This window comes from Phasianus colchicus, chromosome 5 (genome assembly GCF_987193195.1).
Source record: "Phasianus colchicus chromosome 5, bPhaCol1.hap1.1, whole genome shotgun sequence".
NCBI lineage: Eukaryota > Metazoa > Chordata > Aves > Galliformes > Phasianidae > Phasianus > Phasianus colchicus.
Genome location: NC_143440.1, coordinates 15868 through 85490, shown reverse-complemented (window position 1 = coordinate 85490; position 69623 = coordinate 15868). Strand labels below are relative to the sequence as shown.

Genomic DNA, 69623 nt, shown 5'->3' with positions numbered 1-69623 from the left:
TAGGCTCAGCCCTTTCATCCCCCAGCATGTATCGGTAGTGGGGGGTTCTCTTGTCCCAGGTGCAAGACACTGCACCTGGATTTGTTGAAGCTGATGAGGTTTGTCTGTGCCCGCTGCTCGAGCCTGTCGAGGTCCCTGTGGTTGGCGTCCCGTCCCTCTGGCGTGTCACTGCTCCCCACAGCTTGGTGTCGTCAGCAAATTTTCTGAGGGTGCGCTCGATCCTGCTGGTGATGCCACTGATGAAGATTCTGAAGAGTCTCAGCCCCAGCACGGACCCCTTTGAGATGCCATTCATCACCGATCACCATCCAGACACGGAGCCGTTGGCTCCTGGACTCGATGCTGCAGCCGGTTCTTTGTCCATTGAACAGTCCGCTCACCGAATCCGTATCCTTCCAATTTGGAAAGAAGGATGTTGTGTCAGAGGCCTTGCTGAAGTCCAGGTGGATGATATCAGTGGTTCTTCACTTGGCTATTGATGCAGTGACACCATCACAGACGGCCGCTAGATTGGTCAGGCAGGATTTACCCTTGGTCCTCTGGGTGCTCCAACAGGTCCCTGTCTTTTCTGCACTAAGGACTCTACACCTGGGCGCGATCCCTAGATATGGGATCACGTAGAGTATCGTCTCAGATAAGGGAAACCACTTTACTTCACAAGTCCTACAGGAGCTAATGAGAACTCTAGAAATCAAGCGGGAGTTCTGTACTCATCGGCACCCTCCTTCTTCAGGGAAAGTAGGATGGATCGGTCAGATGCTGACAAAGTGCTTGTCAAAATGGATTTTAGAGACCAAATGACCATGGCCAAAGCGTTTACCTGTAGCCCTTCTCAGAATACGAACCGCTCCCAGAAAAGACTTGGGAGTATCAACGTATGAAGTATTGTTTGGGTTGATGTACTTGGGAGGGAGGGGTGAGATGCCCTCTCTTGAAGCCAAGGATAAGTTTCCTAAGAACTACATACTCGGGTTGTCTGCTTCTCTGTTATCCCTCAAGGGACATGGACTGCTGTCTCGAGCTCCACCTCTGGAATTTCTAGTGCCCTCATTCCGTGCTGGAGGCTGGGTCCTAACACGCGCGTGTAAGGAATCAAAGCTTCAGCCCGAGTGGGATGGACCATTTCAGGTGCTGCTGCAGTGGATGTCGTCTGCCTTGACTTCAGCAATGCTTTTGATACAGTCTCCCACGACATCCTGCAAATGAAGCTGAGGAAGCGTGGGATAGATGAGTGGACAACGAGGTGGGCTGAGAACTGGCTTACTGGCTGAGCTCAGGGGGCGGTGATCGGCGGTGCAGAGTGCGGGTGGAGAGCTGTGAGTGGCGGTGCTCCTTGGGGGTTGGTTCTGGGACTGGTTGTGAAAGGTAGGTTGTGTTTTTGCAGTAGAAGCTTTTAGTGTTTTCGGTACGTAGTATTGACCTTCACTGAACTTATAACCCTCTTGTGAAATAGCTGTTTTCCTTCCACTAAGAAAGCTGTTGAACAGAGTAGAAAGTTAAAGATTGGGGGCGTTCTGACTGGGGTAGAAGTGAGCCAGGTGCAAAACAAGGCAAAGATGCGGGGTGGAGAAAGAGAGCCCAGCACAGGACAGAACGCATGTGCTCACTCTTGGAAATATGGCCCTCGTATCTCCATGGAGAAGTACAAAACATACGAAAGAACAACGGGTTGGTAATGGACCTTATATGGAAATGTATCATAGCAACAGCATCGGGGAGAGTGTAAGCCTGAGACGCTCAACCAATGAATGCCAGGAGAGCGTTACCTGCGTTGGGTTTGGAGTATAGAACGGAATGAATTTTGCTGACTGTTGCACAGTCCCTCCCTCGCTAACAGGGGACATGAGCCTGTTATTGCAATGACGAATAAACTTTGCTGCTATCACTGAGATCCTGGCCTAACCTGAATTTTTTGGCTTTGAGTGTTTCTCACAAACGTGGTGTCAAAACCAAATGTGGTTAATCATTTCAAGCCATGGCTTGGCTGCACGCATCTGCCCGCTTCATACGAGGTTTTTCATTACCTCGGACGCTGGCTGCAAAAAATAGAGTAATAAAAATCTTGACAACATCAATTTGCTGGTTATTTGTTTATTGACAAGTACCCCTACGCACTGAGCGCAGGTTTGGTGGGTTTGTCGAAGATTTCCTTCGTTGTCTTTGTCGTCTTCCCTTCCCCCCTCTCCCTTCTGTGTTTTTCCTCTGCCATCAAAAGAGAGAAGGGGCTGGCGATGGCTTGGTGCAGACCCACAGCAGTCCTAGCGGCGAAGTGATTTCCGCGGTCTCTGGTGCCACCGCGTGGCCGATCGGCAAAAGTGCGTCGCAGTTGTTTCCGCGATCTCTCGCGCCCCCTCGTGGCCAATCGGGGAAACTGCATCGAGGTTGTTTCAGCTGTCTCTGGTGCCCCCACGCGGCCAATCGGCAGAATTGCGGCAGCGTTGCTACGTCGCCGCAGGCAGCAGGGCGCGTGCGCGCAGGCACGCGGAAGTGGTGCTCGGTCCCCCCGGGAAGTAGTGCGCATGCGCCACAAGCTTTCCAATCGCACACATTTCTTCGAAGCCCTGAGATGCAGGTGAGCAGTCAATGCTTGGACCGCCGGCTCCGCGACACTTTTCTCTCTTCCGATCCAGAATGCTCCTCGTCTGTTTCCTCGGGCGGTTTTATGCCCCGGTCTGCTTCGAGAACGTACTGAACGCGCTGCAAACGACGGCGCGTGCGTTTTGCGGCCGTGAGGAAAGCGTGCGTATTGCGGTGTCGAGGCTGGCGCGCGCGCAGAGCACGTGGCACTCGCGCATTGCGGGGCACAGCCAGGCGCATGCGCCGTGGCGGGCAGAGTCCGGCGCATGCCCCGTTCGGAACAGAATCCAGTGCGTGCGTAGCGCTTTTTTTTTTCTTCTTCTTTTTTTTTTTTTTTTTTTTTTTAAACCACTGGCGCATGCGTCGTGCTTTCTCATGAATCGCGCGTCCGGACTCCGTGGTGTTGTCTCGAGAACCGCGCCTGCGTAGTGCGGTGCGGAGACTGCCGCGTGCGCGGTGCCTAGCTTGGCCCGTGTGCGTTGCTCTCGCGAGACTTGCTTTTCCCGGAACGCTGCGGTGCAGGGCTGGGGCTGGAGCCCCAAACGTCTGCTCCTCCACCGCGGCGGCAAGCACGTTGGGTGCCACGAGGCGCTGAGGGGCAGCCGTGAGCCGACCCGGTCCGTTCCCGGGTGGGCTCGGGCATAAATCGGCGGAAATAGACGAGGGGCATCCTGGATTAGAAGGGGAAATTATCGCTGAGCCGGCGCTCCGAGAATCGGCTGCTTGCCCGTCCCCGCAGTGGTCTGTCGAAACAATTGCTATCTTTCAGTTGACGCGCGCGTGTTCGCTATTATCTGGAGGACTGATCACCATAGAGAGCGGCGGATTAGCGGCGCAGAGCGGTTAAAACGCCACTTCCGCGTTTCTACGCGCATGCGTTGTACCGCTTGCCGGCCTGAGCAGCGGGCAGCGGCAGTTCCGCGGATTGGCCACGAGGTGGCAGCAGAGACCGCGGGAAGAACTCCGGCGGCATTGCCGGGGACCCGCGGCGCAGGCCGTGGCGATCCGTTCTGCGTTGTGATGACGGGGGAAGAGCGCGAAGTTAGAAGCGGGGGGAAAAGACGAAGAAAACAAAGGGAAACTATTCCAGACCCCGGAAAGCTGTGCTAAGTGCTTATGAATATCTGTTAAAAAAGAAAACAGACTCGTTTTTGCCAGCATCCATTGCACTGTTTCTAAATATTCACATACCGAAATGTAACTGCCCGGCAAATTTAACGATAACGAAATAAAGCACTTTGGCAGAAAGCACAGGGCTATATTAACGTTTGCTCAGCCTCTGTCTTGTTCACATTTTAATGTGTTTTTTTCCAAGGTCTTTCTTCAACTCCAGGTTTCATTTTTGGCTTTTTATTCTTTTTAATGCCATAAAACGGGTAGTTTTAGGCCCTAGCAGGTCTACGCAGGCAGACACAAAGTTGCAGTTCTGAGATTCTTGGGGACCGTTACATCATTTCCACAAAGATTAACAAAACCTGCAGTTCTCCACTTAAGTTTACAGATGGAAAACATGAATTCAGCTGCATGGAAAGAATCGATGTGTCACAGCTGCCATCGGCAGGATGGCCAGAGAGTTGTGCAGGTCCACTGCTTGCTCAGCTGCACCTTTTTATCTGCCCTTCTCTGGTCCTCCTGCAGCTGGACAGATAGCCCACAAGGGCACGGGGGACGCAGACCCCCCCGGCCAGCTGCAGCAGTCGCTCCTGCCAGTGCTCCCTTTCCTCCCGACCATTCCCATTTTGCAGGCTGGTGCCCTGTGTGGCAGAGGAGGAGAGAGCTGCGGGCAGAAGGAAAACAGGGTGCTGGGATTCCTCCAGCCCGCTGCCAGATGTCTTCTCTGGCGTGTTGGGGGTGGGCAGAGGACTGTGGGAGCAGCTTCGAGGCTCTGGGCAGGAGGGAAGGCAGCAAAGATGCAGCTTCAGGCAGCGGACTCTGAGCTGGAGCGGTGCAGCCAGGCACGGCTGCACAGCTCACAGTCTGGACACACGGAAGAAGTTCGTCCAGCTGAGGGCTGCAGGGCTGTCCTTACCAAGCGCTCCCCCATGCTGCAGTTCTGCATGGGCACCGATTGCTCAAGCTCTTCCCACTGCAGGAGCTCAGAAGCGACAACAGCCCCGACCCCAAACCAGGCAGGTAATGACAACATACACACACAGATACACACCCGCTACAGAATCTGGCACTCTACAGTCCTCCCAGAGCTTGTTGCTGCTTTTTAGGCTGCTCCACCGCTATTCTGTCCTTTTCCCTTCATTCCCCTATGTCTCGCCCCCTTCCTTCGCCCCGTGCCATCCCCATTCCTTTTTCAGGCTTCCTCCTTTCTTTCCTCACTTCCTTCCCCATCCCTTCCCCCACAGGCAACGGCCTGTGTTCTGCTGCTGTTTCAGCTGACAATCCTGAAACCACACTTTTCAAAGACATTGGATCAGATCACATACTGTCACTGATTTAAAAAAGAAAACAACGAGTGCAGTATTATGTATGGATAACAAACTCCTACCTGCTTGAAAAACAGTAGCAGCTCCTCATCCTGGAGTGTCACCATCACCCCCACGTTGGGCTGGCACTGCTCATCTGCCCCGCACTGCTGCTCAAATGGCTCCTGGCACAGCCTGCCACCTCCTTGTGTCACCTCCACGTGCCACCTCCTCTTGCCTCTGTAGTTCTGACCCCACGCGTCAACCCCATGTCCCTCCGTGTCCCCCCATGTCCCTGTGTCCCCATGTGCCCTCTCATGTCCCCTCAAGTCCTCCCACGCCCCCTGCCCCGCTTTGCTCCATGCCGATGTTGTCGGCTTGAGGACAGGGACGGGGATGCCTGTGGGAGTGGAGTCCGGGGAGGCGTTGCTGGCCATGCGCAGTGGGGTGATGGTGTCCTTGGGGCATGGCTGTGACAGTGGGGTGAGGGTAGCACCCCACAAGTGGGGATCATTGCCCCCAAAATGGGGCTTGTGCCCCCTGCATGTGGGCAAGTTGTATGGGGAGTGCGTTCTGGAGATGCTTTGTCTGTTCTCCAGATCTGCAGTGACTTCAGCAATCCCACGTCGTGCCGCAGCAGAAATGGGTCCTGCGGTACGTCAGTGATCTGTGACTTGAGGAGCGCAGGGGCTGCACGAAGTACGCACGCTGCAGCCTCCCTACTTCTTTGGGGTTTGGGATTGATGTTGGAGCCCAATGGCTACACAGTGCCTTACAGGCAGGTGCCAGCTTCACCCACTGAGGACACCAAATCGTAAAATATTTTCACGATGGTCTTTAATCGCTGCGTGAGTAGGTAATGCACATTTCTCACTGGGGAGCCATAAGCTGACCCTGACAGTTTGGCAAACAGCACTCGCTCCACTCACACCGTAATCACAGCCTTTTCGCTGCACATGCGGCTTCTCAGCATCTTGCTGCATCAGTATGAAAATCTGTGCTCTCCTACCTATGAGAAATTTTATCAGTTGCCTTTGAGGACATCTGACTGGAATCAAAATATGTGGGCCATCCTTGCTCATTCAGTGATAAACTTCCCCTTGCCAGACAGGCAGACCTAATTCACTTTTTTTTTTTTTTTTTTTTTTTTTTAAATTCATGATGTTATGGGAACTTTGAGTTCACAGCCTGAAGCAGTGATGGAGCATCTGGTGAGGGGTGGTGCAGCCCTGCAAGCACAGGTGGAAGCAATGCAGCTGTGGGACCAGGTGGGGCTGAGCTTGGCTCCACCCCTCCCTCACCTCATTTAAGGGCTGGCAGCCCCCAAGGCAGTGTCTTTCCCTGGAGACTGCCTGCTGTGGACTGTTGGGTGAGTGCTCTTTCCTGGAAAGAGGCAACTGATTTTTGTTCCATGCTGTAGGGCTTTGATCTTTGCCCTCTGATCTGAGGGGATCCAAAGCTGGACTGGAGCAGCTATGTCTGCTATGCTTGTTCTTATTTTTCTTTTCAGTTCTTTGCTTAAGGGAGTGAAGGGGTTATCTCCCTTTCTCCGAACTGGTAATGGAGGGGCTGACATACATTCCTTTCTTTTGCTCTTGTCTCATTCCTGGAATGCTTCAGTCAGTCCCAAGGTAATGCCGGTTGGCTGACTGAGCATTGCAACTCTGGAAATGCCTGGAGCTAATGCGCTTTTCCGTAAAGGGATCCTGTGTTCTCCAGGTTTCCTCTGTAACTCTTCTTAAGTTCAATACCTTCTTGTGAAGTCTCTGTTCCCTCTTTCATGATTCTCATTGCCTAATCTCCAACCTGAGACTCCAAACTCGGTTTGTCTGCTACCACGTTGTCCCAATCCATTTCATGACGCGTACCCTCTGCATCCCCCTCCATGTTCCCTCTGTGACCTCGTGTCCCGCCTGTGTCTGTGTCCTCCCTGTGTCCTCTGCCCACGTCCCCTCTGTGTCTCCTGTGCCACGTATTACTTCCGCCCATGCTGAGTATTGTTTAAGGGCACGTATTTAAACTATGTTCCGTGTCTCTTTGGATCCCGTTCTGTTTTGCAGCACGATGGGGTTTAAGGGTTCTCGGGGCTCCTCTGGTGAGTGGTTTAAGCACTGTGAAATCTGTGCAGCGGATAATGAAATGCCGCGAATCCCTTGTTCGTGCATTGCTTGTATGCAGGTGGGTTTTGCGATGGCTGTAGGACGCTTACTTAAAGATGGAATGGGGGTCACAAGGGGCTCGCCTTGCTCCCTGGGCCCAATAAGCTTCCGTCCCAATAAGCTTCGTGGCTAGTAGTAGGGTGAGGTGCATGTATCGGGCTGGGAGCTGAGCTTAAGAAAACCCCCGGCCCCAGTGGCCGTTTTCTTCATCCGCACGTAGTGTAATACAGTCTCCACTACTTGAGCATACTGAACACGAGTATTCTGTTCCTGTCTTGTCTGGTTCTCTCCTAGACCTCCCTTACAAATTTGTCAGTAGTAACAGATGTCAGGGCACAGTTCTCAGAGCACGCTGTGGCTGTCCACCCCAGGGTCCTAGGGTTCTTTCTGTTTTTATGGCAGACCTGGCTTCGTATTCATAGGAAACAAAGGATTGTCTTCCACTGGACCACTTCATCTGGATCGCCCCAGGTATCTCCATCCCAATTGTCAGGGGATGCTGTTAGTTTCCTAGTCTGTATGATAGCCAGTCTCCCCACCCCTCTTCCTTCCATCCCCTGACTGCCATTCAATAGCTAGCTCTGCAGCTGTGGGACCCACCAGTGTGATGAAGCAGTACCTCTGGTGTGCTGAATACTGGCACTGGCACAGAGAGGCTCTATGGCTGATGTGAATCTTCCTGACTGGACTACTTGGTGAGTTTCCCCAGAGCTGTTGAGCACACAGGCTTCCCCACCTACCCTGACTGCTCACCAGGCCATCGATGTTCTTTGTGGACATGGCTTCAGGTATCATACCAGAGACTCCTTAGAGTCGGAAGCGACCATTTATGATGGTCTAGTCTGACTCGCCCACAATGAACAGGGACATTCACAGCTAGATCAGGTTGCCCTGCGTGTCACCTTGGAAGGGACAGGGCATCCACCGCATCTCTGGGCAACCTGGTCTGCTGCGCAGAGTCACAGAATGTCCCAGGTTGGAAGGGACCTTGAGGATCGTGAATCTCCAACCCTCCCCCCTGCTACGTGCAGGACCATCAACCTCCACATTTCATACTAGACCGGGCTGCCCAGGGCCCCATCCAACCTGGCCTTGAACACCTCCAGGGATGGACGGGGCATCCACAGCCTCTCTGGGCAGCTGTTCCAGCACCTCACTGCTCTCTCTGTGAAGAACTTCCCCCTGACATCCAACCTAAATCTTCCCTCCCTCAACTTAAAACGTTTCCCCTTGTCCCTTGCTATGAAAGATATTTTCCTGATATCTAACCTAGATTTTCCCTTCTTCTTTCCTTTAGCTCCCCTTTGGGTATCGAGAGGCTGTTACCAGGTCACCTCGGGGCCTTCACTTCTCCAGGCTGAACAGCCCAAGCTCTCTCAGCCTGTCCTCACAGGTGAGGTGTTTGATCCTTTGGTTCTTTTTTTTTTTTTTTCTTGTGGCCGTCCTCTGTATGTGCTCCAATGGGTCCATGTCTCTTCTGCACTGAGGGCTCTTCATATGGACGCAGTACTCCAGGTGAGGCCTCTTCAGCACAGAGCAGAGGGGCAGGATCACCTCTTTTCACCTGCTGACCGCACATCTTTTGGTGCAGACCAGGATGTGGCTGGTTTTCTGGGCTGGGAGGGCACTTTGCTGGCTCATGTACAGCTTGGCATCCACCAGGTCTTTTGGGACAGGCCTATGCTCAGCCCTTTCATCCCCCAGCATGTATTGGTAGTGGGGGGTTCTCTCGTCCCAGGTACAAGACACTGCGCCTGGATTTGTTGAACCTGATGAGGTTTGTCTGTGCCTGCTGCTCAAGCCTGTCTAGGTCCCCCTGGCTGGCATCCCGTCCCTCTGGCGTGTTGCTGCTCCCCACAGCTTGGTGTTGTCAGCAGGTTTTCTGAGGGTGCGCTTGATCCTGCTGGTGATGTCACTGACGAAGATATCGAAGAGTCTCAGCCCCAGCACGGACCCCTTTGGGACACCACTCATCAGCAGTCGCCATCCAGACATGGAGCCATTGACCGCTGCTCTCTGGACTCCCTCCTGCACCCGGGTCTTTGTCCATTGAACAGTCCACCCATCGAATCCGTGTCCTTCCGATTTGGAAAAAAGGATGTTGCGGGGTATTGTGTCAAAGGCCTTACTGAAGTCCTGGTAGATGATATCAGTGGCTCATCGCTTGTCTATTGATGTCTAGGGACACCATCACAGACAGCCAATGGATTAGTCAAGCAGGATTTACCCTTGGTGAAGCCGTGCTGATTCTCCTGTGTCACCTCCCTGACATGTGTGTGCCTTAGCGCGACTTCCACGAGGATCTACTCTGTGCTCTTTCCCAGCACGGAGGTGAGACTGTTATGTTGGTAGTTCCCAGGATCGTTCTTTCTTCCCTTCTTAAAAATGGTTGGTGCTGCCTTTTCTCCATTCACCGGGGACTTCACCTGATTGCCATGACCTTTCAAATATCATTGAGAGTGGCTTGGCAGCTACATCACCAAACTCCCTTATGACTCTGTGATGCGTCTAATCGGGTCCTATAGAATCCTGGATTTCCGGTTCTACAGGTCGACTGGAACCTGGGGGTGGCAGGGACGGCACTGCTTCCTCGATCCCCACCTGCCAAATCTAATATTTGAGGGCTGTGTGATGAGCACACGTTAGAGAAGACGGAGGCAGAACTGTCAAGTACCTCAGCCTTCTCCTTGTCTGTTACCAGCTACAGTGCTGCTGGTAAGCAGCATCGTGCACAGAGCACAGCTGCCTTGCTGAGAGAACGGGGCACTGCAGTGCACTTCTGTGCTGGAGGCGCTACCTTGCACGTGCGGGACAGTGCCTTCATCATTGTATTGCAATCAACAGGTGGTGGCAGGGAACCGCAGTGCTCCTGGGTGGTGTAACAGCTGCACCGAGAAATCTGTGGCTCTTCATGAGAGCAGCGAGAAATAGAAAGTCTCGTTTCCTGGAATGCCCTGACTTTGCTGACTGGCTGCTGGTTGCCCAAACTGGTAAGGACAATGTAACCCCCACCAGTGTTTACCCATTGCTTACTACAATGTAGTAACAGTGTTACTGTGCTGCAGGCTACTCTATAGTCTGCCTGTTTTCTTCCTCCTGAGTTCTTGACTCTGGCCTTTCCCTGCAGTCTTGCCCGTGCCTTGGCTTTCTTTTGGGTGTACCTTGTGGCGTTTTCTTTGCCCTTGCCCTTTCCTTGGCAGTTCTCTATGGCGTTTTCCTTGCCCTTGCCTTTGCCTGCCCTGGGTGTTCTGCTTGCCTTTGCCTTGCTGGGATGGGCTGGGAGGCAGCATTAACTTTCTTCTTGACCTGAACCCCAAGCTTTGCGGAGCTCTAAAGGTAAATATATCTACCCACAGCGTAGCTCTAAACCTAACGCTTTTAGTGTTAACGAGTTAAGAGTCTGAGGATCGTACCACCAGGTGCACTTGCTGAGTTTCCCTGGAGCTGCTGAGCAGGCAGACTTCCCAGCTGTACTGACTGTGCCCTGATCTCCAAACTCCATTGTGTCGTCATGTCTCACAGCCCCTGGCATTTTGCTTCGGCACTGCTCGTAAGAGCAATGTGCACGGGGTGCAGCCCCCGCATATGTGGGGCAGTGCCTTCATTACTGTATTGTGTTTAACAGGTGGCAACGGAAGAGGGTCTGCTGTTTCTCCAAACAACATTGTTTGCTATCCTGTCTCTGGAATGCAAGGTAGCATGCTCGGACAGTAAGGCCACAAATTAACAAAGCAGCAGCAAATTGGTGGATGGAATTCTGGAGTTGTAGCTGATAAGACGACTGCCTGGAGTGAGTCAAGCATCCTTCAGCTTGAACCAGGTCAAAGTGTGCACAGCAAGAAAGACATGGCCTTCATCAAAAGACCACCAGATGACCCTGAGAGGTACCTCGCATGTGTAAAAGAACTGAGACCTGGGGCGAGAAAAAATGTCAATCCTACTGGGGACTCGCTGTAATAACTCAACCTTTCCTTGGACTTCCCCCAGACGGCGAGCTCGGGCTTTACAGGCTAGAGGTGGAGCTAACACAGAGACCTCTGGATTTTCAAAAAGGAACAAGAAGGCTGAGAATCGGGTGCTTTGTTTGACGTTTTTACTGGCTGTCCTACTTAAGGATTCTGCCTGTCCATAGGCACGTTTGGTTGGTTTGGCTGGAACTTAGGAGCCTGGTGCTTATGACTTCGGTTCTTTGTGATACAGAGCTGCGCCCTTTGCTGCCCTGGCCAAATGCACGTGTTGTTGGAAGAGATTACTCTATGCATTTTACTTTTTTTTCTTTAGTGCTTTTAAAGAGTGAGAGTGGTATACGCCTTCAAACAGGTAACACATAAAACTTGTTTGTTTGTTTGTTTTCCTTTTTTCCTTCGAGCACTGGTTCGGGGAAATATGGATGCTTTCTTCTCTGCCGCTATGTTTCCTGCAGTGGAATTTGGGGAATGGCTTCTGTTGTTGATTTTTCAATACTGAAGAAACATAGCATTCTTTTTATTCTGCCTATGTAGAACTCCCTTTGTTTCCTCTGTAGTTTTGAGTTGTGCTCTGGAACAGAATGTTCAGCTGAATCTAGAACAGCTGCCAAAGAGGAGTCTGCGGGCAAGTGGCTCTGGATTTCCCAGACAGAGGTCGTAAAGCTCCTTGCCTGCTCACAAAGCGTTCTCATTGTTTTTATACAGTGTTCTATTTTACTGCTGTATTGAGACTTTTATGAAAAATCCTTTGTTTCCCAAAGGTGATGCTGAGAAACACGCCTCATGATGACTTATGCATACCTCACATTTCATATTAATTCTCCCTTTGGGTCAAAAGTAGACCAAATCCTTGAAACCGTGCCTGGGAATCCTACTGATATTAAAACAGTTCAGCAGTGGTGCCCATGGTCAGAACGCCCTGCGGCGGCAGATCCTGGCATTGACTGTGAATGGAAGAACTGACCACAAATCGCTCGATATCAAAATTGACCCGGTGGATATTTACAAGCGCCGGGAGACCCAGACAGGATCTCAGAGTTCCATGGCCAGGTACAGAAGTTGTTTTACTGGTGTTTTTTTTTGTTTGTTTTCTTTTGCAACGTTAAGGATTGTTAATCATTCCTTGCCATCCTTGGCTTCACTGCGCCCTCCTGTCCAACTGACACCAGCTTTTTCATCACCTCAGTTGCCTTCAAAAAAAAAAAAAAAAAGCATGACAAAATCAATTTGATGATGACTTTATTTATTTGTTTATTTATTTACCGATATTCTTAAGCACTTAGCAGAGTTCTGCTGGGCATAGAAGTTTTCGTTGTTTTTCTTCATCTTGTTCCAATTGACGTAATTTTCTCCTCCCTCAACCCCCACCTAACTGCGTTTTTCCTCTGCCCTCACGAGAGAGAAGGAACGGAGCGCCAGAAGCTGCGGCGCGGCTCCGCGTCAATCCAGTCGGAGCTGTTGTTTCCGCGGTCTCTGGTGCCCCCTCGTGGCCAATCGGTGGAATTGCGGCCGCGTATGTTCGGTGCCGCAGGCAGCAGTACGCATGCGCGCAGGCACGCGGAAATGGCGTACGTACGTTCTCATCGCTCTGCGCAGCGAATCTGCCGAGCTTTGTTATGGTTAGTCCTCCAGGCAACAGCACGCATGCGCCAGAGAACACATAAATAGCTTTCAAATCTACCAAGCCCTGAGATGCAGTCGAGCAGTCAATTCCTGCTGGCTCAGCAACGGTTTTCTCTCTTGCTGTCAGAAGTGCTCCTTGTCTATTTCCTCGGACGGTTCGACGCTCGAGCCTGCCTCGGGAACAGGCACATGCGTAGTGCGGTGCGGAGGGTGGCGCTTGCGCAGTGCAGCGTCTAGGCTTGGGCACGCGTAGTGCTCTGCCGAGAGGGGCGCATGCGTAGCGCCGAGCCGCTACCGGCACATGCGCACTGCAGTGCCCGGGCACGCGCGTGCGCGTTGCTCTCCCGAGGCTCGCTGGTCGCGGGTTGCTGCCGCGTCGGTGCTGCTGCACGCCAGTACCGCGACCGCGAATCTCCGAGCTGCTCGCGTTCCACTGCCGCTGACGGTGCAGGGCTGGGGGTGGAAAGGGACTCTGCTGGTTCACCGGGGCGGAGAGGAACTTGGATGCCACGAGGCGCTGAGGGGCAGCTGTGAGCCCAACCGGTCCGCTTCCGCGTGGGCTTGGGCATAAAAGGGCGGAAATAGACGAGGGGCATCCTGGATTAGAAGGGGGAGAATATCGCTGGGCCGGCGGTCCGGGAATCGACTGCTTGCCCGTCCCCGTCGTGGGCTGTCGAAACATTTGCAGTCTTTAAGTGGACGGGCGCACGGTCGCTATTAGCTGGAGGACTGATCACCACAGAGAGCGGCGCATTAACTGCGCAGAGCGGTTAAAACGCCACTTCCGCATTTGTACGCGCATGCGTTGTGCTGCTTGCGGGACGCGGCGACAGACAGCGGCAGTTCCGCGCATGGGCCACGAGGTGGCAGCAAAGACCGCGGAAAGAACTTTTCTGACGGGATCGGCCCGCGTTTTTCTCCCCTGGCGACCCGTTCTCTCTGTCTTGTGATGGCGGGAGAAGAGCGCGAAGTTAGAAGCGGGGGCGTTGTGGGGGGAAAGACGAAGAAAAAATAGAGAGACTAGCCAAACCCAGGCAAGCTCTGCTAAGTGCTTATAAGTAGCTGTGAAAAAATAAGTTGTTTTTTTTTTTTTTTTCTTTTTGCCAGCATCTGTTGCATTGTTTCTAAATGTTCACAGACCAAAATGCAACTGCCCGGCAAATTTAACGATAACGAAATTAAAGCCCATTGGCAGAAAGTGCGGGGCCATATTAATGTTCACTCAGCCTCTGTCTTGTTCCTACTTTTAATGTACTTTTTCCCAAGGGCCTTTCTTCAACTCCAGGTTTCATTTTTGGCTTTTTATTCTTTTTTATGCCCTAAAATGGGTAGTGTTAGGCCCCAGCAGGTCTACGCAGGCAGTCACAGCACAGAGTTGCTGTTTTGAGATTAGTGTGGACCATTACAGCGTTTCCACAAAGACTAACAAAAACTGCAGTTGTCCACCTAAGTTTGCAGATGGAAAAAATTAATTCACCTGCATAGAACGAATCGATGCGTCACAGCTGCCATCGGCAAGATGGCCCGAGAGTTGTGTGGGCCTATCAGGCTCAGCTGCAGCTTTTCATCTTTTCAGCTGCCCTTCTTTGGTCCTCCTGCAGCTGGACAGATAGCCCACAAGGGCACGGGGTATACGCAGGCCCTCCCCAGCCAGCTGCGGCAGGCGCTCCTTTTTTGAGGATTACTTGTTCACATACCCAGTTTCCAGCTCGTTCCCTTTGGAAAGCTTTTCTTGTGCTCCATGTTACTAGCGCACAATAGAAGTTAAGCCAGTTAAGCCTCTCTCAAGCCCAAGGAGTCCAACGTGCAAGTGTTTTTTGTTTGGGTCTGTCTGTTTTTTTCTGGGTGTAGGGGGCAGGGGGTGGGCATTTGAGATCACTGAACTGTGTGAAAAAAGTCAGTGTCAGAAAGGCCTCTCTCTGATGCCAATGAATATGTCGTTTCCTAAAGCCTAGTCAGTCTTCTCTGCTGGTTGCAGAGAGTTGAGCTATTACGTATGGCCAAGACGAAAATGTAATCAGTGAAATAGGTGGAGTTGCTCCTTCTGGTAATTTAATGCCTCACCGTGGTATAGGGCGGATGAATGCTGGCTTTGTACCAAAGCACTTGGTAACCCTGAGATTCAAACCTTAATGCTTTCCAGCAAATTTATATTTTCAGGTAGTGCCGCAGAGATGCGGTGACTTGTTCACGTATTTTCACGTGTCACTGATTACATGGGTTTTCAAAACAGGCGCAGCAGAAAACTATTCTCATTGACCGGAATGATTTCTAGTAGGATTCTGTTGTTTTTGCCTCTGGGCCTTGTGTTAAAATAGTAATTTCTGGGGGCTGGCAGGTGCTATCAATATCAGAGATGGGCAAATAAGGCATAAATCTGTGTCCTATAGTAAGTTGGATATGAGCGAGCCGGGTACTTTATTATGGGAAATTGTAAAGCTGTTTTTCTAGGAATGGTGCAGCTGTGTCTCACTTGTGTGCGCAGTTGGTGTCTAGACTAAAGGAGACTTGTTAAGCACTCTGCTGACACGTAGGGATGGATGGAAAATTACAAGAGGGAGCTTGAGCATGTATGTATAGAATGTAAGGACCTGCAGTTAAGGATTTGGATTTGCACCTGAGTCCGTACCTTCAGATGATGCAAGCGCTATGCCTTATCACCCAGTGGAAACGGTCAAAGAGCTGCTTTGGGACAGAATGTTTATATTGCTCAGGAAGTGTGGCCTTCCAAGGTACTTCAGGTATCCCGAAGAACAGAAGCAAGCAGTAATGATTCCTTTCTCTCTCGATTCCAATACTTGTAGGTAGTGTGCTTGAGAAAGACTTTGGAGGCTTTCCTCAGCCTCTTGATTTCCTCATACCTTTACAAAAGCGGACTGCCAGAAAACAAGAAGACTTCACATGCTTTTTGAGTTTGGTTATTTTATGGGGTTTTTAATTTTTTTTTTAGATTTTTTTTTTAGTCCAAATGTAGTAAATTCTCAGTCATACAACTGATAAATTTTCAAGGTCTTTGTGCCGATGGACCATGCTCCAGTTGAACATCAAGTGGAGCAGGAGGTAGCCTTCATCTATGTGGATGAAAATATGGAATCTTGATGGGATGCTGCTGTATTATGGAGAGGAATCTCCGCATCCCCCAGGCTCAGCCAATACACGGACACAGATTTCTGGATGGTGACCATCACTTTCTGCCACCGCTCCTGCTGCCTAGTTGCTCGTCATCATCGGTATCCAGCAGGAGATCACGAAGCTGTGGAGGCACAGTCGTATCCAGGTCATCATCTGAAACTTCTTCCACCAGATTGGAAGGGACCAGTCCTCTTGTGCCATCCGTCAGCTCTCCCAGAAACCAGCCATCTTCATCTACGTCTCCGAAGATGTAAAGGTATTGTCCAGCAGTCAGTGGAAGCTCATCTTCTGGGTCCTCATTAGGGCCCTCAAAAGGATTGTAGCTGTGACGAGCTATGAATCTTCGAATTAGTGGTGGTGATAATCTGCGAGAATGCAGGCTGCAGCTTGCCATCAGCCACCCTCCTGACTTCTCCAGCCATTCCTGTTCTGGATTTCCGTGTGGCTCCAGCTTTTTCCCAGTCTCCTTTTCCAAATGCTGCCCCTGCAGCTGGTTGGCTTCCTCTGCCTTTTCTGCGGCCTCTCTGGATGTGGAAGAGGCCTCCTTGAGCTGCCGGACTGTTTCCCACAGCTGCTTGGTAAGGAGGCTGAGCGTATGCGTCTTGTCCTTGAGCCGCTCCACCTCCTCCCTCATCTGCTGAGAGCTTCTGCTCCTCAGCAGGCAGTTCTCCTCTCTAAGGAGGCTGCATTGTCTCTGCAAGTCCTTCAGTGCCCTCAGCAGATGGGCACTCTGCTCCCGCAGCTCCCTGTGCTCAGGTGGGCAGGCCTCTTGTTGCTCTGCAGCCTGAACACCCGCTTCTGCTACAGCCCGATGGCAGGCTGGCCTTTGCCGTGTGCGCGGCCCAGCGGCTGCAGCCCTGGCCCCGTTGCAGGAGGTGGGCGGCTGCCCCTGTCCGTGCTCCAGGATGTAGTGCAGGAAGCGTCTCCTCTGCTCCTGCAGTTCGCGCTGGAGGCGCAGGACATGGGCGGCCTGCTCTGCACCGGGCTTCCTGCAGAGCTGCCGCTGGACTTCCTGCTGCAGTCTGTGGGCCTCTCTGCTGCTCTCGCCACTCAGCAGCTCCTTTGCTAGCTGCCGCAGCAGATCCCGTACCTGGCGGTTGGCATTGTTGCACCGCTGCTGCAGCCCCTCCTGCGTCTGGCGGAGCTGGGCCTCCTTCATCTGCAGCAGTTGGCGGATGTCCGCCTCCCGCTGCCTCTGGCTCTGCTCCCGCAGGTGCTGCAGCTTTGATGCCTGCTGTCGCTCCCACTTGGAGCGCAGTCGGTCGGCCAGGAGCTGCCGCTCCCGCTCTGCCGCCTCCTGCAGCTCACGTCTCTCGACGGCCCGGCGGCGCTGCATCTCCTGGGAGCGAAGCCGCTCGCCCTCCAGCTGGGCCCGCAGCGCCTCCAGCTCCTGCCTGTGCTCCTCCTGCTGTGCGGGGCAGGCAGGGGGCTGGGCCGGGCCCTGGCGCAGAGAGGGCTGGTAGCACTTTGCCTGTCTCTGCGGCATGGTCGCAGGGACCTGAAGAGACCCTCAGCCTCCAAAAGCTGTGGCCGAAGGCCGCTGAAAGCTACTCTCCTTCCTGGGGCCTGCAAGGACAGCTGCCCCTGACCCCGTAGCGCCCACTGCCTCTCGTCCCTGTCGCAAGGGTGTGCAGACAGTGAATGCCGTGGGGGGGTGTGCCCACAGTCTTCTATGCTGTGTGCCTGCCTGGCACATAATGGAGGGTGGGGCAGTGCAGCCTTCTGGCCTAACTCACAATGAAGGGAGGGTGGGGCTATGGGGCGGGGCGGCCTTCTGGCCCCAGCTCAAAATGGAGGCTGAGGCACGGTGGCTTCAAGCTGCGTTGGGTGGCAGAGACGTCGCGGTGTTGGACAGAACTGCCTTCCGCAGCACTGGGCTGTGTGCATGACCTTTTGTGGTGCTGGAATATATGGACTTCTCTGGCACTGGAGAAAAAAAGCAGGATGCCATCCAACTCATTGTGATTTCCATTTAGATTCCCGTAAAGGAACTATCTCGCCATACCTACGAGCCAGTTAAAGGAAGCTAGTTGCAGGTGTACTCTGCTTAAGGAGCTGCTGGGGCAGATGGCCAGGCTGTCACAAGAAATCAGCAGCCTGAGGTGCTCCTGGGAATCTCTGAGGGAGACGGATAGGAGGTGGTGTTGTGGGAATCAAATGTTGTTTCTGCATTAGAATTGGATAATATTTTTTATTTCATGAACTCCGTTGTCATAGTTCTTTTTGGGAGTCCTTCTACTTAACTTGGGGAAGATCTCGGATAGTTTGCATCACTTATCCTCTAGCCAAATCTTCCTAGGAATGCCGCTCTGTATATAGGTGTATATATGTATATTTTGTCACACACATTGCAAGAATATCCTGCACGAGATCAAACCGGAGAACAAGTCATGGTATGCCCGAGGAAGCGCCTGAAGAGACATCTGAAGGCCTGCCATCATCCCCCCCGGTGCGCTCCTGTTTGCAGGACGCCCGCCATTGCAATCGCGAATAAAATCTGCTGTTATCAGAGATACCATCCTGACAAAAAGTATTTGGATGTTTCCAACAATTTGGGACTCGTCTGGGATTATTATCACCTCTTTGGAGGTCTCCCTACTGCCCTGGACAGGATAGGTGCACCTGCTGATTTCAGCGGTTCTGTCCGTGTAGTGAGGTGACTCCTTGGGACACCCGATAAGAAACCGAGGCTGTTCCATGAAGGTGGGCTCTGTGAAAGCCACGGGGCAGGTAGGCATGGGTATTGATCCCTGGAGACCTGGTAACTTTGTGCGCGGACCAAGGTAAGGGAGTTTGATTCTTGCCTTGGGGGTCGGTGGAGACTCGAGTGAGTGTGTGTGACTGAGACGCGCTTTCAGTGTGAAGCGAGTGCTGAGTCCCGATTTGCGGTTCTGTTGTCCCACGAGGGGCACGGCCAGGGACGGACGAAGCTGTGTTGGTAAAAGGAAGAGTCTCGGCAGGGAGCTGTTGGTGTGCGGTACCCTGGACACTTGACGAAGTGCCAGCAGTACACCCCTATTAATCCGAGAATCGGAGCAAGGTGCTCCAGAGGGATTGGCCCTAGATCCGAGAATCGGAGTGTGGTAACCTGTGAGCTGGGGAGTTCACAGCAGCATTCCGGAGGGATGGGGAATAGGAGCTCCGAAGAACAGGGGAGAAGGGTCCCCAAATTCGTGCCTAGAGATTGCAGCTTGGGAAAGAAGCTTCAGAATTGGAAAATAATCCCCCAGACTGGGGAAAAGAACGGGGAAAAGATGTTTAAATACTGTATACAGACATAGCCTAGAGAGCTACTACAGGGAAAATCATGATTTTGACCAAAATAGGGGTCTGACGGAGATTGGGCCTGTCAGACTTTGTATTTATATGTAATCAGTAAGACTCCTTTTTCTGAAACAGAATTGGCTTATGTTGCTGAATGGGTGTATGAAGTAAAAAAAAACGTTCCTCACAAGAAGGAGTTGAAGTTCAAAAGAAAAAGGAAAGAGAAGCAGAAAAATCATAAATGGGATCCCTTATATAACTCCCCCCCCCCCCCCCTTTAATTTCTAAAGCAGTGGAAGCGGCAGTGACATCTCCAGAGAAGGAGAGTGGCTGTGCTGATGATCCTGAGCAGGGTTCTGGAGAGAGGATGCACTCTCGATTACTGAGGGAGTTGGAGTAATGTGAATGGGACCTGGAGAGTTTTCCTTTCCCCAACACTGACCTTACTAATACTTCACTTTATCCTCTTAGGGCAGTCTCCTTAGGTCAAGGGAAATAGGGTATGCTAATGCCTGCTGTTTTTACTAGAAGAAAAGTTAGGAGTTTCAAGAAGAATTCCTTAGTTGAGGATCTTAAAAGTGTAGTAGAACAATTAGATCAATTTCTAGGGCCTAATTTCTACTTGTGGATGGAAATGATGTTTATCATTGATATGTTGTTTATTGAAGAAGGTGGGCAACTATGCAAGTGTGGGAAATGAATACAGAGGGAAGGTTGGGCCCTGCAGGGAGGAAGAGAGAGGAAGGATCCTGAGGATAAATTGTACTGATTATTGTCGCTGTCTTTGTGATTGTTAAATGTTTCTGTCGTGAAAGTGTTGTGTTATGTTATGTTATGTCATGTACGAGGCTGTTGTGGAACAAAGGGTGTCTAAAGTGATACCGGGAAGACCCCCTGGGTTGTATTTTGGCTCACTGGAGAAACACTGCTGGTGAGCCAGGGGGAATACTGAATAAGAAATCAGGAACATAAATGGAGTAAAGGGACCGGTTTTATAACTGAGTGCCCTAATCATAAGACCAAGTGCTGGGTGTTTGTTGAAGGTGAAGAACTGTATTGTTTGATTTGTGGATTTGGAAGGCAGTGGGAGAAACTGTCTTGATGATATATGGAAGTGCAGTTGTTAATGGTGCAATTGGTAATGGTATATGGAAATGTAATTGAGGGTGTACAAATAGTGGAATTGTGGAAAAGCAAACAAACAAACAAACAAAAAAACAACGGCAAAAAGGTTAAGGAAAACAGTGAGTTTGAGATATTAGAGTTTGGGTCGGCACGAGAACACATCCCCCACACCACCCCCCCCACCGCGGCTTGTAAGAACAACTTGGTGCGAGAGAGAGGGCTGGGGGCCGGAGCCTCCCGCTGTAACTGTGCGGGGTGTATTAATTGTGAATGGGGATGGGACGGGACAGTGAGAGTGAGAATAGCTGTCATCTGCAGAGATCTCGGGAAACCCGACATCCCAGTGTAAGCACTGGAAGCCTGGGGAGGGGAGGGGAGGAGCGGATGTGAAACAGAAATTACTAACATTATATTTTAGTAATGATGAAAGTCTGGAAAGTGAAAAGGGTTTGGGAAAAACACGGACTGAGGAAGGCAAAGTTGAGCAGGGTGTAACAGGGATGTCCTTACCTAGAAGAAGAGGTAAGGGGGAGCCTGGAAGGGCTCAGGGAGAGTTCCACCCCCACTGGACCGAAGGCAGCTGGGGAAGCAGGGTCAAGACACTTATTTTCTGATACGGGTGCCTCTTACTCTGTGCTACATCCAGAATTATTACCTGTAGATGATTTTTGTAATAGTTGTAGGAGCTCTGGCAAGAGAAGTTTACTTTTGGGGGACCAATTAAATACAGGTTAGGAGAACAAGTAGGATTATACAAATTCTTGTACATGCCAGGTTCTCCAAAACCATTACTTGGGCATGATGTGTTAGAACAGTTGAATGTAGAGATTAAATTCAGTAGAGAAAATTGGAGCTAAGTGTCAAGCAAGACCAATTGACGGAAAATTTTAAGTCTGGCTTTAACACAAACTGGGAAAAGCAATGTTGTACCCCCAGAAGTTAGGTAAATCCTAAATCAGGCGTACACAGGATTGCAGGCATCAGGAATGCCTGGCAGAGCCAAAAATGCAGCCCAATAAAAGTTAAGTTAAAGATGGGAGCCAGCCCAACCAGGGTAAAGCAGTGCTCTTTAAGGATACAAGATTGCAGGAGGATAAAAGAAATAATAAATAACTTTTTGAATTTTGGATTATTAATTGGATAGAAATCCAAATAGAACACCCCAATCTTGCAAATGAAAAATTGGATGGCAAGAGCTATAGTTTGGTTCAAGCTTTGAGGGCAATTAATAGAAATGTTGAATATATACAACCCGTGGTGTATATCTTTATTAACCAAGTTAAGGAATAAGTAGGCGGGGTTTACCGTTCTGGATTTGAAGTACACCTTTTCCTGCCTGGTTTTGCCAAAGAAAGTCTACGATTATTTGCCTTTGAATAGGAAAACTCCAATATGGGAAGAAGGAAAAAAAAAAAAATAAAATTAAAAATACACATATATATATAGATAAATAAATAAGAAAAATTCAGCTAACCTGGACAGTGTTACCCAGGGTTGTGAGAACAGCCCAGTGATTTTTGAGAACTGGTCAACTCGTGAGCCTGAGATTTGGGTTCCTCCATCTCACAGTGGAACTTCACTGCAGTACGTGGATACTACAGTAACAAAGGAGGACTGTGTACAGTGGACTGTGAGTTTGCTGAATTTCTTGATTTAAATGGCTATCAAGTTTCTCAACAGAAAGCACAACTGATCAAAGAGAAGGAAGCAGTTTGCTGAATACCCAGAGCATCAACACAGAGCTACCTCCAAGCCAGCAGTGTGCACTGCAGGGAGGCTGTCTATGCCAGTTGGTCAGACCTACAGGAGGAACCGCTGGACAACGCTGAGGATTCCTGAATTCACTGACGGAAGCAGCTTTGTGAGACAAGGAAACTGTAAGGCAGGATATGCAGTAATGGCTACTGACAAGGTAATTGAAGCAAAACCATTACCTGTGGGGACTTCTGCTCAGAAGGCTGAAATAACTGCCTTGACAAGAACCTTAAATATATGGACAGATGCTAAATATGCTTTTGGGGTGGTACCCACTCATGGTACCATCTGGAAAGAGCGAGGTTTTCTTACACACATGGAAAACAAATTCAGCATGATGTAAATCTACCAAGGAGCAGCGTGGCTGTTGTACATTGTAAAGGACATCAGAAGAGTGACACTGTACAGGAAACTGGGAATATGATGGTGGATCAGGTGGCAGAACAGGCAGCTGAAGGAAAAGAAATTGGTGAACTGGCTTTAATTCCAGGCGGTAAACTTAAAATATCTGAACCTTAATCAGAACCTCTAAGGTATTGTAGAGAGGATAGAAATCTAATTAATAATTTAGAAGGGAAGAGAGCAAGCTGACAGGTGGGTGCACACCCAGATGGACACATTGTTGTGCTCTTTATTATTTTATAGAAATTGGCTCTAAGGGAACATAATAAAACACAAGGGGGTACAGACATCAGAAAGTAACTGTACAGTCCTAGTACCAGGACTGGGTACAAGAGGGGCTTGTTGGGAAAGGGAATCTTTTAGGACAACAGTTGCAAATTGATTTTTTTCAGAACTGCCAGGAAAAAGGAGGGTTTCGGTATATGCTAGTTCTAACAAATACCCTTTTCAGGGTGGCCAGAAGCATTCCCTTGCAGGACCAATAAAACCAAAGAAATGAAAGGTATTGCTGCAGGAGATTATACCAAGTGGGTGTCCTGCAGCAATACCCTTCAACAAGGGAACTCACTTTATTGCAGAGATTGTCCAACAGGTCAGTAAGCATTGGGAATAAATTGGCAATTGCACATATCACACAGACCACAGGCGCGTGGTCAGGTGGAAAAGATGAACTATCTAATTAAATCACAGGTTGTAAAACTGGGCCAGGAAGCTGGACTATCCTGGCCAAAGTTGTTGCCTTTGGCTCTCCTTAGGAGCAGAATGAAACCTAGAGCCAAAGAGGGGTTAAGTCTTTCAAAATACTGTACAAAAGGCCTTATGTTGTACAAACAGGATCTCTACCCAGGTAGGGAGTGAAATACTGAGCATGTGGTAAGTCTACAAGAACAGCTTCAGGAAATAGAGAAACTGGCTCTAGGAACTAGAGCCCAAGGCCTTGACGGCTTGATACATAATATTTTAACAAGAGATTATGTGTATATAGCAGATGTCTTTCACATTTGCCCCTGAAATCAAGGTGGGTAAATCTGTTCCAGTGCTGCTAACATCCCGCACAGCAGTGGTTAAGAAGGTCCCTCAAATACAATGGGATAATTGTTAGAAATGTTCATTTGATTAAGTGCAGCATTTGATGTAAATGTTTATGTATCTCTTGTGAAAAACATCATTGCAAAGTATACTTATATCAGTAATTGTTTGGTATGTGGGCAAGCTAAGGACTTAAACTTTTCACTTCTTGTTGTCCCTGATCATTTTAAGGCGAGAAATCAAATTGTTGCAGGGTTTGAGTTACTGTCCTTGTGGGTGATGATCAACAAGAATGTAGATTGGATTAACTACATTTGTTATAATCAGTGGAGATTTACAAATTATACAAAAGAGTGCAATAAAGGGAACTGCAGAACAGTTAGATGCCATAAGTAGGATGGCCTGGGAAAATAGAATCTCCTAAGATATGATACAAGCTGGGAGAAAAAAAAAAAAAAAAAAAAAAGGGTGTATGTGTAATGCTGGGTACCGGTTGTTGCACCTTCATCCCAATAACACAGCTCCAGGTGATACAATAACTAAGGCATTGCAAGGGCTTACCACCCTTGCCAATGAACTGGCAGAAAAATCGGGGATACTTCTATCACTGGATGGTTGGAGTCCTGGTTTGGTGAATGGAATGGGGTGATTGTATCCACGTTTACTTCTTTCATAGTAGTAGCAGGAGCCCTGATGGCCACTGGTTGCTGTGTTATTCCCTGTGTGAGGGGACTGGTACAGTGATTGATCGAGACAGCACTATTGAAGCAAACACCAATGGAGTCACCACATTTGGATAAAATGATGGTATTAGAGGAGATGGGAAATAAAGAAAGTGGAGAAGAGGGAGATGTCTATAAAAGTGAAACTTTAAAAATTGCAGAAAGCAACAGTGTATGAAAAAAGAAAAAGGGGGGGAATTGTGGGAATCAAATGTTGTTTCTGCATTAGAATTGGATAATATTTTTTATTTCATGAACTCTGTTGTCATAGTTCTTTTTGGGAGTCCTTCTACTTAACTTGGGGAAGATCTCGGATAGTTTGCATCACTTATCCTCTAGCCAAATCTTCCCAGGAATGCCGCTCTGTATATAGGTGTATATATGTATATTTTGTTACACACATTGCAAGAATATCCTGCACGAGATCAAACCGGAGAACAAGTCATGGTATGCCCGAGGAAGCGCCTGAAGAGACATCTGAAGGCCTGCCATCATCCCCCCCCAGTGCTCTTTGTTTAACGAAGACTTCGGAGACAAACACCATATCGATACGATGACAAGAAGAGCACTGAGACTTCTTGGAAACAACAGGATGGCTGCTGACTGACACCAGATAACACACGAATCAACAAACGTAAACTGATAAGATTGTGAACCTGGAGCACCCAGCAAACGGGGAAACTGGGCAGGGGATGGATAAAGGGAAAAACAGGGTATAAAGATTGTCATCTTGTGTCCATAGGTGCGCTCCTGCTTGCGGGACGCCCGCCATTGCAATTGCAAATAAAATCTGCCTCTCTGGATGTGGAAGAGGCCTCCTTGAGCTGCTGGACTGTTTCCCGCAGCTGCACGGTAAGGAGGCTGAATGTCTGCTTGAATGTCACTGGCACCTCCTGGTACCGCCTGCTACCTCCCTGTGTTATCTCCTCTCATTTCTGTGGCTCTGACCCCACACGTCAACCCCATGTCCCCTCAAGTCCCCCCGTGCCCCCTGGCCAACTTCGCTCCGGGTCAATGTCACCATGGGGTTGACAGGGATAGGGATGCCTGTGGGGTGTGTGGAGTCCTGGGAGAAGTTGATGGCCGTGCGCAGTGGGGTGATGGTGTCCTCGTCTGTGACAGTGGGGTGGGGGCAGTGCCCCACAAGTGGGGGTCATTGCCCCCAAAATGGGGCTTGTGCCCCACGCGTGTGGGCAACTTGCATGGGGACTGCATTCTGTGATGCTTTGTCCTTTCTCCAAATGTTCTGTGACTTCAGCAATCCCACGTCGTGCCGCAGCAGAAATGGGGTCCTGCAGTACGTCAGTGATCTCTGACTTGAGGTGCGCAGGGGCTGCATGAAGTACGCACGCTGCAGCCTCCCAACTTCTTTGGGCTTTGGGATCGATGTTTGAGCCAAAGGGCTACACGCTGCCATATGGGCAGGTGCCAGGTTCACCCGCTGAGGACACCAAATCCTAAAATAATTTCACAATGGTCTTTAATTGCTGTGCGAGTAGATGACACACGTTTCTCACTGGGAAGCCATAAGCTGACCCCGACAGTTTGGCAGACAGCACTCGCTCCATTCACACTGTAATCGCAGCCCTTTGCTGTCCAGGCTGCACACACAGCTTCTCAGCACCTTGCTGCATTAGTACTGAAATTTGTACTCCCCTACTTATTAGAAATTTCACCAGTAGCCTTTGAGGACAGACTGGAATCAAAATATGTGGGCCTTCATAGCTCGTCTTTTTTTTTTTTCTTTTTTTTTCCTTCATGCTTTTATGGGAACTTTGAGATCACAGCCTGAAGCAGTGACGGAGCACCTGGTGAGGGGTGTAGCCCTGCAAGCACAGGTGGATGCAGTGCACCTGTGGGACCAGATGGGGCTGAGCCTGGCTCCACCCCTCCCTCACCTCATTTAAGGGCTGGCAGCCCCAAAGGCAGGGTTTCTTCCTGGAGACTGCCTCCTGTGGATTGTTGGGTGAGCTCTGGTTCTTGGAAGGAGGTGTTTCTTTATTGCAGGGCTTTGGTCTCTGCCTTTCTAAGGGGGTCCTAAGCTGGGTCAGCTACTGAAGGAGCTATCTCTGCTATGCCTGTCCTTATGATGCCCTTCAATTGTTCTCTGACGGGAATGAAGGGGTTATCTCCCTTTCTCTGAACTGGTAATGGAGGGACTGATGTTTGTTCCGTTCGTTTGCTCTTGTCTCGTTTCTGGAATGCTTCAATCGCCCCAAGGTAATGCTGGTTGGCTGACTGAGCATTGCAAATCTGGAAATGCCTGGAGCTAATGTGCTTTTCCGTAAAGGGATTCTGTGTTCTCCAGATCTTTGCAGCTCTTTTTAAGTTGATAATCTTCCCGTGAAGTCTCTGTTCCCTCTTTCGTGATTCTCCTTGCATGATCTCCAACCTGGGACTCCAAACTTGGTTTCTCTGCTACCACGTTGCCCCAACTCTTTTTATGGCACATTCCCTCTGTGTCCTTGTGTCCTGTTTGTGTCTTGGAGTCCTCCCTGTGTCTTCTGCCCATGTCCCCTCTGTGTCTCCTGTGCCACGTATTAATTTCACCCATGCTGAGTATTGTTTAAGGGCACGTATTTAAATTATGCTCCGTGTCTCTTTGGATCCTGTTCTGTTTTGCAGCTCGATGGGGTTTAAGGGTTCCTGGGGCTCTTCTAGTTAGTGGTTTAAGCACTGTGAAATCTGTGGAGCAGATAATAGAACACCACGAATCCCTTGTATGCAGGTGGGTTTTGTGATGGCTGTGGGACACTCACTTAGAGATGGAATGGGGGTCACAAGGGGCTCGCCTTGCTCCCTGGGGTTTATTCTTCCAGCCCAATAAGCTACGTGGCTGGTGATAGAGTGTGGTGCATGTATCAGGCTGGGACCTGAGCTTAAGAAAACCCCCAGCCCCAGTGGCCGTTTTCTTCATCCTCGCTTAGTGTAATACAGTCTCCACTACTTGAGCATACTGAACACAAGTATTCTGTTGCTGTTTTGTCTGGTTCTCTCCTAGACCTCCCTTACAAATTTGTCAGTAGTAACAGATGTCAGGGCATAGTTCTCAGGGCACGTTGTGGCCGACCACCCCAGGGTCCTAGGGTTCTTTCTGTTTTTATGGCAGATCCGGCTTCATCTTTATAGGAAACAAAGGATTGTCGTCTACTGGATCACTTTGTCTGGATCACCCCAGATATCTCCATCCCAATTGTCAGGGGATGCTGTTAGTTTCCTAGTCTGTATGATACCCAATCTCCCCACCCCTCTTCCTTCCATCCCCTGACTGCCATTCAATAGCTAGCTCTGCAGCTGTGGGACCCACCAGTGTGATGAAGCAGTACCTCTGGTGTGCTGAATACTGGCACTGGCACAAAGAGGCTCTATGGCTGATGTGAATCTTCCTGACTGGACTACTTGGTGAGTTTCCCCAGAGCTGTTGAGCACACAGGCTTCCCCACCTACCCTGGTTGCTCACCATGCCATCAATGTCCTTTGTGGACATGGCTTCAGGTATCATACCAGAGACTCCTTAGAGTCGGAAGCAACCATTTATGATGGTCTAGTCTGACTCGCCCACAATGAACAGGGACATTCACAGCTAGATCAGGTTGCCCTGTGTGTCACCTTGGAAGGGACAGGGCATCCACCGCATCTCTGGGCAACCTGGTCTGCTGCGCAGAATCACAGAATGTCCTGGGTTGGAAGGGACCTCGAGGATCGTGAATCTCCAACCCCCCCCCTGCTACGTGCAGGGCCATCAACCTCCCCATTTCATACTAGACCGGGCTGCCCAGGGCCCCATCCAGCCTGGCCTTGAACACCTCCAGGGATGGACGGGGCATCCACAGCCTCTCTGGGCAACTGTTCCAGCACCTCACTGCTCTCTCTGTGAAGAACTTCCCCCTGACATCCAACCTAAATCTTCCGTCCCTCAACTTAAACCATTTCCCCTTGTCCCTTGCTATGAAAGATATTTTCCTTATATCTAACCTAAATTTTCCCTTCTTCTTTCCTTCAGCTCCCCTTTGGGTATCGGTATGGCTGTTACCAGGTCACCTCGGAGCCTTCACTTCTCCGGGCTGAACAGCCCAAGCTCTCTCTGCCTGTCCTCACAGGTGAGGCGTTTGATCCTTCGGTTCTTTTTTTTTTTTTCTTGTGGCCGTCCTCTGCATGTGCTCCAACGGGTCCATGTCTCTTCTGCACTGAGGACTCTTCATATGGACACAGTACTCCAGGTGAGGCCTCTTCAGCACAGAGCAGAGGGGCAGGATCACCTCTTTTCACCTGCTGACCGCACATCTTTTGGTGCAGACCAGGATGTGGCTGGTTTTCTGGGCTGGGAGGGCACTTTGCTGGCTCGTGTACAGCTTGCCGTCCACCAGGTCTTTTGGGACAGGCCTAGGCTCAGCCCTTTCATCCCCCAGCATGTATCGGTAGTGGGGGGTTCTCTTGTCCCGGGTGCAAGACACTGCGCCTGGGTTTGTTGAAGCTGATGAGGTTTGTCTGTGCCCGCTGCTCGAGCCTGTTGAGGTCCCTGTGGTTGGCGTCCCGTCCCTCTGGCGTGTCACTGCTCCCCACAGCTTGGTGTTGCCAGCAAACTTTCTGAGGGTGCGCTCGATCCTGCTGGTGATGCCACTGATGAAGATTCTGAAGAGTCTCAGCCCCAGCACGGACCCCTTTGAGATGCCATTCATCACCGATTGCCATCCAGACACGGAGCCGTTGGCTCCTGCACTCGATCCTGCAGCCGGTTCTTTGTCCATTGAACAGTCCGCTCACCGAATCCGTATCCTTCCAAGTTGGAAAGAAGGATGTTGTGTCAGAGGCCTTGCTGAAGTCCAGGTGGATGATATCAGTGGTTCTTCACTTGGCTATTGATGCAGTGACGCCATCACAGACGGCCACTACATTGGTCAGGCAGGATTTACCCTTGGTCCTCTGGGTGCTCCAACAGGTCCCTGTCTTTTCTGCGCTAAGGACTCTACACCTGGGCGCGATCCCTAGATATGGGATCACGTAGAGTATCGTCTCAGATAAGGGAAACCACTTTACTTCACAAGTCCTACAGGAGCTAATGAGAACTCTAGAAATCAAGCGGGAGTTCCGTACTCACCGGCACCCTCCTTCTTCAGGGAAAGTAGGATGGATCGGTCAGATGCTGACAAAGCGCTTGTCAAAATGGATTTTAGAGACCAAATGACCATGGCCAAAGCGTTTACCTGTAGCCCTTCTCAGAATACGAACCGCTCCCAGAAAAGACTTGGGAGTATCAACGTATGAAGTATTGTTTGGGTTGATGTACTTGGGAGGGAGGGGTGAGATGCCCTCTCTTGAAGCCAAGGATAAGTTTCCTAAGAACTACATACTCGGGTTGTCTGCTTCTCTGTTATCCCTCAAGGGACATGGACTGCTGTCTCGAGCTCCACCTCTGGAATTTCTAGTGCCCTCATTCCGTGCTGGAGGCTGGGTCCTAACACGCCCGTGTAAGGAATCAAAGCTTCAGCCCGAGTGGGATGGACCATTTCAGGTGCTGCTGCAGTGGATGTCGTCTGCCTTGACTTCAGCAATGCTTTTGATACAGTCTCCCAAGACATCCTGCAAATGAAGCTGAGGAAGCGTGGGATAGATGAGTGGACAACGAGGTGGGCTGAGAACTGGCTTACTGGCTGAGCTCAGGGGGCGGTGATCGGCGGTGCAGAGTGCGGTTGGAGAGCTGTGAGTGGCGGTGCTCCCTGGGGGCTGGTGCTGGGTCTGGTTGTGAAAGGTAGGTTGTGTTTTTGCAGTAGAAGCTTTTAGTGTTTTCTGTACGTAGTATTGACCTTCACTTATACCTTATACTTATAACCCTCTTGTGAAATAGCTGTTTTCCTTCCACTAAGAAAGCTGTTGAACAGAGTAGAAAGTTAAAGATTGGGGGCGTTCTGACTGGGGTAGAAGTGAGCCAGGTGCAAAACAAGGCAAAGATGCGGGGTGGAGAAAGAGAGCCCAGCACAGGGCAGAACGCATGTGCTCACTCTTGGAAATATGGCCCTCGTGGCCAATCGGGGGAACTGCATCGAGGTTGTTTCAGCGGTCTCTGGTGCCCCCACGCGATCAATCGGCAGAATTGCGGCAGCGTTGCTACGTCGCCGCAGGCAGCAGGGTGCATGCGCGCAGGCACGCGGAAGTGGTGCTCTGTCCCCTGGGAAGTAGTGCGCATGCGCCACAAAGCTTTCCAATCGCACACATTTCTTCGAAGCCCTGAGGTGCAGGTGAGCAGTCAATACTTGGACCTTCGGCTCCGCGACACTTTTCTCTCTTCCGATCCAGAATGCTCCTCGTCTGTTTCCCGGCGGTTTTATGCCCCGGTCTGCTTCGAGAACGTACTGAACGCACTGCAAACGACGGCGCGTGCGTATTGCGGCGCCGAGGCTGGCGCGCGCGCAGAGCACGTGGCACTCGCGCATTGCGGGGCACAGCCAGGCGCATGCCCCGTTCGGAGCAGAATCCAGTGCGTGCGTAGCGCTTTTTTTTTTCCTTCTTCTTCTTCTGCTTTTTTTTTTTTTTTTTTTAAACCACTGGCGCATGCGTCGTGCTTTCTCATGAATCGCGCGTCCGTACTCCGTGCTGTTGTCTGGAGAACCGCGCCGGCGTAGTGCGGTGCGGAGACTGCCGCGTGCGCGGTGCCTAGCTTGGCCCGTGCGCGTTGCTCTCGCGAGACTTGCTTTTCCAGGAACGCTGCCGTGCAGGGCTGGGGCTGGAGCCTCAAACGTCTGCTCCTCCACCGCGGCGGCAAGCACGTTGGGTGCCACGAGGCGCTGAGGGGCAGCCGTGAGCCGACCCGGTCCGTTCCCGGGTGGGCTCGGGCATAAATCGGCGGAAATAGACGAGGGGCATCCTGGATTAGAAGGGGAAATTATCGCTGAGCCGGCGCTCCGAGAATCGGCTGCTTGCCCGTCTCCGCAGTGGTCTGTCGAAACAATTGCTATCTTTCAGTTGACGGGCGCGTGTTCGCTATTATCTGGAGGACTGATCACCATAGAGAGCGGCGGATTAGCGGCGCAGAGCGGTTAAAACGCCACTTCCGCGTTTCTACGCGCATGCGTTGTACCGCTTGCCGGCCTGAGCAGCGGGCAGCGGCAGTTCCGCGGATTGGCCACGAGGTGGCAGCAGAGACCGCGGGAAGAACTCCGGCGGCATTGCCGGGGACCCGCGGCGCAGGCCGTGGCGATCCGTTCTGCGTTGTGATGACGGGGGAAGAGCGCGAAGTTAGAAGCGGGGGGAAAAGACGAAGAAAACAAAGGGAAACTATTCCAGACCCCGGAAAGCTGTGCTAAGTGCTTATGAATATCTGTTAAAAAAGAAAACAGACTCGTTTTTGCCAGCATCCATTGCACTGTTTCTAAATATTCACATACCGAAATGTAACTGCCCGGCAAATTTAACGATAACGAAATAAAGCACTTTGGCAGAAAGCACAGGGCTATATTAACGTTTGCTCAGCCTCTGTCTTGTTCACATTTTAATGTATTTTTTTCCAAGGTCTTTCTTCAACTCCAGGTTTCATTTTTGGCTTTTCATTCTTTTTAATGCCATAAAACGGATACTTTTAGGCCCTAGCAGGTCTACGCAGGCAGAGACAAAGTTGCAGTTCTGAGATTCTTGGGGACTGTTACATCATTTCCACAAAGATTAACAAAACCTGCAGTTCTCCACTTAAGTTTACAGATGGAAAACACGAATTCAGCTGCATAGAAAGAATCGATGTGTCACAGCTGCCAGCGGCAGGACGGCCAGAGAGTTGTGCAGGTCCACCCGGCTCAGCTGCACCTTTTTTATCTGCCCTTCTCTGGTCCACCTGCAGCTGGACAGATAGCCCACAAGGGCACGGGGGACGCAGACCCCCCCGGCCAGCTGCAGCAGTCGCTCCTGCCAGCGCTCCCTTTCCTCCCGACCATTCCCATTTTGCAGGCTGGTGCCCTGTGTGGCAGAGGAGGAGAGAGCTGCGGGCAGAAGGAAAACAGGGTGCTGGGATTCCTCCAGCCCGCTGCCAGATGTCTTCTCTGGCATGTTGGGGGTGGGCAGAGGACTGTGGGAGCAGCTTCGAGGCTCTGGGCAGGAGGGAAGGCAGCAAAGATGCAGCTTCAGGCAGCGGACTCTGAGCTGGAGCGGTGCAGCCAGGCACGGCTGCACAGCTCACAGTCTGGACACACGGAAGAAGTTCGTCCAGCTGAGGGCTGCAGGGCTGTCCTTACCAAGCGCTCCCCCATGCTGCAGTTCTGCATGGGCACCGATTGCTCAAGCTCTTCCCACTGCAGGAGCTCAGAAGCGACAACAGCCCCGACCCCAAACCAGGCAGGTAATGACAACATCCACACACAGATACATACCCGATACAGAATCTGGCACTCTACAGTCCTCCCAGAGCTTGTTGCTGCTTTTTAGGCTGCTCCACCGCTATTCTGTCCTTTTCCCTTCATGCCCCTATGTCTCGCCCCCTTCCTTCGCCCCGTGCCATCCCCATTCCTTTTTCAGGCTTCCTCCTTTCTTTCCTCACTTCCTTCCCCGTCCCTTCCCCCACAGGCAACGGCCTGTGTTCTGCTGCTGTTTCAGCTGACAATCCTGAAACCACACTTTTCAAAGACATTGGATCAGATCACATACTGTCACTGATTTAAAAAAGAAAACAACAAGTGCAGTATTATGTACGGATAACAAACTCCTACCTGCTTGAAAAACAGTAGCAGCTCCTCATCCTGGAGTGTCACCATCACCCCCACGTTGGGCTGGCACTGCTCATCTGCCCCGCAGTGCTGCTCAAACTCCTGGCACAGCCTGCCACCTCCTTGTGTCACCTCCACGTGCCACCTCCTCTTGCCTCTGTAGTTCTGACCCCACGCGTCAACCCCATGTCCCTCCGTGTCCCCCCATGTCCCTGTGTCCCCATGTGCCCTCTCATGTCCCCTCAAGTGCCCCCACGCTCCCTGCTCCGCTTTGCTCCATGCTGATGTCGGCTTGAGGAAAGGGACGGGGATGCCTGTGGGAGTGGAGTCCGGGGAGACGTTGCTGCCCATGCGCAGTGGGGTGATGGTGTCCTCGGGGCATGGCTGTGACAGTGGGGTGAGGGTAGCACCCCACAAGTGGGGATCATTGCCTCCAAAATGGGGCTTGTGCCCCCTGCATGTGGGCAAGTTGTATGGGGAGTGCGTTCTGGAGATGCTTTGTCTGCTCTCCAGATCTGCAGTGACTTCAGCAATCCCACGTCGTGCCGCAGCAGAAATGGGTCCTGCGGTACGTCAGTGATCTGTGACTTGAGGAGCGCAGGGGCTGCACGAAGTACGCACGCTGCAGCCTCCCTACTTCTTTGGGCTTTGGGATTGATGTTGCAGCCCAAGGGCTACACAGTGCCTTACAGGCAGGTGCCAGCTTCACCCACTGAGGACACCAAATCGTAAAATATTTTCACGATGGTCTTTAATCGCTGCGTGAGTAGGTAATGCACATTTCTCACTGGGGAGCCATAAGCTGACCCTGACAGTTTGGCAAACAGCACTCGCTCCACTCACACCGTAATCACAGCCTTTTCGCTGCACATGCGGCTTCTCAGCATCTTGCTGCATCAGTATGAAAATCTGTGCTCTCCTACCTATGAGAAATTTTATCAGTTGCCTTTGAGGACATCTGACTGGAATCAAAATATGTGGGCCATCCTTGCTCATTCAGTGATAAACTTCCCCTTGCCAGACAGGCAGACCCAATTCACTTTTTTTTTTTTTTTTTTTTTTATTCATGACCTTATGGGAACTTTGAGATCACAGCCTGAAGCAGTGATGGAGCATCTGGTGAGGGGTGGTGCAGCCCTGCAAGCACAGGTGGAAGCAATGCAGCTGTGGGACCAGGTGGGGCTGAGCCTGGCTCCACCCCTCCCTCACCTCATTTAAGGGCTGGCAGCCCCCAAGGCAGTGTCTTTCCCTGGAGGCTGCCTGCTGTGGACTGTTGGGTGAGTGCTCTTTCCTGGAAAGAGGCAACTGATTTTTGTTCTATGCTGTAGGGCTTTGATCTTTGCCCTCTGATCTGAGGGGATCCAAAGCTGGACTGGAGCAGCTATGTCTGCTATGCTTGTTCTTATTTTTCTTTTCAGTTCTTTTCTTAAGGGAGTGAAGGGGTTATCTCCCTCTCTCTGAACTGGTAATGGAGGGGTGATGTACATTCCTTTATTTTGCTCTTGTCTCATTCCTGGAATGCTTCAGTCAGTCCCAAGGTAATGCCGGTTGGCTGACTGAGCATTGCAACTCTGTAAATGCCTGGAGCTAATGTGCTTTTCCGTAAAGGGATCCTGTGTTCTCCAGGTTTCCTCTGCAACTCTTCTTAAGTTCAGTACCTTCTTGTGAAGTCTCTGTTCCCTCTTTCATGATTCTCATTGCCTAATCTCCAACCTGAGACTCCAAACTCGGTTTGTCTGCTACCACGTTGTCCCTATCCATTTCATGACGCGTACCCTCTGCATCCCCCTCCACGTTCCCTCTGTGACCTCGTGTCCCGCCTGTGTCTGTGTCCTCCCCGTGTCCTCTGCCCACGTCCCCTCTGTGTCTCCTGTGCCACGTATTACTTCCACCCATGCTGAGTATTGTTTAAGGGCACGTATTTAAACTATGTTCCGTGTCTCTTTGGATCCCGTTCTGTTTTGCAGCACGATGGGGTTTAAGGGTTCTCGGGGCTCCTCTGGTGAGTGGTTTAAGCACTGTGAAATCTGTGCAGCGGATAATGAAATGCCGCGAATCCCTTGTTCGTGCATTGCTTGTATGCAGGTGGGTTTTGCGATGGCTGTAGGACGCTCACTTAAAATGGAATGGGGGTCACAAGGGGCTCGCCTTGCTCCCTGGGCCCAATAAGCTTCCGTCCCAATAAGCTTCGTGGCTAGTAGTAGGGTGAGGTGCATGTATCGGGCTGGGAGCTGAGCTTAAGAAAACCCCCGGCCCCAGTGGCCGTTTTCTTCATCCGCACGTAGTGTAATACAGTCTCCACTACTTGAGCATACTGAACACGAGTATTCTGTTGCTGTTTTGTCTGGTTCTCTCCTAGGCCTCCCTTACAGATTTGTCAGTAGTAACAGATGTCAGGGCATAGTTCTCAGGGCACGTTGTGGCCGACCACCCCAGGGTCCTAGGGTTCTTTCTGTTTTTATGGCAGACCTAGCCTCGTATTCATAGGAAACAAAGGATTGTCGTCTACTGGACCACTTCATCTGGATCGCCCCAGATATCTCCATCCCAATTGTCAGGGGATGCTGTTAGTTTCCTAGTCTGTATGATACCCAATCTCCCCACCCCTCTTCCTTCCATCCCCTGACTGCCATTCAATAGCTAGCTCTGCAGCTGTGGGACCCACCAGTGTGATGAAGCAGTACCTCTGGTGTGCTGAATACTGGCACAGAGAGGCTCTACGGTTGATGTGAATCTTCCTGACTGGACTACTTGGTGAGTTTCCCCAGAGCTGTTGAGCACACAGGCTTCCCCACCTACCCTGATTGCTCACCATGCCATCGATGTTCTTTGTGGACATGGCTTCAGGTATCGTACCAGAGACTCCTTAGAGTCGGAAGTGACCATTTATGATGGTCTAGTCTGACTCGCCCACAATGAACAGGAACATTCACAGCTAGATCAGGTTGCCCTGCGTGTCACCTTGGAAGGGACAGGGCATCCACCGCATCTCTGGGCAACCTGGTCTGCTGCGCAGAATCACAGAATGTCCTGGGTTGGAAGGGACCTTGAGGATCGTGAATCTCCAACCCCCCCCCTGCTACGTGCAGGGCCATCAACCTCCCCATTTCATACTAGACCAGGCTGCCCAGGGCCCCATCCAGCCTGGCCTTGAACACCTCCAGGGATGGACGGGGCATCCACAGCCTCTCTGGGCAGCTGTTCCAGCACCTCACCGCTCTCTCTGTGAAGAACTTCCCCTTGGTGTCCAACCTAAATCTTCCGTCCCTCAACTTAAAACGTTTCCCCTTGTCCCCACTTCCCCGGGCTGAACAGCCCCAGCTCTCTCAGCCTGTCCTCACAGGTGAGGCGTTTGATCCTTCGGTTCTTTTTTTTTTTTTTCTTGTGGCCGTCCTCTGCATGTGCTCCAACGGGTCCATGTCTCTTCTGCACTGAGGACTCTTCATATGGACACAGTACTCCAGGTGAGGCCTCTTCAGCACAGAGCAGAGGGGCAGGATCACTTCTTTTCACCTGCTGACCGCACATCTTTTGGTGCAGCCCAGGATGTGGCTGGTTTTCTGGGCTGGGAGGGCACTTTGCTGGCTCGTGTACAGCTTGCCGTCCACCAGGTCTTTTGGGACAGGCCTATGCTCAGCCCTTTCATCCCCCAGCATGTATCGGTAGTGGGGGGTTCTCTTGTCCCGGGTGCAAGACACTGCACCTGGGTTTGTTGAAGCTGATGAGGTTTGTCTGTGCCCGCTGCTCGAGCCTGTTGAGGTCCCTGTGGTTGGCGTCCCGTCCCTCTGGCGTGTCACTGCTCCCCACAGCTTGGTGTCGTCAGCAAATTTTCTGAGGGTGCGCTCGATCCTGCTGGTGATGCCACTGATGAAGATTCTGAAGAGTCTCAGCCCCAGCACAGACCCCTTTGAGATGCCATTCATCACCGATTGCCATCCAGACACGGAGCCGTTGGCTCCTGCACTCGATCCTGCAGCCGGTTCTTTGTCCATTGAACAGTCCGCTCACCGAATCCGTATCCTTCCAAGTTGGAAAGAAGGATGTTGTGTCAGAGGCCTTGCTGAAGTCCAGGTGGGTGATATCAGTGGTTCTTCACTTGGCTATTGATGCAGTGACACCATCACAGACGGCCACTACATTGGTCAGGCAGGATTTACCCTTGGTCCTCTGGGTGCTCCAACAGGTCCCTGTCTCTTCTGCACTAAGGACTCTACACCTGGGCGCGATCCCTAGATATGGGATCACGTAGAATATCGTCTCAGATAAGGGAAACCACTTTACTTCACAAGTCCTACAGGAGCTAATGAGAACTCTAGAAATCAAGCGGGAGTTCCGTACTCACCGGCACCCTCCTTCTTCAGGGAAAGTAGGATGGATCGGTCAGATGCTGACAAAGCGCTTGTCAAAATGGATTTTAGAGACCAAATGACCATGGCCAAAGCGTTTACCTGTAGCCCTTCTCAGAATACAAACTGCTCCCAGAAAAGACTTGGGAGTATCACCGTATGAAGTGCTGTTTGGGTTGCTGTACTTGAGAGGGAGGGGTGAGATGCTCACTCTCGAGACCAAGGATAAGTTTCTTAAGAACTCTTGGAAATCTGGCCCTCATATCTCCATGGAGAAGTACAAAACTTACCGAAAAACAACAGGTTGGTAATGGACCTCATTGGAAATGTATCATAGCAACAGCATCAGGGAGATTGCAAGCCTGAGATGCTCAACCAGTGAGCGAGTGCCAGGAGAGCATTACCTGCATTCGGTTTAGAGTATAGAACGGAATGAATTTCACTGACTGGTGCACAGTTTCTCCCTTGCTAATGGGGGATGTGAGCCCAGTATTGCAATAACAAATAAACTTTGCTGCTATCACTAAGTTTCTTGCCTAACCTGAAATTTTTGAGTATTTCTCACATGGTCTTGTTCAATATGTTTGTCACCTCCCTTGGTGAGGGGGTTAGTGTCCACCCTTAGTAAGTACCCTGATGAGACGAAGCGGGTGAAGTGGTTGGCACACCAAAAGGCTGTGCTGCTAGACCTGGACAGGCTGGAGAGCTGGGTAGTATCAAACCAGGTGAACTGTAACAAAAGCAAGTGTTGAGTCTTGCACCTGGGAAGGAATATCCACAAGTATCAGTACAGGCTGGGATGTGACATGCTGGAGAGGAGCTCTGCAGAGAAGAATCTGGGTGTCCTGGTGGATGACAGGTTGGCCATGAGTCAGCAGTGTGCCTTGGCAGCCAAGAAGGCCGATGGAATCCTGGGGTGCATTAAAAAGAGCAAGGGAGCTGATTATCCCCTTTTGCTCCTCTCTGGTCAGGCCTCACCTGGAGTACTGCATCCAGTTGTGGGTTCCCTGATACAGAAATGACAGGGTTCTCCTGGAGAGAGTCGAGCAGTAGGCCATGAAGGTGATAAAGGGCCTGGAGCACCTCCTCAGTGCGGAAAGGCTGGGTGACCTGGGTCTGTTCAGCCTTGAGGAAAGAAGACTAAAAGGGGATCTGATTAATGCTTATTATATTAAGTGTGGGAGTCAAAAGGACGTGGCCAACCACTTTTTAGAGGTCTCTGGGGACAGAAGTAGGGGATATGGCCATAAAGTGGAACACAAGAAGTTCCGCACCAACATCAAAGGAACTTCTTCACAGTAAGGATGATGGAGCACTGGAGCAGGCTGCGCAGGGAGGCTGTAGATACCGGGGTATGTCTGGCAGGACTGAGGCTTGGGGACCAGGCCAGGTCAAATCCAGTGCGCTTTGCTCTCATTCTTAGTGCTTGCTTTTGCTCAGGAGGGTGGGTGGTGAGCCTTATGAACCAGTGCCTGCAGATGGGGTTTGTGGAGAAAGAGGTCCTGCAGGCCTTGTGTGACACCCATGGAGCTCTAGTGAGGCTGCATCAGTGTAAAACACCAGAAATCCCCAGAGGTGTGAAGGTGAGCTGTGGGCACCAGTAACACAGGAGGGAATGTGCATGCTTGGGTTTGGATGCTTCTGTGTGTTTTAAGTGACTGTGATACCACTGCTCAGTCAGTTTGAGTGTGTGGAACAAGTGTGACATCCTCTTTGACTGAGTCCTGTGAAAGGAGTCCTATGAATTTGAGATCTGAGTTCAAGCCCGTGGGCATCATCCAGGAGTTGGGGAAGAGTACGAGGCAAGGAAAGTTGGGTAAGAGGATGAGGCTGAGGACCAGGAACCTCTTCCATCGGTATTAACTCTTGCCGTTCTCTTTTAGGATTAGGAATCCATGTGGGTCTTTTTATGAAGAACAGCCTCGTTGTGCAGCTTATGAATTAATTCATTCATGCCTGTTAGCTGGTTTTCTTTCCTACATGAAGCTGCAATTGAAATGGACACTTTGTGATCTGATCCCCTCTGGCATGCTCAGATCAGCCAGGATGGCAAGGCCTGGCTCTTGGTTGGTGAGTTGTGCCCAAGTTGTGCCGCCCCGCCCCCTGCCTCTTATTAGGCAGCGGCGGCGCCGCCCCGCCCCCGGGGTCTCCTTGGTCCGCGGTTGCTCCGCCGGCTGCCGTTGGCTGAGCCGCCGTGCGCGGGAGTGAGCTTTGGGAGCCGGCTGCCGGAGGCGCGGCTCTCCTCGCAGAGCGCCGCTCCTGCCGCCTGGGCCGCCCCGCAGGACAGCGCGGCGGCAGCCGGAGCTGTCCGGGCAGCACCGAGAGGGAAGCCGCGGCGCGACGGGAGCGAGTGCTGAGGACAGCTGTGCCGGAGGTGTGCGGGAGAACGGTCCCGGGACGGGGAGAGGGGCCGTGCGGGGCTCCAGGAAGCTGCAGGGAGGCGACCTGCAGGGGGGGATCTAGAGAGATCTGAGGCTGTAGGAGGCAGCGAGGGAGTGTGGGGGTTCTGGGGAGCTGGATGATCGTTGTGGTCCTTTTCAGCCCCCCTGCCGTTCTGTGGTTCTGGTAAATGCTGTGGAAAGTGAAAGTGGTGTTTCTGCATTGGATATTGAAAGGGGCAGTTGATCTAAAGAAGTGAGCTGTAGCACGTCCTTAGAAATAGCTGACGTGGACAGGAAGATTACCATATGCATATAGGTAACATATTTTAGAGACATAGTTACCAAATTATGTGACCAATTCTTTCTCCCAAAGCTGCAACAGACTTTGAGTCCAGGAGTTGGGGAAGAGTACGAGGCAAGGAAAGTTGGGTAAGAGGATGAGGCTTCGGACCAGGAACCTCTTCCATCGGTATTAACTCTTGCCGTTCTCTTTTTGGATTAGGAATCCATGTGTTTTTTTTAACGAAGAACATACTTATTGTGCTGCTTGTGAGTGAATTCATTCACGCTTGTTAGCTGGTTTTCTTCTCTAAATGGAGCTGCAATGGAAGTGGACGCTTGTGGTCAGATGTGCAGCCCCCTCCCGCGTGCTCAGATTAGCCAAGTTGGCAAGGCCTGGCTCTTGGTTGGTGAGTTGTGCCCAAGGTCAGAGAGTTGACTCTTGTGAGGTTTGAGTCATGTCTTCCAGTTGCACGTTGTGTTTTTTCTGTTGTGTTGACCTCTTGAGCTCCAGCCCTAAGTGAGGATGCAAGTGCTACCGCAGAAGGAGCGGTTTAGATTGGAAGTGCAATGCAAAGAACTGGAGCCAGCAGGAGCAGGGAAGCGATCATCCTCCTATGCTCAGCACTGGTGAGTCCTCACCTTGAGTACTATGTTCAGTTCTGGGTGCCTCACTACAGGAAGGACAATGAAAGCCTTAAAGGTGTCCAGAGAAGAGCAGTGAAGCTGCGGGGCATCTAGAGCACAAGTCTTATGGGGAGCGGCTGAGGGAACTGGGATCATTTAGTCTGGAGAAGAGGAGGCGCAGGGAAGACCTCCTCACTCTCTACAACTAGCTGAAGAGAGGTTATGTTGAGGTGGGGGTCGTCCTCCTCTCCCGTATAAGTAGTAATAGGACTGGAGGGAGTGGCCTGAAGTTGCGTGAGGGAAGATTGAGGTTGGATGTTAAGAAAAACTTCTCCACAGGAGTGGTCAGACGCTGGAACGGGCTGCCCAGACAGGTGATAGAGTTACCATCCCTGCAGGTGTTCAAGAAACATTAGATGTTGTCGTGAGGGACGTGGCTTAGTGGGAAATGTTGGTGGAAGGTGGATGGTTGGACCGGATGATCTTGGAGATCTTTTCCAAGCTTGCTAATTCTATGTTTCTATGAAAGACACGTGCTGGTGAGTGCTTTGCTGGGTGAGCATCACCCTGCTGGAAAGCGGACAGCTGTTGTCTTTATCAGACAGCCACATCCATGGGGATTGGAGGCTTTTTAACCTTAACCTCGTCTTTCATGTCTCATGGGCAGTAAGTCATGTGGTTTTAAAGCAAGATCTTAGAGGCAACCTTGATTTCTTCAGCTGCCAGAGCTCTCCACCATGCTTCTCCGTGTGATGTGAGACCATATTGGAGGCCGTGCAGAAGTCTGGGTAGGTGAAGTCAGTTGCTCTTCCTTTTCCCCCCAGGGCTGGAAGTAGCAGGGAACGGGACTGTGGGACATCCCAGCAGTGGGTTCCTACCTCAGCAGAACCAAATGGCTGTTCTGGTCCACGTGGTCATTTTGAGTGAATCTGACACAAATTAGAGACATGAGGGGCCTGTGAGCAAAAAGCATGTGCCGCATTTTGTGGTGCAAGATGTTCTCTGAGCTGCTGCTAAGAATGCCCAGCATGCTTCCTTTTTGATGGGAAGAGATTTAGCAAGGATTTTTTAGATGAAAATAGATGAAAATCACGTATTTCCTTTTGATTGACCTTTCTTTCATACTGCTTCTTGAAAAGTTACCTTTGGATTCTAAACTAATATTTATTACAGAAGAGAATACATATGCACCCCGCACTTTTATCTGCACAAAAAAACTTCTGAACATCTGTTTACGTGTTTCTTTTTGGCACTGAGATGAAGCTGTGTGGAACATAGGCTTGGATGAATTTTCAGTCAGTAGCAGGGACGTGTAATGCTCATCTTAGATGTCGTGCTGACAGAAAGAGCAGAGAGGTAAACTTTATGGGGTTGCATGCTACTTTTTTTCTTTTTTTTTTTTTTTTTCAGTCATGACCATGGAAGCGTTACCCAGACGAAATGAGCATTTGTCACCTGGACTTTCTACACATGACAGAGGAAGTGGAAGTCAGCAGCTGAAGTGTCTGGGAAGACCCCTGCATGGGAATGGTGAGAGTTACTCTGGCACCGTCCTTTGGAAATCTCAGGGCTCTGTAAGCTCTGAAGCTGTGTCGTAACTCCTCCCGTGGTGCTGGCTCAGCTCTCCCTTTCTTTTGTGTAGGAGAGCTGGAGTTCAACTCCTTCCTGTTTCCTGCCTATGTGCTCCCTGCTTTGCCCATGGCCCAATGGGCTTTTATTCCTCGCACCCAGATTGGCACGTGTGGATAAGGGCCTCTGTTTACGTTTATCTTTTGCTTGTGGTGACAGCTCATAGCTGAGCTTGTGGTTAACAAGACACACAATAGCTGGAGATACAGTTCTCTGCGTCCCTAAAACACGAGCTTTGTGGCAGCCACGAGCCCAAGGAACAGCGAGTTTCTGTGTTTTATTTCTGTGCTTGCTCCCATTGCCCCGCGGCCCTGTTGAGGTTGAAGCCGGTGGGTGGCTCAGCACCACACACTCCCCTGTTCCCCGTGGGATGGGGGAGAGTGTTGGGTGGAAAAAGAGAAGTAAAACTCATGTTTTTGAGATAAAAGTAGTTCTGAATATATATATGAATGTATTGCAAGTGATGTACAAGCAATGGCTCACCACCCGCCAACCACTGTCCAGTTAGCCGCCAAGCAATAAAAGAGAGTGAGATGTACTCTCATCCCCTTCAAAACTCCTTCCACTTGATGCCGTATAGTATGGAATATCCCTTTGGCCAGTTTACGTTAGCTGTCTTAATTTGGTTCCCTCCCAGCTCCTTGTTGAGAGCTTTGCTGAGAATGGCCTTGGCTCTGTGCAACTTTGCTTGTCAGAAACTATAAAGATCAGGGTGTTATCAGTGTGATTTTTCTCCTAGAACCCAAACATAGCATCATACCAGATACTCTGAAGAAAAATCCCTCCCACCTGAGACTAAGGCAGCCCCCCAGTGTGTGTGCCGTAAGCCAGATAGGGATGCAGGTGTTGCATTTCCCTGGCAGCGTTGGCCAGGGATGCTGGGGAGGTTTTGGTGCCCAGCTTGGACGTCGCAGCACTGCTGTGCCTGTCAAAGCAGCATGCTGCGTGCTCTCCGAGCAACGAAGCAGCGTTTCATCAACAATGTGCCATGCTATTTCCTGGAACCTGGTGCATTTGTGTCTCTGAGGCTAGGTTTACCCTACGAGCTCTTCTTGCAATAGCTGTTTTGAATTCCATTGCAGGCGTGTGAGCAGAAGTGCTTTTCCCTCCTTGTGTTCTGTCTCACAGTGTTTGCCCATGGTTGGTAGAAGAAGGTGCTGATGGAATCAGCAGTAGATTCTGTTGGCTTACCCTCTGTGCTTCATCCCTGGAGCTCACTGCTGCACAGAAGAGTACACGCGTGTTTATCCCAGGGCTGCAGTAAACGGGAGCCTGGTTGGCATAGCACTGAGCAGCACCTAATGGGCTCTGCAGAGGATGGCTTTGCAGAAGGAGCAGGAGTGCCTGCGTCCACCTGTATCCTCGGATACGTTCTGGCAGCGATGCACCAGCTGTGGCCACAGTGACTGAATGCAGGGCTTGGCTTGGGGCTGCCGTGTGGCACTTACTGCCCCGCCGTATGCCTGGCAAAGCACAGCCACCCCTCGCCCACGACAAGCGTTTGTCTTAGTGTCGTGTTTCATGCTGTCTCCTGAACCTCAGGCACTGGAGGCAGCTTCCCCACAAGAAGGGGAGAACAAAATGAGGTCATCCTGGAAGCAAAAAGGCAAAAATCCACTTGGGAAAGAAATGTATATAGCAGTCTCGTAGCAGTTCTGTGTTTCTCCCGTCTCTTCCTTGATTTCCTTACAGTGAAATAGATACGTGCTGTAATGTGCTCTTGAATGAAACAAAGGACTCTAGTGTGGATTTTATGTAGGCCCTGCACTGCAAGGTATGCTGCTGGGAGGAAGTGTCCATCTGCCCGAGGGTAGGAAGGCCCTGCAGAAGGATAGCCTGAGGCCGGTTGTACGAGGCTCAACAAGAGCAAGCGCCGGGTCCTGCGCTTTGGTCATGACGACCCCGTGCCAGCTTCTCCAGGATTTGGCTGAGGTAGAATTCCAACCGCCCTCTGATTCTAGAATGTTGGAGTGTTGGAATCTTCTGGTCTTGTGACGTGGTCTTGCTTCCCCACCTTGTCTGTCATGGTGGAGCAGCCTGGTGGCCCTTAGTGATGTCATAAGCAGCTAGAATGAGGGGAGGAGCAGTGCCTGCTGCGTCCCTTCATTGGAGCGCTTGAGCTCTGACTGAGCAGCTCGCTTGTTGCACTTGTGCATCGACTGAGTACCTTTGTTTTCACACCGTCTTGTGCAGCATCTTGTAGGTAAGCTGAGACAGTGTGAGATAGACGGGTGGACAGTGAGGTGTTGAAAGCTGCTGGCTGGCGGAGCTGGTAGTGTCATGCTGCTTACTCTTGACCATCAGACATAATTTTCACTCAGTAGCTACATTCCAAAGCATAGAGGTGGCAGTTGTCTCAGGGCTTTTCCCTTGTCTTCTTTGTTAAATTGTGCAAGCTCACTGATCAGCTCTTTCTCTCTCTTCTCCCTGCCCTCTGCCTTCTCTTTTGATGCAGCTTTTGCTCGCGGAAGAACAGAGCAAAGTGACAAGAAACGGCTGCGGCTTCAAGGAACTTGTCTCCCTTGTTCTAATCTCTTGCCAGGTACGTGCCACGCGTTGTCACCCCACGTGGTTTTGCAGCCCGCGTCGCACCGTGTTTAGTAACACAGCCTCATCCAGCCTTGACGGGACACCGGTCATGTATAGAGTTATTCCACTTTCCCTCCAGCTCAGCCCTCAGAAGGATGCTGTCTGTGATGCTGTGACCGGCTAATCTTTAGGAAACCAATCCCTTAGGCAAGGAGTCCTAGTCCCAGTTTGTGCAGGGCTGCACAACATGACCATGAGCATGCGTGCTTCGGCTGCGTGTGCGCATGACAGCTGTGGGGAGCACAGCAGAGATGCAAGCAGAGGAAATCTGTGTGCAAGGCTGTGGCCGGCGCTGGAGGTGAACTGGTGGGAGCCGGGCGCTGGGGAGCAGATCCGCCCCCAGCAGTGACTCCTCTCACTGCCCTGCTACTGCGCTGTCGGAGTGCTCTGAGCAAGCGCATCTGCTGCTTTGTGCCGGAGTCCCCATCTGCTAGCAGAGGGATAGCGACTTGGTAAACTGCTGTGCAATAGGCTGTCTCGTTTGAATTGACTGAACAAAGTGGTTGTTTCTAGAACACCTGCCTATGCCAGTGGGTAACTGAGGGTAGTTCTGAAGAAGTCTCTCTATACCGTGGTGTGTGAACAGAGAAAATAGAAGTGTGTTTCTTTTCAGTTCCAGCTTGTCGTGCCTGCTGTGATGGGCATCGCGTGCAGCGAGATCAGCTGTGGGCCTGACCTGGCACAAATGGAGGTAGAGTATGAAGCTCTGATTGGTCTTTGTTCTGCTGACTTGAGCCGGCAGAGTGAGCTGCAGATGAGCTCTCCTGCTTTTCAAGAGAGAGAGAATCCTTCCAGCTCTATCGGTGTCACTGAAAAGCTGCCTGAAAAGCTTCATGTCCTTGCTACGAGCATCTAGATGGCCGTGGACGTTATAGTACCGACAGAATCAGATCGAGCGTTATAAACATGCAGAAGCATTTTCCCCATCCTGCCTGGATTTTGTCACCCAAAGACCAAGTTCTCATATTCAGCAAGTTAAGGGAAGCAGGCACTTGTAGTGAGCCAAGGATTGGGTCAGTGGACCGGCTCCTGTGTCCAGTCCATGGCTGAGGTCTCCAAGCAATAGGTTACAGGAAGCAAGCAGACTCTTACACTCCTCTTTGGCAAGGCAGTAGTGCAAGCGTGGCAAGTTTATAAAACTCCAGGAGTCCTCTCGGTTGGGGTGTTTGTCCTCTTAGTCTGGGTAGAGAGAGACGCATCTTTGCATTGCCTGGTGATACTGCTGCACGTCGGGAAGAGAAACAGCTGTTATTAGACTTGCAGTTTCTTGTTAAGCACTCACGATAAGGATCTTTCTCTGCAGATGTGCTCCTTGCTCTGAAATTGTCCTTGTTTGTCCTCAGCTCCTCACCATGGCCTGTGCTCTCTGTTTCAGACTGAGAACAATGGGAAGCCCCTGCTGATCCACGAGGAGTCTCCTGTAAATATTCCAGCTGTTGCTGCTGCCCATGTTCTTAAGAGATACGTTGCCCAGGCACCGGATGAACTCTCCTTTGAGGTAAGCAGTTAAGGGCGTTCCTAGTTGTCATGTACAGGAGAGTATAAGGTGTGAACGCATCAGGAATATTCTCAGACACCTTCAGAATGTTTGGTGAGGTTGCAGTCTTTTGCAGGTGGGAGACATTGTGTGCGTTACTGATATGCCACCAAAGGAGCTGACCCCCTGGTGGAGAGGCAAGCATGGTTTTCAGGTAGGCACAAGCTTCAGACTTGAGAGCGCAACTTCGGTCAGGTCGGGAATCTCGGCTAAGAGCTGTGCTGCCTGCACAGGATGGCTCATGGATGTAAACATTTTCCCTGTGTCGGTGTCAGAGATGGTCTTTGTAGGAAACTGTCTCCTCAATTCACTTAGAAGCAAGAGCCTTCACAATATGCATCAGGTCACGGCCACTGAACCCCACCTTTGGAAATACAGCAGCTAAGACAGTGTTTCAGTGTCTCAGAGTATTTTGCTTGCACCCATGCAGAACGTGAAGTTAGTGTCTTTTAGGAAGTTACTGCCTGTCAGCCGAGGTAGGGTAACAGACCCTTCGCGTGCTTGTTGCTGCTGCTGGCTGCAGAACACTGGGTAGCTCGGAGCTGGGGATTGCAGCTGCATCTTAGTCAGCAAGAACTTTCTTCTACATCTTCTACAGAAGCAATTATTTGTTTTGTAGGTCTTTTGGCTGCAAATGTTGAATAATTATTACTTTTATGCAGGCCACTTTTTGTTGGATAGTCTTACGGAGTGTCAGGCAAGCACGTTCCGAGGAAAATGTTAGGTGGCTTTTGGTTGAACAGTTCCGGCCTGAGAAATGCTGCCTTCAGTATTGCACCTCTCTTTTTTTTCTTGTTACAGGTTGGATTTTTCCCAAGTGAGTGCGTGGAGCTCATCAATGGAAAAATTCCGGAGTCTCTCCTCAGTTCAGTGCCAAAGCCAGGTACGGATGTTGCATTTGATGGTGCAGGGAAGCAAAATGGCGTTTCATTTTGGGTGTGTTCTGTGTTTAATACCTCCTTTATCCATCCCGTCTTATAGTCTGTGCTGATGATCCTTCAGGCATATCACGGGGCATATGGCCGGTGTTTTGTAGGCAATGAGAATGAGGGAGGGCAAAGGCAGTTCTCCTGCGAGTCAGTATGAGGTTGAGAACAGCCAGTGTCCCTGGTGGACAGCTAGAGGCCTGGTTGTGTTAGTGATACGCTTGATCAGAACGTGGCTTTTCAGGAGGATTCTTAATCCCCAAGTTGAGCAAGCCAAGCAAGAGGAGTGCATTAAACTCCATCGGAACGCGCAGAGATTTGGCCCGATCCTCCCGTGTTTATGAGTGGACTTGGGGAAATCATAGAATCCTCCTAGTATGGCTTGGGATGGAAGGGAGCTCAAGGATCATCAAGTTCCAATCCCCCTGCCTCAGGCTGGGCTGCCAACCAACCTCCACATCTAATGCGAGACTAGACCCCACTGCCCAGGGCCCCATCCAACCTGGCCTTTGGCTCCTCCTGCAGGGATGGGAGAAAATCCGTTTTTGTATGTACTTGGTAACGTTCTTCCCGTTTTGACGTGCTCTGTAGAATGTGTTATGCTCAGCCTCGTCCAACTGAGCCAAACCTGAAATGAACTGGTTTCTTCCTGTTGTCGTGCAGTGCCAAAGAAACGCGGCAAGCTCGTCACCTTCCTTCGTTCCTTGGTGAAGGCCCGCCCAAAGAAACCGAAAGAGCGGGAGGTGGAGAAGAAAAAGGTGTTTGGCTGTGACCTGGGAGAGCATCTTCTCCACTCTGGTCGCGATGGTAAGGGACAGCCTGTTCCTGAGATCTTCCTCTGTTGGGCATCTAAAGATGAAAGGGAGGTCATATCTAGCAAAGGGGCAGGTTGGTACCGGTGGAGAAACGTGTAATGGAAGTTGATGGCTGAAAGATAAACTGAGGCTAATGCTCTTAAGAGACAAGCACGTTTGTATTTGCTTAAACCAAAGCCTGTAAGCCAATCCCACGCTAGCCTGAAAAGAAAGGAAGCCTTTTGGCCAAGGAGAGTGTCCTGCATCAGTTTCCCAGCTCTCCTGGACATGAGATTTCCCACCTCCTTTCATTCCCATGGAGCTGTGGTGGAACTTGCAGTGTCTCTGGCTTCCCCAGAATTACTTTCTCTAGGCTGATTCCTAGGTCCTGACATTTCTTGAAGGCAAGGAACACGTCTGTCCAGTTTCCTCGTCTTGGACAGCTTTCTTCTGTAAGGAAGAAGTAAGCAGTAGCCTGGCTGGGCTTAGTGGATGAGATTTGACAGGAGCACAGCCTGAACCAGGACTTGAATGAGGAGCTCAAGTAACCGCTGGCACGTGTTCTTTAGTCCCCCAGGTCCTCCAGAGCTGCGCCGAGTTCATTGAGCAGCACGGCGTAGTGCAAGGGATATACCGGCTGTCCGGCGTCGCGTCCAACATCCAGAGACTGCGGTAAGAGTGCTGCGACTGACACAGCGGTCAGTAGGGGCGCGTGCCCTGTTGCGGGTGCTCAGAGGCCTGTGCCGTGGGGCAGCTCTGTGCAGGCAGCGTGCGCTCAGCGGTGGTGCGCCAGGCTTGTCACTGTTTGATAGGAACACGGGGCGTTCAGCAGACTTGCTGGAGCAGGAAGTTCTCCTTCTGTCCTTCAGAGCACTGGAAGGCTGTGGGGGACTGCGGTGTCACCGCTGCCAGCTCTCATTCCCGTTTCCTCCTGTTTGCAGAGCCCTTTGGAGCAGCCCACACTCCTCCTTGCTGCTCCGGGCTCCTGGCTTAGGATTATAGGCTAGGTAGCCAGTTGTCAGAGTCACAGGAAATGCCTTAGCAAAACGAAAAGGTCTCCTTTTGGAAACATCTCATCCAGCATGGCTCGTGTGGTGCTGGTGACTGAGTGTTCATTTTCTCCTGTTAATCGGGAAGCCCTTCCAATGCTTGATTATATTTGGTGTGGCTTTTGACTTGTTTTCATCTTTCTCAACCCCCCCGCCCGTTTTTGTGTCCTTCTCTCCAGCCAAGAATTTGAGTCTGAGCAGATTCCTGAGCTAACTGTCCGTGACACTCACAGCGTGAGCTCCGTCTGCAAAATGTACTTCAGGGAGCTCCCGAATCCTCTGCTGACTGACCAGCTGTATGACAAGTTCTCGGTAAGCACAAGGCAACGTCTTTCCTTTACCTCTTCCTTGGGCCTCTTGGGAGATGGCTGCAGCAGTGCCCCAGCTCTGAGGCCCTTTTTCTGTTAGCCCCGTGGGGTTTACTCATATGTCTTTGCCACATCATGCATCATACGGATGCCATTTTCGGTGGTCCCAGGAGGCGGTTATTTCCATATTCGCAAAGCTTGCGAGAATTCATGTTTTTTGTTTTTTCTTTTGTTTTGTTTTTCTATTCCCCAAGTATTTATAGAATGGGAGTGGGATTGATAGCAAAGTGCACTTGAAGCTTGAGGAGCTGAGCTGCGCAATCAGGCTGTAAACCGGCCCGCTGCTTGGACTCCTTGGCCTTGATGGCACCAGCTGCGTGCCGCTATGTTCCCCAGATGCCTCCTGGAAGGCGTAAAATCTGTCTCGGCGCAGACCAACTGCACGCTGTCCCCATAGTTCCCGACCCTGTGGCAGGTATCTAGCCTGATTTGTGTCTCAGTCCCTTTCTGCACTATTCCAGGAGGCTGTTGGTGCCGCTACAGATGAGGAGCAGCTGGTCAGAATGCAGGACGTCATCCAGCAGCTGCCCGCTCCTCACTACAGGTCAGTGCTGCCCTCACTCTGTTGAGCTCAGCTGTGCTGCACTTCAGAGGGCAATGGTGTGATTCCAGGCTTGTCTCATGCTGGCAACATGATGCCTGCGTATGTTGAAGCAGTTTAAGGCTACACGGGGTTAATTTATTGGGTCGGTTCCTGGGCACGGGGGCACAGTTGGTGCAGCTGGTGGCTGCGGCTGTGCTGTGCTGGGGCTTGGTGCCGCAGCGTGGCACTTAGTCAAGTTGGATCTACTTCATCTTCAGTGACAGTAGCAATAACATGCATTGAGGCTTGCTTTGTGAACTGCAGCACGGCGTGCTCATTGGTGCTGAACGTTTGCCTCTCTGTTTTTCCAGGACACTGGAGTACCTGATGAGACACTTGGCTCGTCTAGCTGGGAACTGCTCCGTGACAAACATGCACGCTAAGAACTTAGCGATTGTGTGGGCTCCAAACCTCTTAAGGTAAACTTCTTTCTCCATTTCAACACACCGCTTAGATCTGTTCTCCAGAAAAAAATGCAGTCTACCTTTTTCTCCATCGAATGTGCTCTTCTCCTGTACACTGTAGTAAGTGGATGATGGCAGAGCAAGAGCCTGGGCTGTTCTCCAACCGCACGGGCACAATTTCTAGATGACAATTTCTGCCCTCTTGTTTAGATGGGACTGGTGTGTCCTTGATCAGCCAGGAGAATTTCTTCAGCGGCATCACCGCGGAAGCCTCCGGAGCCCAATTTGACAGCTTTTGGCTGCAACAATCCAGACTTGGGGAAACTTGGATCTTGGATAAATGACTGCTAAAATCTGCCTTTTCTACAGATCACAGTAGAACGAGTCTGCCTGCGCCAGCGGAAGAGCCGCCTGCATGGAACTGCAGACGCAGTCGGCTGTGGTGGAATTCATCATCAACCACGCAGATGTCCTCTTCTGCTCCAAATCCGGATCAGACATGGCAGATGGAGCAGGTGAGTGTCTTCCTCCATGAGCTTTATCTTGATCAGACACCTTGATCAAATCCAGGCCTTCTCCAAGATCTTTGAAATACACTTTTTCTATCGTGGGGACAGCAGACTTCTGGGCTTAGAGTAGAATCTGGCATCCTGTTGCTGGATGCTGAGAATGTCCAAGTCCAAACTTTACAATGAGAAAAAAACTGTCACTGTCGTTACGATGTTTTGCATGCAGGTGAAGCTTGATGAAAGTGTGGCAGTGAAGCTTTCTGAGTTCCCTGCCCCTGCTTTCTAGGGTTTTTCTTTGCCCGTTTCGATACAGTGAGCTGCTCTTATTAATTATGACTTTGTCCTTTGCCTTAAACATACATCTGACCACGTGCTTATTCTGACCTCCTCTTCTTCTAGTGGCTCGGATAAGCAGGTCTGAGAAAACTATAGCATCTCCCCCAGAACTGTGATGGCTGTGGTGCTGCTTTGTGATCCTCGCTCTTACCTGTGGCTTTCCCTTACAGGGCACGGTTCTCTCTCAGGGCCCAAGTCTGCGTGGGTGTCTTCTCCTGCCACAAAGCTGCTCACCCTGGAGGAGGCACAGGCTCATAGGTGAGGCCACAGCAGCTCTTCCGTTGTGACACAGAGCAGGGACATAGAAGTGGAAGAAGGCCCCACAGCTGTACAGGGGAAATTCCACACAATCATCAACTTTCCATCTGAAAGGTAAAGAGGACTTTGTTTTCCAGCAACCATCATCATTGTTTGGGTGGGTTGTGTTGTTGTTTTTTTTTTCCCCCATTATTTCTTGCGCCAAAACATGTGGAAGCTAAATTAAAGTAACGGTGCCTGAAGTGAATTGTTGCAGTGAATCTCTGCTCCCTTTGGACTCTGAGATTCAACTAACATATTCGGTTTAGCCACACGAGGCTGCCATTCCTTCCTTGCTGGGCACGCAGTCACGAGATGTATAAAGCCATGCTGACGTCTACCCTGGCCTGAGCTGGCTCTACCTTGAAACGTTGGGGTTTTCCAGCTGTCGGGGCCACATGCCTGAAACCAGTTCCGGTTCTCCTCTAAGCAGAGCTGTTGGTCAGACCTGCTGGCACTAGAAACTAAACTTGGCGGTGAGATGGGGCTGACGAGGTGTTGATGTCAGAGTCAGAGGTGCTTTTGAATTTCCTTTATGGCTGCACGGTTCCTCAGAAAGCAGTTACGCCTGCTGGCTCCAGAAGAGCCATCCCTTAGATGCTGTCCTGTACAGCCGCGGAGCCTTTGCTCACGTGCTCTGCATCTTGCTTGACACAGTTTAGGGGAATTTAGCCAGCAAGACTTCGGGGCTGAGCTATAGGAGTGGAACCATCCTCAACTGCTTGAAAGAGAGCGAGTTTCTAAGCTGTGCTTCAGCAGAAACCAGGCGGTGCCAGGAACAAGCAGCTGTTGGCAAGAGCTCAGTGCAGCTCTTCCCTCACCCCGCACCACGCACGACTCACACCAGTCAACTGTTTTCTCTCTCCAGACAACGTCCACCCAGCAAGACGAAGGAATCACCAGCTGGCAGTTGGCGTTCCTGCTTCAGCCTGCGGAAACCATCCTCTGTGGCCAAACGCCGACTGCAGCACAGTCCCAGGGAGCCCTCAGAGACGGAAGTCGTGGTGCTGGCAGGTAAGGGTGCGAATCGAGCTTTCAAAGCCTTGCTTTTCAGCGACATAGAACTCATGCAATACAAGTGGACTTGTATCTCCTTCTAGCGTTCCAACCTATACCTAGCATCTTCAGATCACCCCTGATCAAGAGCCACTTTCATAATTCAGCTTGTGAAAGTTTGACACTAACCCCTGTGTATCCTTCCTAGGTGAATCGAGCCCTTGTCTACCCAGAAGAGCCGGGGCAAGTAGCGATGGTGCGCTGTGTGCTTCCATCGATGGAGGGCTCTTAGGAAGCACGAGTCACTGTGGTTCAGATGACAGCCTTCCACATAACAACAGCGATGGAGAGAAGGAGCTCATCCAAGTTCACGCCCTCATTTCTCCCGGCTGTGCTGAAGATGCTGACCTGAGCCTGCTGGACACCACAGTCACCAGCCTGGACTGTGACCCAGTGCCTTTGCAGTGCAGCCCAGCCCAAGCACAGTCCGAGTGCCCCGACAGCAGCACCTCCACGCAGGAGCAGGTCAGCGTCGCTGAGGAGAAGCCGAGCCTCTTGGAGGGGGACTTAGAATCAGGCCTCCAGCCCCAGGCACCGGGCAGCAGCACTGAGAGCTCTGAGCCACTCTCTCCGTGACAAGAGAGGATGAGTCCCATCTTTACCCTGGACCTCTCACGCCCTCCTGTCTTTTACATAATAATAAAAGCACGCTCGTGCTCAATCAACGCCTTGACTGCCTTCCGAGTCTTCATTCACAGAGACTGGGACGAATGCAACGAAGAGCAAGGCGCCCCAGCTTGCAACGCGATGGCTGTGGGGTGCGCGCAGCAGAGCTCTGGGTTTGTTCCCGTTCTGTCTGGCTTTGGGACGTCTGCAGCGAGAGCTCAGCTACCATCTGGTATGGTAGCAAAAGATGTTTAGCATCCTGGATGCTGCTCATGATAATCCCGAGCTTCCTGGCTGTGGCTTTGTGATGCTTTTCAGGGCTTTTTGATGCATTTCAAAGCCTCGGCTGCTCCCTAACGCCTCTCTCCTCCTGCCGTGTCCATTCCTGGCTCCCGGCCTACGAGCTGGCCGTGCAGACCTGTCGTCATCACGCTGCGGCAGGAGGAGCTCACCTTGAGCAGCATCTCCCTTGCCCCGCCCCCTGCCTCTGATTGGGCGGGGGCGGCGCCGCCCCGCCCCCGGGGTCTCCTTGGTCCGCGGTAGCTCCGCCGGCTGCCGTTGGCCGAGCCGCCGTGCGCGGGAGCGGGCGTTGGGAGCCGGCTGTCGGAGGCGCGGCTCTCCTCGCAGAGCGCCGCTCCTGCCGCCTGGGCCGCCCCGCAGGACAGCGCGGCGGCAGCCGGAGCTGTCCGGGCAGCACCGAGAGGGAAGCCGCGGCGCGACGGGAGCGAGTGCTGAGGACAGCTGTGCCGGAGATGTGCGGGAGAACGGTCCCGGGACGGGGAGAGGGGCCGTGCGGGGCTCCAGGAAGCTGCAGGGAGGCGACGGGGGGGATCTAGCGAGATCTGAGGCTGTAGGCGGCTGCGAGGGGGTGTGGGGGTTCTGGGGAGCTGGATGATCGTAGTGGTCCTTTTCAGCCCCCCTGCCGTTCTGTGGTTCTGGTAAATGCTGTGGAAAGTGAAAGTGGTGTTTCTGCATTGGATATTGAAAGGGGCAGTTGATCTAAAGAAGTGAGCTGTAGCACGTCCTTAGAAATAGCTGATGTGCAAAGTAAGAATACCGTATACTGTGGAAAGTGAAAGTGTTGTTTCTGCACTGAACATTGAAAAAGGGCAATTGATCTAAAGAATGAAGCTGCCACATATCCTTAGAAATAGCTGACGTGGACAGGAAGATTACCATATGCATATAGGTAACATATTTTAGAGACATAGTTACCGAATTACGTGACCAATTCTTTCTCCCAAAGCTGCAACAGACTTTAAATGTTCTAAACAATGTGGGTATAGTATTCTGACCTGGGAAACGTACTGTAAGGTTGTTCATTAGGCCAGCAGAAGTGAAGTCCATTGAACAAACTCTCAAGGAGTCGGGGCCTTTACACAAAGCAGAACTGTCCCACTCTGTGGGAACGTTAGGATGCCGTAGGCAGGCTCCAAGATACTGCCCTCTGTCCTCCTTCCAAGCTTATCTCTAAGCAAGGACAGACGGATGACCTGAACAATGACCCAGTGCAAAGGGCACAAATGCTGGGGGGTAATGAAGCAGTTAAGAGGTTATGTCTATGTTGTAAAGCAGACATCCAAAAGTTACGACCAGATGTTTGTTAAGAAAGCAGTTGTTAGAAGGCAGTCGACCAATTAAGATATTTGTGGTTGGGTGGTAAGGATTTGTGTTTACTTGGTATTGGTACGATTAGTGAAGCGTTGCGAAAGAGTGTGAACCTGCAGTACTCAGCCAGTGAGGAGCCGGGGAGAAAGAGATAAGGGTCGGGCAGTAGGGGATAAAAGATGTAACACTGTTTTCTCTGCGCTCTCCTGCTTGCAGGAGGCCCACCATTACAAATAAGGATAGATATAAAGATCAGAGATACTGTCCTGGAAAATTATTTGGCTATTTCCAACTATGCTTATAAATATCTTAGTGAAAGCCTATTGCATATTTGTCCAAAGCACTAGACCCTGTATCTCGAGGTTGGCCTGAATGTGTCCAGGTGGTAGCAGCAAGTGTCCTATGGGTAGAAGAGAGTATGTGTGTACACTTTGGGGTTGTAAGGAGTAAATTGTTGAGACTTTGAAAGTATGTGTTTGCCCCCCCAAAGAGATTGCTCTTCATTTTGAGTCATGATCATTTAAAAAAAAAAAAAAAAAAAAGGAAATTAAGAAAAAAAAGGAATGAGGGCAGGAATCCGCTCCTTGACCTCTTAGAAAAGCATGGTGCCAAATTCTCCCCCATGGAGATGAATTGGGCACAGAATAATTGGCCCAACTTAGAGGGAGTTGTGGATCATATAGATTCCCTCCACAAGCAAACTCGTATGGTGGAGGAAAAGGGAAAATCAATCACTTGTGCAGTTCCAGGAGCTGCTCTTACTGCTGCCGTAGAGATCCACAATGAACAGCACACGGCAGAAACCCAAATTATTCAGTCCTTGCAGGAATTGATTACAAAGACAAATCAGAAAACTTGGTGATCCTTCTCTGCCTTCCGATAGAAACTGGGCATGCGTATGAAGAGACTGAAAGTGGGTATTCTGATGTTTGTATCGAGAAGGTCTCCGTATTCTGCTACAGAACTAGCCAAATAAAGGAAGGATTTTGGTTACACACCTAGGAAATCAGTATGTGTGGAAAGTGCCACTAACAGTGGGAGATCAGATCCTGTTGATTGAAAAGGAATCAGAGGGTTACTGGGGACCACCACTGGCAACCACTGTGCCCTGTGGTCCCTTACTCAAAGAGCTGATTATTGGGATGATTACTCCCCAGGACAACTAGTGTTGATTGATTTGCCCCACACTGGTCCTGTCCCTTTAACCCTCAGGGAGACTCTTAACAAATACATCTGAAAGGCTGAAGATGATCAGGAGGAAATGTACAAAATTAGCTATCTGGATTTCACCTACCTTCTAACTTTGCTTCACTTGGGACCAGGAAGTTTCATGTTTGTTTTGTTTTCTTTTCCAGTTATGCTTCCTCTAACCTTGGTTCCTTTGGAACCGGGAAGTTCTCTCTTGTTTTCCAAATGCTAACGAATGCTGATCCTATTTCTGTGCCTCACATGTTCCCTTCTCGCTCTGTTCCTTTCTCTGGGATCCCCATGGTATCATTAGTCACTGTTTTGGACAGGAATCTTCTTCAGATTAATTTTTGTAATTGCTTATGATGACCTTATCACAGTCACTGGCTGCTCATGGGGCCATGCCCATATTTGCCGTACTGGGCATATGGGACTGAATTCTAATTCTAACAGAGGCTTAACCCTTTCAACCATGGTTAAACACAGTGATTAAATGCATTTAGGAAATGAATGGGGCCAGGATAGCGCTGGCTGATTGCCCCCAACTCTGGAGAGATGCAGGATAAAGAATAAAACTAGGGTGTCAGATTAACAAGTGATCTATGTGCATTGCTACACCCCTGCAGTTTTCCCCATCAGCACTGGGAACAAATCAGCAGTTATTATCTAGTGTATTATCTCAGTGGGAAAGAACTAATATAAAAAGTCCACCAGTTAATTGTAGATGCACTTGCCATAATTCAAATAATGTCTCCCTAGCTCTAAGTTGTGGAAGGTAAAAGAAATGCTTTACCCACTGAATTTTGAAAGGTGATTTGGGACAATGCAAACAAATTTCAAAGAGAATTTTAATCTTGGTGACATCTAGTTAATTTTACTTGTGATCCTCTCACTAACTATGCCACAGCTTTTGTCCTAACAATATGCAATGTTTTGGTACATACCATATACCTAATAATTGTGCTGGGACTGAATCACAATGGAGTTGGTTTTTTTTTCCTGCAAAGAAGAAAGAATCCCAAATGCTTGTGGAGAAAGAAGATTCGGGGATTTCCTTTTCTTTCTCGCTAGCAGATCTTGACGCTCTCCTGTTCCTGCCTGTGGGCTGCTTGTCATGCCAGAGTCCTGCAGTCTCCAGAAGCTACCCCACATGGTACCAAAAGAGATCATGGACCTGGATTCAGCCATTCCTCATTCTCCCACTGCATGAGCTCTCATGGAGCAGCATGCTCCTCAAAAGTGGTCATGGTCATTTTGTGCAGTTACACAGTGTTTGTGTACTTATGTAGGAATGGAATGTTGTTTCTGCATTAGAACTAATAACATGAGTATTTTATGTCGTTGTTTCTGCTCCCATCTTGTGTTGTTTGTCAGTACTAATAGCTCTTCTGTCTCTCCCAAATAGCATGGGTTTGTTCTTTTCTTTTTGGGTTCAGTATCATTTCTTGCCATTATGGAGTGTTTCTCTTCCTTTCCTTTGTTTTCCAGGCTGTTAATTGACTCCTCATTGGAGCTACAATGACCCAAACACAGACTACTATGCACTGACCAAGTGAGATGCAAAAAGAAGAGGTAGGCTCCAAAACAGGCTTCGGGTGAGTGCTGTGTATGACTTGTGGTTTCTAGAATGACACCTAAGTCTTACTAACCCGTGTTGTTTAGTATCTCGTGTGGAGGTTTCTTTTCTCCTTCCAGGACTGGAGACTCCAGATGCTATTGCCCTTCCTGATCTCTTTGGGTTGCAGTGTTAGACATGCCCACATGCTTGGAAGGGGTGATTCCTTCATCCTTATTAGAAGATCTTGTCTTGTGTTCAACAGGTGGCATTGGAGAACTGTGGCCCTCTGAGCCGTGTGAGGACAGTACTGAGGCTCTTGATGGTTACAGCAGGAAACCAGAGCCATAGATGTGTGCCAAGATGCACTCCTTATTTTGTCCGACAAGCTATGTTGACCCCTGAGGCCACTCCCATGCTTGTAGAGGTCCTATATTCATGGCATTGGTTGTCCCTCGTGCTCACTTTGTGTTCACCAGATGTTCTTATTTTACACCATCTTCCCCACCATATACTTACAAGCAAGTGTTCCACTTGGTCTCCATATCTCTCTCTGGCCAGGCAGATGCGGTGTGCCAACAAAACAAAGCATGCAGACCCTGAGAAGAAAAAAAAACAGGAGAGAAGCTGTCCTGGGTGAGACAGGAGAAGTGTCCCTTGAAGGGATGCTCCACTGGCACTGCCTCTCACATCCGCCGCCTGGTTCCTTCTCTCTCCTTGTCTTCTAGGGCTCACAAAGTCCAAACGTACCCTGATGGAGTTCAACTCTAGCTTGACCAACACTCATCACGTCCACAGTAGCTGGCTTAGGCTCCCAATTACCAATGGGATGTCTGCGGCTTCTGTCACTCCTACCAAACATGGGTTTGTTCTTTTCTTTTTGGGTTCAATATCATTTCTTGCCATTATGCAGTGTTTCTTGTTTCTCTTTTCTAGTGTTTCATGTTGTCAATCTGTGCCTCATTGGAGCTACAGCGACCCAAATGCTGACTGCTCTGCTTTGACCAAGTGAGATGCAAAAAGAAGAGGTAGGCTCCAAAACAGGCTTCCAGTGAGGGCCGTGTATGACTTGGGGTTTCTAGAGTTAACTTCTTCTTTTCCAGTTCTCTTTCGGTTTTTTTTTTTTATTTCCCCTCCTTTTTCTAATTTATTTTCATTTTCTAATTCGCTTTCTAATTGTAATGCTTTCCTTTTCTCTGATTCCTTTTCCAGTTCCTTTTATTTTTTTCATTGCTGTTTCTGAATAATTTTCTAATTTGTTTTTTCCCTTTCTTTTCCTTTTTACCTTTTTCTTTTTTCTCCTTTTCATTTTCTAATTCTTTTATATCCTTTTCTACTTCCTTTTATTTTTCTTTCTAATTTATTTTCTCAAGTCTTTTTCCAATTCTTTTTTGTTTTGAATTCTTTTTCTATTCCTCTAATTCTTTCTTTTGCTAATTCTGTTTCCAATTCTGTTTCCGTTTCCAATTTTCTTTCTTTTTCTTCATTATGTTCCTTTTCTTTGTCATATTCCTTTCCATATTTTTTTCTTCATCATATTACAATTCCCATTCCAATTCTCATTCCATTTCTTTTTCCTTTACCAATTATTTTTCCATTCCTTTTTCTAAATCTCTCTTTTTCTCTTTCTAAATCTGTTTTTTCTTTCCTGTTTCTAATCTATTTTGTTTTTCTATTTTTTTTTCTAATTCTTTTCCTATTTCTTTTTCCTGTTGCAAGTCTTTTTCCTTTTTCTATTTCCTTTTTTTTTCTTTTTTGAATCCCAGTTCTTTTTCTAATTGTAGTTCTTGCGTTCTCTTTTTCTGGATAATTTTCCATTTTTTTCCTATTTCTTTGTCTAATTCTAATTATTTGTCTAGTTTTTTTTCTAAATTTCTTTTTTTCATTGTTTTTCTTTTTCCAATTCCTTTTCGTTTCCTTTTACCACTTCTCATTCTAACTTTAATTCTTCGTTTTCTTTTTATAATACTTTGTTTTTTTCTAATACTTGTTTCATTTTCTTTTTTCCTTTTCTAATGACTTCTCAAATTCTTTTTCTAATTCTTATTCTACTCCTTGTTTTTTTTCTTTCTCTAATTCTTTTTCCAACTCTTTTTTTTCTTTTTTCTATTTCATTTTTTTCTAACTCCAACTCTTTTTCTAATTGTAGTTCTTTTTCTTTTCCCCATTCCAAATCTTTTCCCCAATCCACATCCTTTTCATTTTCTCTATTTCAGTTTTTTTCTTTTACATTTTCTAATTCTTTTCTGATTCTTTTTTAAAATTTGTTTTCGATTTTTTCTGTCCTTTTCCTGAATCAGTTTCTTTTCTTTTTCTGATTCTAAATCTTTTTCTACTTCTCATTGTAATTCTTGATATTTTTCTATTTTTTTTCTTTATATTTTTCCTTTTTCTAATTCATTTTATTTTTCTCAATCTTTTTCTAATTATTTTTGTTTCCAGGTTTTTCTTTTTGCATTTTCAGTTTTTGCAGTTCTTTTTCCTTTTCCAATTATCATTCTAATTCTTTTTCTTTATCCATTGGTTTTTCTTTTTCTAATTCCTTTTCATATTATTTCTCTTGCTCTAGTGCTTTTGTTTCCTTTGTCTTCTTTTTCATTTTCCAATTCTTTTTTCAGTTTTGATTCCAGTTCCAGTTGTTTCCAATTCTTCATCTATTTTATTTTCCATTTATTTTCTCTGTTCTTTTTTGTCCAATTCCTTTTCTTTTCATTTTCTTTTCCATATTCTTGTTTTTCTCTCTAATTCTATTTTTTCTAATTCTTTTCTTTTTTTTTATTCTTTTATTTTTCATAGTTCTATTTTTATCTTTTTCTAGACTTTTTCTCACTCGTTTTCCAATGTTTTTTTTTATTTTTTCACTCTTTTTTCATTTTCTAATTCTAGTTCTTTTTCCAATTCTTTTTCTAATATATTTTTTACTTTTTTTCTCATTTCCCAATTCTTTTTCCATTTTTTTCTTTTTCCAATTCTAATCCTAATTCTTCTTCATTTTTCTTTTTCTAATTATTTTTCTCTTTCATTTTCTAATTCTAATTATTTTCTTTTTCTGTTTCTAATTCTAATAATTTTTATAATTAGAATTCTCTTTTCCTTTTTCTTGTTTCTTTTCTATTTCTTACTCTTTCTAATTCTTTTTCATTCTTTTACTCTTTATCTTTTTCTAATTCTTAATTGTTTTCCTTAATTAGTTTTCTTTTCCTTTATCTTTTTGTAATTCTAATTTCAGTTCTTTTTTTCCTAATTCCAGTTTTTTCCACAGCCTTTCCCAATTCTTCTTCTAGTTTATTTCCAATTCGTTTTCTATTTATTTTCCTAATTCCAATTATTTTGTCTTTTTCCTATTCCTGTTCTAATTCTTTTTTTTTTTCCTAATAATTTTTCTTTTTATAATTCTAATTATTTCCTTTTCTATTTCCTCTTATTATTCTTTTTCTATTTCTTTTTTCTACATCTTTTTTTTACTCTTTCCTTTTCCCTTTTTTCTTTTTCTTTTCCCCTTATTTTCTTTTCTTTCTTTTTTTCTTAATTTTCGTCTTTTGTGAACCTGAAGTACTCAGGCAATGAGAAACCAGGGGAGGAGAAGGTAAGAGTCAGGTAATAGGGCATGAACAATGTCCTACTGATTCAGATTTCATTATTTGTGAAGAAAATACTACCAGTCTACAAGGGACTTATCCAGTTGGGTTGCATTGCCAGAATTCCAAACCCAAATAAACAGAAGGATGCCCAATTTTGTGGGTTTTCACTTGGTTAACTTGTATTGTCTGTGCAAATTCATGGTATCTTTGTACAGGTTTGTGGGTCTTCACTGGGCTTTGCAGAAGTCCGCCCTGGTTCACTGAAGACTTTACAGGATCACTGGTCTTCACTGAGGTTCCATGAAGTTCACATGGTTTTGTAAAATTTTGCACGGCTTCACTTCTGTTCACACTAGTTCACATATCTTCACTTTGGTTCAGTCAAGTCTGCACAATTTTGCTGGTCTTTGCTGCCTTAAAATTTTACTTCTTTACTTAGTCCCTGACAGTTTGCAGGTGGAATCTCAATTTCTGAGTCATCTAGTGCTGCTGCCACTTCCCCCACCTTTCCAGGGTATGTGCCTGCAATTAAAATATCTACACATGGATACAATTTCACATTCTAAGGCAGTGAAACTTTCTGTCAAAGTTCAGTGAGGTGGCTTGAGCAATAGTGGGAGTCTGCTGAAGGTATATTGTATCCCCTCCTGCGTGAAAGCAGAGTTTCTTTATCCTCTTCCTGCAAGGAAACTGTAAAGAACATGTTTTTTACATTGAAAACTGCCATCCGAATAGGCTCCAAAGCCCATTTCACCTCATACTCCAGCCCCAAACCATCAGTATTTCACGCCAAACTCCAGGTTCAAGTCCTTGCTAATTCACCCCAAATTGAGCTCCCAAAACCTCATTATTTCATCCCAAGTATCAGCCCCAAATCCTTACTATTTTCCCCCAAACTCTACTCCCAAACCCTGCCTATTTGACCCCAAACATCAGCCCCAACACCCCAATGTCACCCCCCAAGGATGCTCCAGCATCGCTCCCCCAGCGTAATTCCTTAATATCACCCCCCTGTCATCCCAAAATCACCCACCAGCATCAACCCAACAATGTCACCCCCCAACATCACCACACTATCAACCCTCAGTATCACTCCAACATTGTCATCCCCCAGTGTCACCCCAACGCTCTCACCCCACCATCAGTCATTCATGTTAAATCCCAGTGGTACTCCAACATCACCCCCAATGATGTCACCCCAGTGCTACTTGCTGATGTCAACCCTATTGATATCCCAACATCACTCCACCACAACCACAGTGTCACTTCCTCCAGTGTCGCTCTCTGAAATGTTAGATAATTCCATTAAGTGGGAAGCAGAATCTCCCTAAGCAGGTGTGCTAATACTATCTGACCCTTGAGAGATGGCAAGTCACCGAAGAGGAGAGAGAAGGAACATGCCAGCAGTAGATTCGATTGGCAGCACCAGCATGGCATCCCCCACTTCAAAGTGCACTTCTGTGCTTTCTCCTGCTTTCATTCTCCCCAGGGTCTGTAGGGTTTGTTCCGCTTGCATGCTGTACCCATGCGGCCAGCGTGTGATACAGAGCCCAAGTGGAACATCAACTTGCAAAACAAGTCTTTGCAAGAACAAGACCAAATACCAAGGATAGTTCTCTCCACAAAACATTTGCAGCCACAGCCACAAATATCAACTCCCTTAAAACTGCCAAAATACCTTATTCAATTCCAGGATCATTCTTCAGTCAGGGGCCTTTAGATCCCCAACATAACACCCCAACAACATCACCACCCAGCATTCACTCCCTGATGTCACTCCCTCCAGAAAAGCCCCAACATCACCCTTGTCACTAGAATGACACACCAGAATCATTCTCCAGTATCCCCAATGTCAGCCCCCAGTAATACTACAACATCACCCCAGTGTCACCCCCCTGTTGAACCCTCCCCCAGCAATAACCCAACCTCATCCCCCCAACATTACTCCCTAATATCACCCCACTGTCACAGCAGTGCCACCCCAGTGTCATTCCTTGTATCACCCCAACAACGTTCCCCCAGTATCACCCCCTGATGTCACCTCCAGTCATACTCATTACCTCTCAATGTCATTCCCCAAAATAAACCCAGTGTCACCCCAACAATTTCACCCCAATAATGTCTCCCCCAACGTCACTCTTAACATCACCCCAGCGTCACCCCCCACATCCCCCCAAAACATCACTCCTTGATGTTAAACCCTAGTAATATCCCAACATCAACCCACAACTTCATTCCCCGACATCAACCCAACATCACTTCCTCCAGTGATACCCCAACATCACCCCCAGTGTCACCCCCTAATATCATCCCTGTATCATCCCAATTTCACTCCAGTGTCACCCCCCCAGCTTCACTTCCTGATGTCAATCCCAGCCACACCCCACCAGCACTCCCCAGTATCACTTCCAAACATCACCGCAGCGTCACTCCCTGTTGAAACCCCTCTAGGGTAGGGATAGCCCAATATCCTTCCTAGTAATGTCACCCCAGCAATGTCACTCCTTGATGTTACCCCAAGTGATACCCCAACATCACCACCCAACGTCTCTCCCTTGTCACCCCAACAACATCACCCCAATGTCATTTCCTGATTCCTCCCTCACTTCCCTCCCAGCATCACCTCAATAATGTCACCCCCCCAACAACGTCACTCCTTCATCTTATCCCCCAGAGATACTCTAACATCACCCTACAGCATCACTGCACAACCTCAACCCAGTTTCACCCCAGTGTCACACCAGTGTGCCCCCACCAGTGTCACCCCAACAGCGTAACCCCAATATCACTCCCTTATGTCACCCCCCAGTGAAACTCCAACACCATCCTAGTCATCGCAATGTAACCTACCAGCTTCACTCCAACAATACTACTCAAAAAAACCCCAACATCACCCCCACCAATAATTATCTCCTGTAATGCTGCAACATGATGGAAAATGCAACAACAATAGCAAAAAAGCAAGTCCTAGGTTGCAATAAGTGAGGACTTGCTTAAACACAGCAGCTGTAAACACAAAAACAAGGAACAAAATCTACTTAACTTTAGAAGACCTCAAGCAAGCAGGGACCTCTAGCAAAAGCTGCTCATTCCTGCTGACAACACTTAAATGAGGCCTGGGAGGGGGTGGAGCCAGGATCCACCCCTTTCATCACTCAGGTGCGTTTCGTGCACCTGAGCTCCTCTGGTTTGTCCTTTCTCAATTATTGTTTCAAGCCACAACTTAGGGTTTCCACTACATTCCCCCCAACAATATCACTCCAACATCACTCCCTGATGTCCCCCCATGATATTCCAACATCACCCCTCAGCATCACCCCCCCACATCATCCTAGCCCAGTGTCACCCCAGTGTCACCCCAGTGTCACCAGCAGAGTCACCAATTTTAGAAAGTCAGGCAGTTTTACCAATTGCCTTTGAGGACAGACTTGAATCAAAATATGCGTGCCATTGTTGCTCATCCACTGATAAAACTCCCCTTGCCAGACAGGCAGATCCAATCGCCAGCTTGTTACTAGTCTTTTTTTTTTTTGCTTCAGGCCTTATGGGAACAGTTAGGTCACAGCCTGAAGCAGTGATTGAGCACCTGGTGAAGGGTGTAGCCAGCCCTGTGAGCACAGGTGGAAGCAATTCACCTATGGGACCGGATAGGGCTGACCTTGGCTCCACCCCCTCCCTGACCACATTTAAGGGCTGGGAACAGTAAGGGCAGCATCTCTACCTGGGGGTTGTCTCCTTGGGAGTGAGTGCAGACCTTTGGAAAGTGGTGAGTGATTCATGTGTTACTGGATGTTGCCGCCGTGCCTTGTTACTGATGTTGCCGCCGTGCCTTGTTACTGATGTTGCCGCCGTGCCTTGTTACTGATGTTGCCGCCGTGCCTTGTTACTGATGTTGCCGCCGTGCCTTGTTACTGATGTTGCCGCCGTGCCTTGTTACTGATGTTGCCGCCGTGCCTTGTTACTGATGTTGCCGCCGTGCCTTGTTACTGATGTTGCCGCCGTGCCTTGTTACTGATGTTGCCGCCGTGCCTTGTTACTGATGTTGCCGCCGTGCCTTGTTACTGATGTTGCCGCCGTGCCTTGTTACTGATGTTGCCGCCGTGCCTTGTTACTGATGTTGCCGCCGTGCCTTGTTACTGATGTTGCCGCCGTGCCTTGTTACTGATGTTGCCACCATCTTTCCCTTTTTTTGGCATCTTGACCGCTTTCAAGGGGTGGAAACCATAAGGGCATCATCTCTCCATGGAGACTGCTTCCTCTGTGGTGTGGGGTGATTGTTGTTGGAATAGGGTAACTGATTCTTTTTTCATTGTTGGATTGTAATCTCCCTTTCTGGGGGGTTCCTGACCACACTTAAGGTCTGGCAGCAGGATGAGCAGCTATTGTACCTGGTGAATGTTTCCTTTAGAGCATGGAGTGAACCCTTAGAACAGGGTGAGTGATTCTTTATTTCAGGGTTGCAATCTCTCCTTTTTTTGGTAGATCTCGCCCCCACTTAAGGGCTGACAGCCTTAAACGTGGTATCTATCTTTGGCGACTGTCTCTTTGGGAGTGTGGGGCGAGGTCTGGTCCTTGAGAAAGGGCGAGTGATTCTTTCTTATTTCAGGGCTGTGATTTTTTCCCATTTTGGGGGCATCCTGACCACATTTAAGTGCTGGCACCTGTAAGGACAGCGTTTATCTCTGTAGACTGTCTCCTGTGGAGCATGGGCAAGTGTTGGTTCTTGAGAAGGGGGTAAGTGGTTTCTTTATTTCAGGGCTGTAATCTCTCTCTTTTTTTTTTTTTTTTTTTTTTTTCCTCTAGTGTCCTGACCACATTTTAAGGGGTGGAAGCCACAAGGGCAGCATCTCTACCTGGAGACTGCTTCCTTGGCAGTGTGGGCTGAGTGTTCATCCTTGGAATGGGGTAACTTATTCTTTTTTTTATTTCAGGGCTGTGATATCCCCTTCTGGGGGTATCCTGACTACATTTAAGGCCTGGCAGCCATAGGTGCAGCATCCTGGCGGCATCTTCCCTGGGAGAGTGGGGTGAGTATTTGGAACGGGGCATGTAATTCCTTCTTTATTTCAGGGCTGTGAGCTCCACCTTTTTGGGGGGATCCCAAACTGGATTAGAGCAGCTGTATTTGCATGTTTGTCATCACAATGCCCTTTTTTCTTCTCTAAGGGAGATGAAGGTGTTATCTCCCTTTCTCTGATATGGTGATTGAAGGATTGACACATGTTTCTTTCTTTCATTGCTCCCTCATTTCTGGAATGCTTCAATCAGCCTCAGGATAATGCTGGTTAGCTGACTGAGCATTGCTGTTGTGGGAATGCCCAGAGCTAACATCCTTTTCCATAAAGAGGTTCTTCATTCTCCAGGTCTTTTAAGCAAATATTTCTGAGCTTGTTATCTTCTGGTTCCACCTGTGTTCACCATTTCATGGTTCTTACAGCATGATCTCAAACCTGGGGCTCCAAACATGGTTTGTGTGCACCTCTATCATCCCATTTCATGACTGTAGTTAAGAGTGTTATGCACTGTTTCCAAGCATACAAAGTTGTTTAAAGGCATTCTGTGCACCCTTACATGTAATAAATCAGCTGATCTCTTTTTTTTTTTTTTAGCTTGATGGGGTTTAGGGATTGCTGGAGTTTGTCTCATCAGGGGTGTAAGCACTCTGAGATCTACTGAGCAGGTAACAGAGCATTCCAAGCCCCATGTTTGTGCACTAGCTTGTATGCAGGCAGGTTTCTAGTGGCTGTGGGAAGCTCACTTAGGGATCAAATGGGTTGCAGGCGGCTCACCTTTCTCCATGGGGTCTATTCTCCCAGCCTGCTGCACTACACGGCTGATGATAGAGTGAGGTGCTTTGGCCAGGACCTGAAGAACACTCCCAGAACGTAGTGGCCATCTGCTTCATCCTCACTGAGCATAATATGGTCTGCACCACTCGAGCATAGTGATAACAGGTATTCTGTTCCTATTTTGTCTGGTTCTCTCCCATATCTCCCTTACAAATTTGTCAATGGTAATGGATCCCCAGGCATTGTTCTCAGAGCACATTGTGACTGACCACCTTGGGATCCTACAGTCCTTTCTGTTTGAACAGCAGATCTGACTTCATCTTTATAGAAGGCCAAGGATTGTCCTCTTTTGGACCACTGTACTCAGCATCACCCCAGATATCTCCATCCTAATTGTCTGGAGATCCTATTAGTTTCCTAATCTCTATGACACCCAAATCCCCATCCCTCGTCCTTCCATCCCCTGTCCCCCATTCAATAGCTCTACAGCTCTGGTTCCCAACAGTGTGATGAAGTGAGGTCCCTGGTCTGCTGAATACTGGGACTTGTCCAGAGAGGCTCTGTGATACAGCTAGATCAGGTTGCCCAGAACCTGGCCCAGCCTCACCTTGGAAGGGACAAGGCATCCATCGTGTGTCTGAGTAACCTGTTCAACTGTGTCACCACCCTCACAAGATTTTCTTTATATCTAACCTAAATTTTTTCTCATTCTTCCCTTTAGGTATTGAAAGGCTGTTACCAGGTCACCTCAGAGCCTTCACTTCTCCAGGCTGAACAGCCCCAATTTTCTCTCTTCATAGGAAAGGCATTCCATCCCTCGGTTCATATTTGTGGCCATTCTCTGTATGTACTCCAACAGCTCTATGTCTGTGTCCTACACTGCAGCCATCCAAATCCAGACACAGCACTCCAGGTGAGGCCTCACCAGCGTAGGGCAGAGGGGCAGGATCATCTCCCTTTGCCTACTGACCACGCATCTTTGGGTGGAACCCAGCATACAGTTGGCTTTCTGGGCTGGGAAGGTACATTGCTGAGTGCCCACTACTCAGCCTGTTGAGGTCTCTCTGGATGGTGTCCCATCCCTCTGGTGTGTCACTGCACCCCACAGCTCGGTGTCATTAGGGTGCACTTGACCCCCACTGTCAGTGTCAGTGATGAAGAGGCAATCCCAGCTGTTTATACAAACTCGGCAAAGAACCCCTTGAGAGCAGCCCTGCAGAGAAGGATGTGTGGATCCCAGTGTATAAGAAGCTGGACATGAGCTAGCAGTGTGCACTTGCATCCTGGAAAGACAACTATATCCTGGGCTGCATTAAAAGAAGAACAGCCAGCAGAGAGAGGGAGGTGATTTTTTTTTTTTTTTTTTTTTTTTTTTTTTTTTTTCCCCCTCTACTCGGCTCTCGTGAGGCACCATCTGCTTAACTGCATCCAGGCCTGGAGCCCCCAGCACAGGAAGGACTTGGAACTCTCAGAGTGGGTCCAGAGGAGGGCACTAAGATGATCAGAGGCCTGGAGCACCTCTCCTATGAGGAAAGGTTGAGGGAAATGGGCTTGTTTAGACTGGAGAAGAGAAGGCTCTGGAGAGACCTCATTGTGGCCTTCCAGTACTTGAGGGAGTGGATAAACAGGAGGGGAAACAGCTGTTTATGAGGGTGGATCAGGATAGGACAAGGGGGAGTAGTTTTAAACTAAGACAGGAGAGGTTTAGGTTGGATATTAGGAGGAAGTTTTTCACTCAGGGTGGTGATGCACTGGAACATGTGCCTTGGAGTCACTTCCAGGAGGATCTGCTCTGCGATCATTCACAGCACAGAGGTGAGACTGACATGTTGATAGTTCCCAGGGTCATCCTTTTTATCCATAATAACAGGTGTGCTGTTGCCTTTTTTCTACTCACCAGGGATTTCACCTGACTGCCACAACTTCTCAAATACCATTGAGAATGGCTTGTTGACTGCATCAGCGAATACCGTCGTGACTCTGGGATGCATTTCATTGGGACCCATAGACTCCTGGATGTTCAGGTTCCTCAGGTGATCCCAAACCCTATCTTGACTCTCAGTGTGGGGCAGGGAGGTTGTTGGTGGGGGTGGCATTGCTTTCTCAATCCCCACCTGCACAGCCAAAGGTGAGGGCTGTATATAATGAGCAGTTATCAGAGGAGATGGAAGCAAAAGTGTTGTTGGGTATTTGAGCCTTTTCTTGTGTGTTGTTCTCAGCTACTGTGCTGCTGGTGAGCAGCATCATGCACAGAGTGCAGCCCCCCAATGTATGCAGGGTAGTGCTTTCGTTACTGTGCAGCATTACTGGGAGCTGTGGTTCTCCCAGGTGCTGTAACGTCTGCATGGAGAGATGTGTGAATCTTCATGAGAACAGCTAGAAACGGAAAGCTGGATTTCCTGGAATGCCCCAGAATCCCACTTTGCTGACTGGTAATTGTCTGCCCAGCAGGTAAGGGCAGCGTATGCACACCAATGTTTACCCATTATGTAGCGTGGTACAACGTAGCACTCCCGGAGCTCTTTATTGCATTTTAGGGTACCCCAAAGGCTGCCTGTCCTTTTCTTCCCACATTCTATTTGTCTCTGGCCTTTCACTGCAGTGTTCTCCTTCTCTTTACCCTAGACATTATCTACTGCATTTTCTTGCTGTCCTGTTTTGGTGTTCTGTGCCCCATTGTCTTGGCCATTGTACTTAGCTTTCTTTGCTGCATTCTCTTCAGCGTT

The 69623-nt window shown here is 49.4% G+C and overlaps 1 protein-coding gene and 2 long non-coding RNA genes across 14 annotated transcripts; all 3 read left to right on the top strand.

Annotated features, from left to right (window-relative positions):
• The first annotated feature begins 6342 nt into the window (after nt 1-6342).
• On the top strand, nt 6343-12522 carry LOC149917655 (uncharacterized). 3 transcript variants are annotated; one of them, XR_016467402.1, is made up of 7 exons: nt 6343-6363; nt 7556-7624; nt 7729-7848; nt 8451-8546; nt 8892-9868; nt 9998-10143; nt 10779-12522. It is a non-coding gene; the product is annotated as an uncharacterized LOC149917655 (long non-coding RNA). The 3 variants fall into 3 exon arrangements; XR_016467401.1 differs by lacking the exon at nt 6343-6363 and having other exon boundaries at nt 6614-7848; nt 9031-9868; XR_016467400.1 differs by lacking the exon at nt 6343-6363 and having other exon boundaries at nt 6614-7848; nt 8892-9484.
• Nucleotides 12523-40112: 27590 nt separating this feature from the next.
• LOC149917654 (rho GTPase-activating protein 32-like) lies at nt 40113-62445 on the top strand. Of its 10 annotated transcripts, none has more exons than XM_090142063.1 (17): nt 40113-40276; nt 40375-40496; nt 41213-41281; nt 41904-42023; nt 44578-44664; nt 45325-45402; nt 46087-46209; nt 46325-46402; nt 47050-47131; nt 47838-47981; nt 48538-48640; nt 49197-49329; nt 49847-49929; nt 50280-50387; nt 50742-50887; nt 57461-58555; nt 61324-62445. In XM_090142063.1, exons 4-15 carry the CDS (start codon nt 42015-42017, stop codon nt 50749-50751), a joined length of 1038 nt encoding a protein of 345 aa, XP_089998189.1. In that variant the 5' UTR covers nt 40113-40276; nt 40375-40496; nt 41213-41281; nt 41904-42014; the 3' UTR covers nt 50752-50887; nt 57461-58555; nt 61324-62445. The 10 variants fall into 10 exon arrangements, with proteins under 10 accessions (XP_089998189.1, XP_089998197.1, XP_089998193.1 ...); XM_090142071.1 differs by having other exon boundaries at nt 40113-40496; nt 57461-57544; nt 58464-58555; XM_090142067.1 differs by having other exon boundaries at nt 40113-40496; nt 57461-57544; nt 58089-58555.
• Nucleotides 62446-66716: 4271 nt separating this feature from the next.
• On the top strand, nt 66717-68194 carry LOC149917653 (uncharacterized). Its single transcript, XR_016467219.1, has 3 exons — nt 66717-66788; nt 66889-67062; nt 67619-68194. It is a non-coding gene; the product is annotated as an uncharacterized LOC149917653 (long non-coding RNA).
• The last annotated feature ends 1429 nt before the right edge of the window (nt 68195-69623 follow it).

Bases quoted from the DNA above. Each gene is read 5' to 3' on its own strand.
- LOC149917654 (XM_090142063.1), top strand. The intron at 45,403-46,086 runs GTAGAGTATGAA...TCTCTGTTTCAG, and splicing joins CTGACCTGGCACAAATGGAG to ACTGAGAACAATGGGAAGCC. The intron at 46,403-47,049 runs GTAGGCACAAGC...TTCTTGTTACAG, and splicing joins GAGGCAAGCATGGTTTTCAG to GTTGGATTTTTCCCAAGTGA.